Source organism: Brachypodium distachyon, chromosome 3 (assembly GCF_000005505.3).
Source record: "Brachypodium distachyon strain Bd21 chromosome 3, Brachypodium_distachyon_v3.0, whole genome shotgun sequence".
NCBI lineage: Eukaryota > Viridiplantae > Streptophyta > Magnoliopsida > Poales > Poaceae > Brachypodium > Brachypodium distachyon.
Window position 1 is genome coordinate 47,765,184 of NC_016133.3, and position 59,634 is coordinate 47,824,817.

Here is a 59,634-nt window from a genome sequence, read left to right on the forward strand (position 1 = left end):
TGTTCGGCCGCACAGAGCTGATGCGGCCGGCAAATTTGGTGGCCAACGAACGAGAACCACATCGGTCATCCCGGCCAAAATGCCACCAATCCACGAGCTCCGACGCATCCTGTCCGTCCGACGTCACCAGGGACGGCGATCCGACCCTGCTGCTCCCTAGATCTAGCGCAACACAAGTCCTTGGATAAAGCGAATAATAGCGAACGACAAAATAGAAAAAGATAAAAAAAATCCATGGGGATCGGCCTGCGCACTGAAAGGAGCGCACAAGTCACGAGTGTGTGTCCATTGCGGCGCCTGCGTCATTCAGGGAAGAGACCAAGGAGGCGAGGAGGAGCAGCAGCGGCAGGCAGGAGAGTGAGAGACGGAGGGCAAGATGGAGGTGGGGTTCCTTGGGCTGGGCATCATGGGGAAGGCAATGGCGACCAACCTCCTCCGCCACGGCTTTCGCGTCACCGTCTGGAACCGGACTCTCTCCAAGGTACACACGCCCATCCCATGATGCTCTATCGCCCACCCGATTTAGGGATATATCCGGTTGAAATCTCCTGTAGACTTGTTGTGGTTTGTGCAAAGTAGATACAAGACTGCTAGAGGGAGATGGATCGATTCATAGTAGAAGATGCGAACGACCTAGCTAGATTAATTTATTATTACTCTATTTGTTTTGTTTTGCTCCCCCGTGATTTTGAGAACCTGTGGCGATATGGCAGTGCCAAGAGCTCGTTGCGTTGGGGGCTACCGTCGGGGAGACGCCGGCGGCCGTCGTCGCCAAGTGCAAGTTTACCATCGCCATGCTCTCCGATCCCAGAGCCGCGCTATCTGTTAAGAGACTCCCCATCTATTCTTACTGTACCACTGCAGGTTTCCATCGTTGCTGATCTTGGTGCGTCAAATCCATGTAGGTTGTTTTCGACAAGGATGGTGTGCTCGAGCAAATCGGAGAGGGGAAGGGCTATGTGGACATGTCCACTGTTGATGCCGAAACGTCTTGCAAGATAAGTGAGGTATCTCTAACATGAACTTTAGTACTCCCTCCGGCCAGAATTACTTGTCGAAATATTACATGTATCTAGATGTTTTTGACATATAGATACATCCGTATTTGAGCAAATTTGAGACAAGTAATACCGGTCGGAGGGAGTAATACATTTTCCTCCCCCATTACCTGTAACTGTTATTGATGTATTAGCTGTTGTGTAATGCTAGTTACCTGTAATTTATGTATTAGCTGTTGTGCAATTCTAGTTAGACAGCATGTCCTGCATCCCTGCGCTATGTGCTTCAATCCTGAGTGCCTGAATTGAGTGGTAGTCTCAAGTGATTAAGTTGCATTACCTAACTTTTGCATCGTCGATGGCATATTCAAGGGGCTGGGTGGTACTATTTCAGAAAGGTGTGTTACATTTTATTTGCATCAATTTGTCAATAAAGGAGCCCAGATTTTAAATTACTGTAGCCAGGCACATGAATAACTAGATTAGAAGAATATCTCCCATGTTTTTGTTGGAAATATTGTAAAATATTTGCTAATAAAAATATGGCGACATCATAGTTCTTGATGAATAAAGTGGCTCAGATTGCATTTCTGCCAAGTTATGTCTCTAGCAAATAACAAACCTTAATCATTTTTCAGAAGCATCACATAAAATGTTTTTTTTTTTGCATATTTATGAGCTTGTTCTCTTCCTCCCCCATTTAACTAGGAAATCTTACCCTTTTTGTTTCACCAATTGTGTGGCAATGTTTTCCCCGTACGTTACTAGTACTACTCAATGTTTCTTTGTGTGCAATCAACTTTCCTTTGTCAAATATTTGCAGGCGATCAAACAAAAGGGTGGAGCTTTTGTTGAAGCTCCTGTTTCAGGGAGCAAGAAACCAGCTGAAGATGGTCAATTGGTCGTTCTTGCTGCAGGGGACAAGGTAACTCATTGTGCTGCGCTGATCACTTGCAAGCATTTCACAAGCCAGTTGTACTGATAGCACTTCATAATACAAGCCTTTTTCCCCAGAAACTTTTTCTGCCATATTGTACTCACGTACTTGCTGTTTCTGGTAGGTTCAGTGTTCTGCCTCTGGTTTAGTGCTTGAGTTGTCTAGGTGTAATGATCATAATATTTTTCCTGGTTATGTAAAAGAGGGAAACTCTTGTTAGAACTTCAACCCTTCTAGTGCGCAAAGTGTTTTTTCAGTTCTATATGTGCTTATTTTATTAGGCCCTTTTTTCCCTTCCTTTTCTGTCAAGTGTTAACATATATAGCAGCAAACGATAGTATAGGTAGGTAGGTTTTGAAGTACTTGGCAGAAAATTGTAGAGCTATTCAATTTATGTCGGACGGAGATTTAAATCTCTATAAAATTACGGAAGTGCTGGGAGATATGGTATAGCATCTTATAAACTGAGGATTGAGTTTGGATCCAAATTTGTTACTTAAGCTAGGCAACTCCACAAGCCTGTGACGATTTTAACTGGTAAATTACAAGTTGGTGGCCATGTGATAAAGTATAGAACTGTGCAAGTAACCACACACGATACAACTATACTGCTCTTAAGATTTCTTGTTTGCTTAATTGGATCCACTTTTTTATGTTTCAGGCACTGTATGATGATATGGTCCCTGCATTTGATGTACTTGGGAAAAAGTCATTCTTTTTGGGGGAGATTGGAAATGGAGCAAAGATGAAGCTGGTGGTTAACATGATCATGGGAAGGTGACTATCTATCTATACACGTCTGCAGAGCATGCAAGTGTAGTAACTTCATTTGGCATAACATTGTATTAACCGGTCTAGAACTCTAGATAGTCCAATATTATGTCTACTTGTCTAGGATATCTGAAATAGTTTTATGAAGCACAACATTGATACCTTGCAATTTTTTAGAAAATATGATTCTGACTCCTTTAGCAAAGTAGTTGTGGTTACTGTTTTCTGCTGCAAATTTGCATCTCAACATATGCAGAATAGCAAATCTCTTTGAACGATATTTTATATACATAGTCAACACACTTAGCGTGGATTTAGAATCTGCTCCCGTGTTTGCAGATTGGGATTTGTAATACTTGTTCGTTTGAATGAACTTTACATTTTTTAGCTATGTTGGTTCAACATCCGGAAACCCACGAGCTCTTCCAGTTTTTGGGACATCACCTCTACCTTTTCCGCGTCTAATTTCATCTACTGTAATAATGAACCATTGACATTATTTCTCGCTGCAGTGTGATGAATGCTTTTTCTGAGGGACTATGTTTAGCTGACGAAAGTGGGTTGAGCCCACAGACGCTTCTTGATGTCCTGGTACAGCACTTGTTCATTACAACAATGCTGTGGCAACTTCCTTCACCATCAAACAACACTGGTTATGTTTTGACTTGCAGGACCTTGGAGGCATCGCTAATCCGATGTTTAAGATGAAAGGTCCCTCAATGCTCCAGGGCAGCTACAATCCTGCATTTCCCCTAAAACATATGCAGAAGGATATGAGGTTGGCTCTTTCCTTGGGAGACGAGAACGCTGTCGCCATGCCAGTCGCAGCTGCTGCCAATGAGGTGTGCCTTTTTTTTTCTAACCTTTTGACTCCTATCCCCGACACATAGCAACAAAACTAATAAACAGACCACGCCACTGGATTGCAGGCATTCAAGAAAGCAAGAAGCTTGGGACTTGGGGACCAGGATTTCTCAGCGGTGCACGAGGTTCTGAAAGGAGCAGGTGGTTCAGGCCAAGCATGATCGGTCATGGTTTCCTCTGAAACCCTGAATGTTAGAACCATATGCCTGTATCACGCCTGTTGCAGATCTTTCAAAGCGTCTTGTAATTTGTCCAAACCAAGTGGCTTACCATTGTATCACGCCTGTTGCAGATCTTTCAAAGCGTCTTGTAATTTGTCCAAACCAAGTGGCTTACCGTTGTATCGCTGTGTATATTCAACGTTTGGTACCGGATTGCACGATGTACTTGCAAGTTTGGAGTTACCAGCTTATGCATGAACGATCCATTGGCATTTGGTGCTTGGCTGCAGCTAGGGGATAGACTGGGCTTGAATAAAGATGGGTACACAAATGTGTATGGGTCCATGCATCAGTTTGGCCATCATTTTATGCGAAAGCAAGTATAAATCAGTGATCTTAGGCCAACTTAAGCCATTTATACGCTGTGATCCTGGTATGTCCCAGGAAGCTCGACAGCAATACTACTACCTCCAGTTCAAAATAAGCGTCCAGTTTTGAACTAGACTTGAGACATTTATTTTGAATCGGAGGAAGTACATTTTAGTGGATTCAGGTCTTGTGTTCTGTTATTATAACAAGAGGTCTTATGACTCGAACGCTGACGACTGCAGCGGCCAGAGCGTGCAGCCTGTGCGACTCTGCTGTCAGGGAGTGTAGACTCCTGTCAAATTTGGGGCCAATTTGGAGGAGCTGGTCTGACAAAGAAGACATTTTGTCCGTTTGGATTTTAGAAAATGTCATTGGTGGGTGATTGGAAGCCAAAATGTCTCAAAGAGGACATTTGGATATAGCTTTGAGAATCCCATCGGAGATGCTCATATACTTGAGTACAAGAAACGAAATGGAAAAATCCCCGGAGAACTTTAGTCAGTACATCATGTACATGTATGGCACGGCAATAGCCAGCAAAATTTCCAAGACACGGCAATGATAAGATAAACTTTGCGTGTGACGCTATAGTGAGCGCAAAACATAGATTGGACGTGGCAATGATGTTATGCCACCTGCGTTACGGGATGCCTTGGCACCAAATCCTAAACAAAACTTATCCTTCTACTTAAACCCCGAAGCCCTTCACGCATAAATCCATCCATCACACAGACACAGCTTCCGAGAACAGGGATCATGGATACGGGAGTAGAACAAGCAGTCGTCGGTGTGCGGGAGGGGGAGCTCACGCTCATCCCGGGTTTGCCAGAGGACGCGGCCATGGAGTGCCTGGCGCGGGTGCCGAGCCGGTGGCACCGGCCGATGCGCCACGTGTGCCGGGGCTGGCGCCGCGCCGTCGGCTCACCAGAGTTCCGCCGGCGAAGAAGAATCGCGGGTTCAACCGAAGACATCGTGTACCTCGTCCAGGCCGCGCCCGCCGACAAATCAAAGTCCTCGACTACGCCAGAGTGCTGGCTGGCGACGGCGAACCTCACAACGGGCGATTGGCGGCGCGTAACCCACGCCGTGCCGCTCTTCGCGCAGTGCGCGTCGGTCGCCGGCCACCACGTGGCCGTCTTGGGCGGCTGGGACCCGGACACGCTCCGCCCGGCCCGCGACGTCCGTGTGCTCGACGCCCAGGCCGCTACGTGGCGCCGCGGGCAGCCGATGCCGGACGCCCGGAGCTTCTTCGGGTGCGCGGGGTCAGACGACGGCGACGTGGTCCACGTGGCCGGCGGGCACGACGAGTCCAGGCGCCCGCTCCGCTCCGGCTGGGCGTACAGCGTCGCGGCCGACGCCTGGCGCGCGCTCCCGGACATGCGCGAGGCGCGCGACGAGCCGCAGCTCGTCGTCGTCGCGTCGTGGCCGTCGTCAGGCTCAGGCGGAGGAGGAGCGCGGCTCTTCGCCGCCAGCGGGTACCCGACCGTGGTCCAGGGCGCGTGCAAGAAGACAGCGGAATGCTACACCACCGCGGGCGGCGACGAGGCCTGGTCGGACGAGGGAAGCATGGTGCCCCCCGAGGCCGTGCTGGTCTCGGTGGGCCGCGGGAAGCTGTGGGCCGTCGGGGCCGGGAAGGGCGGCGTGCGGGAGTACTACTGGGCCGACGGCACGTGGAGGGAGGTCGCGGACGGGCCGCCCGGGATGAAGGCGTGCGTCATGGCGGTCGGCATCGGCGGCGGCGACGGCGTGCTCGTGTTCGGCAAGGTGCAGCGGCGGGCCAACAACGCGGCGGGAGGGTTAGGCAAGTACGCGGCGTGGGTGATGAGGATGGGCACGGGTGGCGCGCGGGGGTGGAACCGTGTGCCCGTGCCGCCGGGGTTCTGCACGTTCGTTTACGCCGCCGCGGCCGTGCGGGTTTAGCGTCCGTCTTGTTTCAGACGCGAACGCTACCATGTTACAGACGCGAACGCAGTCACGCTTGGGTGCAATGCCAAATTGCCAATGCGTGTCGTGCGTACAAAGCGCCAGTGTGTTTGAGAAAGAAAGAAAAACTGCTTAAATCTCCCGACTTGAAAAACTGACAAAATGACGCATCTTTGTTTATACTTCGCCACTAATTCCCTCTTGAATCTTCGATGTTGAGAAAAAACTGAGAATCACTGCGTTTAAGTCTACGAATATTATCGGTGAACAAAAGGAAAAAAACAGTGCTAGAGGTGAATCCGGCAGCTCCTTGAGTCAATGTGTTTCTGTGATTGTCACTGATTGGTGAACAAAAACGAAAAGAAAGAATCACTGCGTCGCACTTTTGTTTACGCGTTCCACGGTTTCATGTGTTTCTCTCCAAAATTTCTTTTCGTTTCCCTTCTTTTGCTGATCATTAACTGCGTTGATCACTGTTAGACCAAGCAGAGAAACTATGAGCACCATCATAAGCAAAGTGTAAAAGCCACTGCACACTGGAAATTTCATCCGGTCGCTGTTTTCTTGTGTTGCAGAATTTCAGCACGATACCCATTTTTTTGTGGGCTTAAAAGAGAAAACCTAACGCACGAAACAACGTGACATGGAAACCATCCAAAGACTACTGATCATAAACGATTACTGCATTTCATTATTGTGATACAGGCTCTGAAAGCCTACAGAGTACAGACTTAGTATAATACAGCTATCTGGCATTTTCCTCAGGAAGCTCCCTGCTTATTGTTACAGAGCTCGAAGCAACGGGGCAGGACATCGTCCAAAGTAGTAACAGCAACTGATTCACCACCAACCTACGTTGTGCTGCAGTTTCTAGGCAGAGGTAGGGGCATCTGGCTGCCTGTCAGGGAGCGCTGCTTGAAATGCTGGGTGTTTCATATACTCTTCGTGGAGCCTCGCGAGTGTGGGATAGTTCGACTGTGGCAAGATGCATCATGTTTGGTTAGTTCCTCCAAGAGAGTTACAAGAGTATGGTTATAACAAGTGAGCAAAAGAGCAATACCATGTCGATCTGAAAGCGAGTTACTGCGGCAAAAATCTGCGGTGCAAGGAATACGTCTGCCTGCATGTAAGATGAGACAGTTAGCAGAGTGGACTCAGAGCCGGTTTACACTTGCAGTGCTAGTTGCAGTATGTACAATCGTAATTAATAAACATAGGGCAAGTTACTAAATTAACACGGTGGATTCTCGTGGAAGGTAAAGTGAGTAATCGCACCTCCCGTATTGGTAGTAACACATCGAATTCTCAAAAAAATGAATGACTATTTACATAATCTTTGGCAAATTGGGACTCTGGGTAGAGAATACCGATGGCGGAGCTTGAACCAGGGAGGAAGCAAAGCCATAAGAGGAAGCCATAAGAGGATTTCAAAGTAAACACAAAAGAGAAGACGCAAACTGTAGACATTACTTCAATTTTCTTGAGTTTTATTTTGGCCTACACTATGCTCAGACAGTGATGGTTCCGGGTGCAACATATTCATACCGCACTAGGATTGTTGGATTGTGCATTTTATTTTGTTTCAGGCTGAAACAGACTACAGTATGTTTCAACAAAAGGAACACCTTCTGATGATCAATAGAGAACCCACTGCAATAGAAATTCATTGAAATAAAATATACTTTTAGAAATTAAAAATCTTAGGGCAGCATACGAACCAGTTGCACTTCATCTCCTGTAGCGTACTTCCCAGCACAGCCTTTTATCATGTTCTCAACAGCTAAACCATTTGGGAGAAAAGTGAGCACATGATTGCATAACGAATAGACACAAAGAGGTAGGGATCCAAAGCAACAAACTATACTAAGCATAAATAGGCGGAAAAAGTCCTGGAAGAAATATGAGTTTCTCGTGCAAGATCGCCGAATTGCATGGTGAACACTGAGCAGTATTTCCACAGCAAATTTTCTGGATCAAAATAATGCTGCAAATATAGCAGCTACTGTAACTAATAAAGAAGGGTCATGTCTGGGAATACAACCTGTGAAACCTTTATTGATCTGTTGTTGGGTCCATGGGAGGCTCTCCCCTGTACCAACCTTTTGCTCAATGAACCTCTGCAGATAAATAAGCATAACACCAAGTTACATTTCTGTACGTCTACAACTTAAAGCTGTCTAAATATATACTCAACTAGCACAATACATGCGCGTTTCTATGGACTAAACAAATGCAGTTCATGTTTAAAGAACGTTGTAGAATCCATATCTGCTGCTAGTTGGGTCCATAGAAACGAATTGACATTTTTTAGGGGTAAATATCAGTAATGCATCGTCATTGCACAACACAAGCGGGTAGCCATCTGCCCGTCACTATATACAGTGGTGTATCAGGATTTTCGGCAAGGGTGGGCCATCATATGGATTCTATGGTATACGGGCTGTGGAGAAATATCAGGGTGGCCTTGACCCACCCTGTTCACCCTCTAGCTCCGCCACTTCCTATATGGAACTCAAGTGCACTGAGCAAGGAAATTCAAGATCAAGAACACATAATGCTTCATATATGCTAGTGCACAGTAAGTACTTACCAGTAAGGTGAGATTGTGAAGAGGTTGAATACCAGAACCCACAATGCTTGCTATCTGCCATAGAAGTTAGCAGAGGAGCATTCACATTAGGCGTTATATATGAGTTGGGGAAAAAATTTGAACATACAGTAAACAGTACTCCCCGCCGATCCTAAATTCTTGTTGTCGTTTGAACTAAGACGACAAGAATTTAGGATTGGAGGGAGTATTTTCTAGATTATGACCTATTTTGTTCTGTTTGCTCAACAGCCCAGTCATCCCAAAATATGCATTTCTCTTTGTTGATCTTCTATTTATTTATTATTTTGTCCTCTTCGCGGTGCTTCGTACATGATCTGAGCCTCCTAACATAAATTCAAGCATGGCAGGTGGAGTTTTTTGTGGGTGAGCTAAAATAAATCCACGAACGGTTTCTTCTTTTGTGTGCAATAAACACCAGTAAGCACACTACACACAATGGTTGCAAAACATTCCAGATCAAAGAGATTGGGATATTAATATTATTCATTTTTTCTTAAAAAACAATGTTGTGCAGTATATTAATCACATAATTCATTCTAGATATGGCAGATACAGAGTAAAGCTTCTGCTCACCATCATGACCAAAAGTGTGTGGGATCTATTATTACCTGATTATTCAAGGCCTTCTTTTTAAGGTCTTGCGGTAAAAGAGGACGCTCAGGGTACTTATCCTCCAAATACTGTGAAGTTACAATGAAACAAATGGTTGTTAACAAAACCGGACAGATCAATACCCAATTTCAAGACCCTGGGTAAACGTGACGTGATCATCTCAACACTTACCAATGCTATTGCATAAGAGTCACCGATTACTGCATCACCGTCGACCAGCGCAGGGACGAACTTCATAGGATTAAGCTTGATGAACTCTGCCAAGCACAAAGATGAACCTAGTTAAGGTACATACGTACCACAGAACTGAACTGAGACAAGCGCGGCCAGAAAGCAAGCAAATAGTGGTAGACAGAGCCACAGAGGTAGCACAGCACCTACCGGGGTCAGACTGCTCGCCCTTGAGGAGGTTAACCGCCTTGTACTCGTAATCCACACCTGCAGAAGCATCGACATCCAATTTTAATCTACCCAATCCGAGAAATGAAGAGAGGGAGTGAGACCGATAGGGGGGAAGCTGCCTGATCAACGAGCAGCACGCACCTTTGAGGTTGAGTGCGATTCGGACGCGGTGGGAGCATGAACTGCGCCAGTACGAGTACAGCCTCGGCCTCGCCGCCGGCGCCTCCGCCTCCGCCATTTGCAGTCGCTAGCAGCTTCGCTTCTGTGCCGCTGCAACTGCAAACCAAGACGAGCAGAAAGCGCAAGCGAAGTGGAACACGGGAGGAAAGCTATTCATTGGGTTCGTTCACCAAAGCCCATATCCACGCAGCCCGGCCCGTTCCAGCCCAACCACGTCACGTCCACCAATTCCAGCAAAGTGGTTTCTGTCCTCGGGCTCCCGGTAGGTGGGCCCCACGAAGCGTCCCCTCACCCAAAAAGAAACAAACAGGGCCCAATTATTACCTATCAGAAACGAAGAGCTAAAGTTTCAAATAAGCTCCTGCACTCTCGGATATTCTAAATGAGGTCTCCAAAATCCCATTCTTGCTGATTTTTTGCGGTTTGTGCTTCCCCAATCCCCCCTCCCATTCTCCAGTCTCCACTACCGGACCACCACCACACTCGCTCCCTTCCTCCTCCGCCCCAAACCCTAGCCGTAGGCGACTATCGCCTCGGATGGATGACGCAGGAGGCGGCTTGGCGTCGGCGGCCGTGCACCACAACGCGCGCTCCCCCGAGGACGTCTTCCGCGACTACCGTGCGCGCCGCGCAGGAATCGTCAAGGCGCTCACCACGGGTTGGCCTTTCTATTGCAATCTCCTTCTATCTTTAGCTTCCGCGCGTTTTCGAGGTTTGTGTGTGTGTTTTTCCTCTGATGTATCCGTTGCCGCTCCTGTGTTGCGCAGATGTGGAGAAGTTCTACCAACAGTGCGACCCCGGTGAGGCTCCCGATTTGCTTGCGTCTTTTTACCTTTGCGTTTTTCATTCCTTGGCGCTTGGGTGTGTTTGGTTTGAGCCCAAGCTTTCCCTGCCAAACTTTGGTGAGGTTTTTCTTGCCCATGAGTCCATGAGTTTGCTAATGTTGACAAGAGAATAGTGAACTAGACTTCGCAATGAACCATTTGCCATGCTCGAAAATTGGCAACTATCCAAATTAGGGCCATACTTTTTGGTCATGGCCAAAAAATTGTGAGGTAGATCTTGCGCACCATCCAAACGTACAGTTGTCTGTCTTTCGTGATATTTTGATTCCATGTTCAGCTACTTAATGGATGGAGCTAGATATGGTTACCTACTTGATTTCTTTTCTAGGATTTCGTAAGACGGTCAGAGGTCTGGAAGATTGATTAGGCTTTTATAATTTCTGTATTTTGATGATGTACCACGGATAAGTTTTTATTTCGTTCACTTTGCTGTTCCCTGCCATGGTAATTAGGCCAATTAGTGAGACATACTGAGGAAATGCCAAGTTTGGACTATTTAAACAAGCGAAATACACCGCTAGTCCATAAACTCGAGGAAAAATGAAACTTGAGTCCAGGAACTGGGGGAATTCACATTTTGCACTAAAAACTCATATAATTGAACTATTCATGTCTGAAAACGCCAAGTGAGGAGGGAAGCCGCTACCATGGTTTCCACATGGCATGGGGCAAGACCGACACGAAAAGAGAGGATTCGAGGTGTCGGATTCAATGTTGGTGAAGGCTCGGTTTCCTCAGATTCAACCATACCTGGTAATTGGGACACTTGTAGAAATCTCAGCCCTAGTCTTTGAGGTGTGCACCTTCACCACCCTGAATAGGCAGCAATCACATTTCAAGAGGGGGATAGTGCGGCTTCATTCTTTTTGTCGAAGTAGATGCACTCGATTTGCCGTCATCTGTGGTGAGGTCAGCCCAGCTAGAGGGGATGCGCGGCTAGGCTTGGGGATCATGAGCCAGGTGGGTATTTGGGCGGGAAATTTGGGATTTAAACGGGTGGGGCGTGCGGTACTGTATCGCGCCACGTGGATACCATGGTGGTGGCCTACCTCCTTGTTGGGCGTTTTTGACCAAAATGGTTTAATTAAATGAGTTTGTGGTGTAGAATGTGCACTTTCTCAGTTTGTGGAGTAAAGTGTCCTTTTCCTCCGAGATTATTAATGGTGTATTTCAATGTATTTAAAATGTAGTATATGTTACATTTTGCACTAGCTTTTTAGTGTTTAAACCATCTGTGACATGAAGGCTGAAGCATAGGTAAAAACTATTACTACTGCAGTAATTTGCAGTTCTGCTGACATGCAGAACACCAAGGAGAAATATGACCAATCAAAGGCAGTCTGGCCCCACAAGAATTGGAACGTGGTTTAAATTTCAAAATTACTCCGCATATGTAGTAGTTATAATTGATCAAGAAATCGACATTTCTGAATCGAAGTGTATTTCTTGCAATAGCTCATGTGCGATGATATGGAAGTACAAAAGGATCTACCCATACTACACACCAGATTAGGCTATCAAGATGAGCAGTGAAGCTTCAAAACATATTTAGGCTGAAGTGGCAATTGTCCTCTTGATGTTGGAACTGCAGCTTTACCGTTTATGGGTTTAATGAAGAACAGTTTGTTGAGAAAATTTTCTCCTAATCATCATTCACAGTGTGAGTTGATCTGTCTAGTGAACTATACTATCTAGCTAGCATTTTTGTGCAAATAGCTATCGATATAATATTGGATGGTAGTTACACGCTTAAACTGCAAGTAGTTTATAGAATGCAACGGTTTTTATTTCCATTGTTCTTGTCATATCGATGATATGGTGCTCTCCTCCTTTGTTAGAGAAAGAGAACCTCTGCCTTTATGGGTTACCCAATGAAACCTGGGAAGTGACACTGCCAGCTGAGGAAGTACCTCCTGAACTTCCAGAACCAGCTTTGGGAATTAACTTTGCTCGTGATGGGATGATCGAAAAAGATTGGTTGTCGCTGGTTGCAGTTCATAGTGATGCCTGGCTGCTATCTGTTGCATTTTACTTTGGAGCTCGGTTCGGATTTGATAAAGAAGCCAGGTTTGTGTAGTTTCCATTACAAATGAATGCATTTATTTTCATTTACTAGAATCAAATAATAGTGATTCTGTGATCTGAGCACCTATGTCACCCTTACCCCTCGCACACACATGGATTCCAATCTATTCAATGATCAGAGATGCATATATTGGTTTTGCCTGAGTATTTGGCCGTTGAAGAGTATGGATAATTGTCCAGAAGTGGCATTTGAATTTCAGGAGACGGCTCTTCACCATGGTTAATGGTCTTCCCACTGTCTATGAAATTGTGACGGGAGTTGCCAAGAAGCAACCAAAACCCTCCAATGGTGGTAGCAAGAGCAGCAAATCCAACTCTAAAGTAAGCATACATTCTGACGTCCTGCTCATGTCAGCACAATCCTTTACTCATTTGTTATTTCTATTTCTCCTTCCAGCCATCAAGACAGTCCAATTCTAACAGCAAGCCTGCAAAGCTGTCTCATCCAAAAGATGAGGAAGACAATGGGCAAGAGGATGCACAGGACGAGGAGCAGGCATACCTGTGTGGCTCCTGCGGGGAGACCTACGCGAATGGCGAATTCTGGATATGCTGTGACATTTGCGAGAAGTGGTTCCACGGCAAGTGTGTCCGGATCACCCCTGCAAAGGCGGAGCACATCAAGCACTACAAGTGCCCCGCCTGTAGCAGCAAGAGGAGCCGAGAATGAAGCTCCTTTAGAATGGTTAGGAATGGTGAAGCGGCAGAGACCCTGCCGTGAACCGGCTCGCCGGTTTGTTGTACTAGTTTCAACTCATTGTTGTGTGGGACATGGCAACTAGTGGTATCTAGCAGTCTAACTGCTTTCATGGTAGTGTGATGTGTAACTGTTGACAGCACCGTGTTCAGTAATGAGGTGCTGGGTTAGTGTGTAACTGTGTGTGATATGTTAATGCCTACCTGACGTTGTTATTCCTCCAAGCTCTTGGGCTGTTGTTACTAACCTCCTGCGCATGCGTGTTTCCGAACGCAGTATGAAGAGAAGATTTTTGTTACGCGATGCATATACTACTGATGCGGGACGCCTGCACAAAAAGAACATAATACTGTAGCGGCCAGCAATCTCTTTAGAGGGTAGGTTCAGCAATTCTAAGTTGCAGGAACAAGAATTAAAGCACTATCCCCGCGTGCGTCCAGGAAAAACCCACTGTGGATCCATCGACAATCGAAGAACCCAGGCAACATCAGCAATTCAGCATCGAACGTACAGTCGGATCATGGTGTCAGGGCGCAGACTGCAACTCAGGCCGATCGGCGCACGCGTACACCACGGCGAGGCGCCCGAAGATAAGGCCCCACGGCCGTAACGGATTAGCCAGCCTGGTGAACCGGCTGGTCCCACTCTCATGGCCGTAACAGATTATTTACCTCAACGCCGCCGAACGCAAAAGTTCCCGCGGTTGAAATACTGAATCTGCAAAAGGTAACGCTGTCAGCGACGGTAAATTCCCGTGGCACAACACAAGCCACTGCAGATTCCCAATTTCTCCCCCGTTCCTTCGGCACCGCCCTATAAATCCCCTCTTCTTCTACCTCCAGGCCATCCATTCACACCACACCGCCCGTCACGCGCGCACGCGCAACCGAGAGAGAGAGAAAGAGAGAGAGAGAGAGATCGGCGCTCGGGGTGATGATAGGACTACCATACGACGAGTGGAGGCTGGTGGCGCAGACGGTGCCAGAAACCTTCGAGCAGATCAACGCCTCCGCAGGGCGCCTCCTCAAGTCCATCGACGGCGCCTCCCGTTCCATCAACATGCGCCGGTCCGACCTGGGCTACTTCAGAAGCAGAGAGATCGACGTCGCCAACCCGCTCGCCCAGCCGGTCATCCCCAGCGTCTGGATCGGGAGGGCATGCCACGAGCTCACCGCCCTCAACGACCTCCACAGCAGGGCCCTCCTCCTCCTCAGCCTCTACGGCGAGCACCTCGGCCTCCTGGAGATGCAGCAGGGCGCCCCGCGGATCCTCGCGCAGGGCGGCGACACGCGGTGGACGAGCTGGGCGCAGTCCATTGTCGATGCCTCCCGCCCCGCCGACGAGCTGGACCGGAGGCTCCGCTCCGCTCTGGGCTACGACAATGCGGTCTTGGGCGCCGTCTTCCAGGCCAGCGATTACCCCGTCGGTTCCCCGTACTGGGACGCATGGGCGGAGGCGGCTCAGGAGCTAGCGGAACGTTCCCAGGACGAGATCTCCCTGGCGCTGGACGAGGCGCACGCGATGCGCAACGCCATTTCCATGGAGCACTTGGAGGCCATGATGATCCTAGCTCGCTACGTACCTAAGGATCCCTAAGCACCTGATCACACCTTACCAGCGTCCCGGAGCACACAGCAACTCCATGCGCGGAGGCCAACATCCTGCAGCTCGCCGATCGATTGATAAGCCTCTGTTCTGTTCGTCATATATAGTACCTGCAGGTTTTGCGTTTTCCCAGCCTTTTCCGATCATAGGACATAAGTGATGCGTGGTCGACAGTTTACCGCAAGAGACTTGTTCAGGAGAACATTCTGTTTGTGTAGATATGCATTTGTTCGCTCATCTGTGATCCTTAGCGGAACAGTAACCTGAACTAATGTCCAGTAAGAATGTTATAAGTAGATGGATTTTCGCAACTTCTACAGGAGACTTTTGTCTGCAGATAAGCATGTGGATTGTTCATCTGTTTGGATGTTAGATGCACATTATTTTAACATGTCAGATGCCCATTTCTTTATGCTTCTTCTAGAATTAATGTACAGTATAACCATTTAACCATGACTCCTAGACCAATTAATCAACATAGAATCTCCTTCAGATTCAGCCTGCGCTTGCTTCACCACTTCCTGTTTAACTTGGAAGGATATAACTGAAATTAGCTACTGCAAATTTAGCAAAAAAGTACTGTAATAATATTGTAAGATAGATCTTGCACACCATCCAAACGTACCGTTGTGTCTTCTTGATATTTTGGTTACGTGTTCTGCTACTTCATGGATGGAGCTCGAAATGGTTGCTTGCCTACTTGATTCTTGATTTCTAGGATTTCGTTGAGAATCCCTGACGATTGATTCGTTAGTTATTTCTGTATTTAGACTAACTAATCCATCTTCGGCATGTCGGTTTTGATGTACCACAGGCATGGTTTTTTTTCCTTCACTTTGGTGTTGCCCACCATGGTAATTAGGCCAATTAGTTAAAAGTACTGGGCCAGCGCCAAGTTTGGACTATTTAAAATGCAGTGCTGTTACACTTTGCACTAGTTTTTTTTCGAAAAGGGGAAAAGGCCCCGGCCTTTGCACTAGTAGCTTTCGTGGTTTAAAACCATCTGCGACCTGAAGGCTGAAGCACAGGTAAACGCCTTCTGCTGAAGGCAGAACACTAGGGAGAAATTATCACCAGAGGTAGTCTGTTCCCACAAGGAATTGGAACATGGTATAAATTTCAACATTAGTCCACATATTGTAGTTATTATAATTGATCCAGGAATCCTCGTTTCTGAATCAAAGTGTATTTCTTGCAATAACTCGTGTGCGACTCAGTGGCGAAGCCACAGCTACAAGCTGTGTAGTCATATGACTAGACAGCTTTTTGCCAAAAACCATGATATAGATATACACACAATAATCATATAAAAATCAATACAAACTTCACAAACAAAAATGTATCTTGACATCACAACTTAAATTGACATCACTTGATCAAAGTCCTGGCACCGCCACTGGTGCGACTGATATGGAAGTACAAAAGGATCTTCACATAATCCTGTCTTTCTTTCTTTTCCCAACCCAGGGAACACTCCACGCCTATCTGGTTAGTTGCTACTGCACACCGGATTAGGCCATCAAGAATTCGAAGATAAGCAATGAAACTAGGGAAGCTTGGTTTTGCCATGTATCTATTGAGGCCTCTCACAATGATCCTACGTGACACCGTCTGTAAAACGTGAACATTAGCATTTAGTCCGTGGAACACATAATGAATGAAAAAAGAATTAAAAAAAACAAAGCATTGGGATGTTTCAAGAGACGACATCACTAGAGTCTAGACATTGGGAGAGGCGTGCGTGACCCGGGACGCCTGTACTGCATAGTTGTAAGAAGTCAACCCAGCAATTCTAAGTCGGAGGAATAAGAACACAGACCAACGGGCAAATCCAAGAAAAACCCACTGGATCCATCGGTAATCACCGATTCGAGGCAAGATCAGCACCGAAGAAAGTCGAATCATTTTTTCAAACCGGAGTCCGAAAGACACGATCTATTAAATTAAGAAGAATATAGTTGTCCAGTTAATTTATGAAAAACCGGATGAAAACCGTAACAAACGTCCATGGCGCTGTCATGCTCCTGAATAGAGTTGACCAGTTAATTTACGGAAAACTGGACGAAAACCGTAACAAACGTCCATGGCGCTGTCATGGACTGGCTTGGGCGTTCGGTTTAACCGAACCGTTCGGTTCGGTTTTTCAGGTTTCCAGAATTTTTGGTTTTCAGTTCCTAAAGAAACTGAGAACCGAATGGTTTTTGGAATCGACAATTCGGTTCGGTTTCGGTTTTAACCGAACAGAACCGAAGCCAAACGCCGGCGCTTCCTGTAGGCCGGCAAACTTGCTTAGAGGAGACGTGAGGGTGCAGCCGTGCAGGAGCCCGCGAACAGAGGCGCTCCGCCGAGGCACCGTGCTCGGGAGGACGGGTCCGCTCGCATGTCTTGAGGAACATGTGGTGTATTGGTGTGGCGGCTAGGGTATCTAGGGACGGAGGACTCACCAGCACAGAAGAGGAACACCGCCAGAGGGATAAGAACAATGTGGGCAGGGGATCGGGGAGATCGATCGAGGGAGCAAGGCCTTGAGAAGCTTGCTGGGCTATTTCTTATTGGGTCTGGTGGGTCAAAAAGACGTAGGGAATTGGCTTTTGTTTATTTTTTTTGTTTATTCGGTCAGTTTGGGCAACTGACCTTGAAAACTGAACTGCCCCATAAAAATTCGGTTTCCGAGATTCTTGAACCAAATTAGAAATCAAAATTATCGGTTTCGGTTTAATCGGGTTCGGTTCCGGTTATTTTGGTTCGGTATTTTGGTTAATATGCCCACCCCTGGTAATGGAGCATGACCGCACCAAGAACCACACTGGCCGATCTGGCCACCCACACTCACTCAACGCACGCAGCCAAGAAGATAGCCGTCGAGATTGCTCGCAGAAGTCATCGTCATCACACAAACACTCCTCCTGAGCTGGCGACTCCGACTTCCCCTACCAACGCCCAAGAACGGGTCACTGCCTCTGCATGCTCGCAAGCTCGCATCAGCCCATGCCAAACAGTCGGCCACTCATGCCAACGACCAAGTGGCGCCGATTCTGATGCCTAGCTTCGAAGGGACAATATGCAGGCTTGCGCCGAATAGGAACCCCGCAGATCGGACCACCCATCACCAAGTCATCGTCATCACGCATCACTTCTCTAAGCCGGCGACTCCGACTTCCCAGCGACGAAGCAAAACAAACCTTGAAGAGCCATCGAACACGCCGGAAGGACCGACTACCAAGAACCATCGCCGCAGTCCAAACTCCACTCGGCCGTCGTCGTTGCCACAAGAGAGGCCAACGAACTCCACGCAGCCAAGCGCCCACAAACCACAGGTCCCAAGGTCGATGCCTCCTCCACAAGCGATGCCTCCATGGAGGGAAGTGACGCAGCCAGCGCCACCATCGTCCGATCCAAAATGGATCTACGGATTCCCTTGAAGCTCGGCTAGCGAGGAGAAGGTAGGACCAGGCCAAATCAACGATGCCTCTAAGGAGGTGAGCGACGCCCATGGACGCCGCCATTGCAGGCTCTAGCCAAGGCCGGAGCTCGACTTTCGCCGAGGCCTGATCTACGAGCTCCTCGCACAAGCAGCCACACCCTGCAAACCGCCGCCACACACACCCACGAAGGGGTGGAGCTAGAACCACGGCTGCAGAAGACCACCAAACCCGCAGAAGCAAACTTCAACGCGAGCCAAGCCAAGAACGCCACCGACCACCATCCACCCACGCCACCGCCGCTGCGCCCGAGCTCCTAGGCCCAGATCCAGCCCGAGACGAAGCCCCGCCGCGGGGGGCACTGCGCCGCGCCCTGCCATCCTGCCCGCTGCATCTCGGTGCCTGATGGAGCCGCGCCGCCGGCCTATGCTTGGAGACGCCCCCGGCGAGCTCCGCTCGCCCCGCCGCCGGCCTCTGTCGTCGGCCGCCCGCCCCGCGCCGCAAGCACCTGCCGCCGACCCTTGACGCCGGCCCCGCGCCACAAAATCCCGCGAGAAGAGGCCCCGCCGCCACCGTCCGCCGTATGGACTTAGCTCGACGGCCTCATCTGGCAGCGGCGAGGGGGAGAGGGGAGCAGGAGAGGGCTGGGGGCGGCGGCTAGGGTTTCGCCCGAGCCGCCCCCCGGGGCGACACGGGCGTGGGGGAAGAGTTCGTCTCAAATCGTAGAAAGTCCAATCATGCTTTCAGTTTGCGTGGATCAGGCCGTCTGTTTCAGTTCGTCTGAAATGAGAGGATGGTCCGTACCAGCGCAGGGCAGCAGCATCTACTCCGATGGGCGCACGCGCACACCGGGAAGCGCCGGAACAAGGCGCCCGTCCTCCATAGTGCCAGAAGATTGGGCCCCACGGCCGTAACTGATTAGCCAGCCTGGCGAATTGGCTGGTCCCCACGGCCGTAACAGATTATTTACCTCCCTCCACGCCGAAACGCAAGAATGAAAATCCCGCGGTTGAAATATTGAATCGGGAAAAAGGTCAATGCTGTCGGCGACGGTAAATTCCCAAATGACTCACCCCGTTCCGCACCGCCCTATAAAATTCCCTCCCCGTCCGTCTCTTCTTCTACCTCCAGTCCATCCACACCACACCGCCCCGTCAGGCCGTCATGCGCGCACAGGCAACCCGAGGGAGAGAGAGAGACAGAGAGATCGGCGCTCGGCTGCGATGGCAGCAGAGTGGAAAGCGCTGGCGCGGACGGTGCCAGCAGCCTTCGAGGCGGTCAAGGCCTCCGCATCGCGACTCCTCGGCATCATCCGCGACGCCTCCCGCGCCATCCGCCTGCTCAGGTCCCAACCTGGGCAGCTTCAGAAGAAGAGAGAACAACATCGCCGATCCGCTCGAGCAGCCAGTCGACCCCTGCGTCTCGATCGGGGGAGCGTGCCGCGAGCTCATCGACCTCAACGACGCCCGCGGCAGGGCCCTCCTCCTCTTCAGCCTGTACGGCCAGCACCTCGGCCTCCTGCAGCTGCAGGAGGACACCCCGCAGACCGTCGCGCGCGGGCAAGGTGGCAACACTCTGTGGGAGCGCTGGGCTCGGTACGTGGCCGACGCCTCACGCCCAGGCGACGAGGTGCATGCAGCGGAGGCTTCGCTCCGCCCAGGGCTACGACACGGCGGCCAGGGAGGCCGTCCGCCTGGCCGCGAACCGGGCCTGGGCGTTCGGTCTAACCGAACCGTTCGGTTCGGTTTTCTGGTTTCCAGAATTTTCGGTTTTCAGAAAATGCACACAGATCGGTTCCTAAAGAAACTGAGAACCGAATGGTTTTTGGAACCGACAATTTGGTTCGGTTTCGGTTTTAACCGAATAGAACCGAAGCCAAACGCCGGCGCTTCCTGTAGGCTGGCAAACTTGCTTAGGGTGCAGCCGTGCAGGAGCCCGCGAACAGAGGCACTCCGCCGAGGCACGGTGCTCGGGAGGATGGGTCCGCTCGCACGTCTTGAGGAACATGTGGTGTATTGGTGTGGCGGCTAGGGTATCTAGGGACGGAGGACTCACCAGCACAGAAGAGGAACACCGTCAGAGAGATAGGAACGATGTGGGCAGGGGATCGGGGAGATCGATCGAGGGAGCAAGGCCTTAAGAAGCTTGTTGGGCTATTTCTTATTGGGCATGGTGGGTCAAGAAGACGCAGTGAATTGGCTTTTGTTTATTTTTTTGTTTTATTCGGTCAGTTCGGGTAACTGACCTTGAAAACTGAACTGCCCCATAAAAATTCGGTTTCCAAGATTCTTGAACCGAATTAGAAATCAAAATTATCGATTTTGGTTTAATCAGGTTCGGTTGTGATTATTTCGGTTCGGTATTTTCGGTTTCCGCTTAATATGCCCACCCCTGCCGCGAACCATCCCGTCGGTTCCCAGCACTGGGACGCCTGTCACCTGGGTGCGGGCGGCAGAGCAGCTCGCGGAACGTTCCCAGGACGACATCTCCCGGGCGCTGGACGAAGCGCTCGAGATGCAGTCCGCCATTTCGACGGAGCACATCCTCGCCAGGATCATCCTGGATGGATCCCTAGGCACCTGATGATCCTCCTCTGTTCTGTTCGTCATCCCTGCAGGTTTTGCGTTTTCCCAGCTTTTTTTTTCATCACTCTAGGACATAGGTGGTGCGTGGTCGACAGTTTACCGCAAGAGACTTGTTCCGGAGAAGGTTCTGTTTGTGTAGATAAGCTCATAAGCATTTGTTCGAGTTCGATCACTCATCTGTGATCCGTCGTTGAACTCATGCTATTGTCCAGGAAGAATGTCATGTAGATAGATGAGCCCACATTTATCTGCTTTTGCGTTTTCGCAGCTTGTACAAGAGATTTTGTCTGAAGATAAGCATGTGGGTTGTTCATCTGTTGGATGTTAGATGCACATTATTTTGGGCGAAAACGAATCGGATGCACATTTCTTTATGATACTTCTAGAATTACGAGTGTATAACCATTTAACCATGACTCCAAGGCCAATTAATCAACAAAGAATCTCCTTCAGATTCACCCTGCGCTTGCTTCACCACTTCCTGTAATGTTGATTCAGACTAGTGTGGTTGGAACTTGGTTGTGTGGCTGCTTTTCGTTACACACTTTTTTTCATGCTTCCGCTAATTCGTTTGACTGGAAACGTGCTTTATTAAGCCTATGTGCAAATTTAGGGAGAAAAAATAGACCAAATTGTGAATAGAAGTTATATTTTCTCTCCCTCCTCTGTCACATATTAAGTTACTCAAATTTATTTAAATATGAATGTATCTTTACTAAAGAGCGTCTAGTTACATGTAATATTTTAGAATTTAATATGAGACCGTGGGAGTAAGTTATGGGTCTATAGTGAGGTGGGATGATGATTAAAGTCTTAAAAAACGATTGGAGATTCAAAAAAGCAGGCTACCCTTTTTTTTTACTGTTGCTAATTATTAGACATTTTTAGCGAGAGCTCTCCTATTCGTTGTTAAAGGACAACAACGGAATTCAGCGGTGAGAATAAAATGTAGCAACACACACCGATAAAAATTGATATTTGAGGTTCAGTAAACTCCCCTAAAATAATTTACAAATATGATACTCCCTTCGTCCCGTGGCCATATTAGTGATGAAATATTACATGTATATAGACGCTTTTTGGGCATAGAACTAGATACACATATTCGGACAAATTTGAGTCACTTAATATGACACGGAGTGAGTATTTAAATTCATGTAGCCAGCTTATAGCCTATTAGGCTCATGTTTGAGTCACTAGTATACTTGGTCAAAAAACTCTTATCATTAATGCACTATATTACACTTCTATTTTTTTTTCGAAAAGGAGTTTGAAACCTCCGGGCCTCTTCATCAAATGATGCACACAACCAATTTTTATTATAACTTATTCCACAAGCCTAACAAAAATGAATACATCGATCGATCACTCAAAACCACCATGCTATACCTACAAACCTGATGAAGAGGATGGCCGTATGACCTGAACGCACACCACCACCCAACATCAAAACTGGGGGCAACATGAAGGCACAACCGGTCTGGCAAATCTTTAGCGTGTGCCGTATGCGCACGCTCCAGAATCAATCGCCATCTTCCACCAACCCATATTCAGGACACGGGTCGAAGTATTGAACTTGTCAGGCCTGACAACGACGGCGCCGGCACGCACCCGACAACCACCCACCGACCAAGACCCTCTCACCCACAAATCTAGCATTCCCCCAATGACGCCCTCAAGGGGGAGAGCGCCGACGTCGCCTAGTCCGAGGACTTTGGGTTTTCACCTAGGAACTTAGATCGGGGGTGGTGTGGAAGTACCTCGACAATGCCTCATCGAAGGGAAGAGACGTCCAAAGACGTCACCGCCGTCGTGGTCAAATGAGCCGACCAAGGGTTCCCTCGGGTACGAAACCAGCACCATCGACACTCCGCCTTCTCCAAACTGACGAAAGACGCCACATATCAGATTTGCTGAAGAGGAGAGAGCCCACTGTTGAGCGACCACCATAGCATGGCCACGGACCATGGATGACGTCACCAGGGCATGGCCTCCAGGCCACGGACGCCCCACCAGGGCAAACCACCACCACTGCTGTAGCCGGGCACCGCGCCACCACAGCCTCCGCCCAGACCACCCCTAGCGAAGAAGGAACCGGGCCCCGCCATCGCTGATGCCGTGCAGGCTTGCCCGAAGGCAGCGAGGGAGATGGGGGCTGTGGTTTTGCTAGATGGGATCGGGCATGTTTTTCGGATCTTGATTGGCTCTTGGCTCCTTGTTTAAATCTTCTAATTAAAGAGGTAAGTTTTAATCTTTAACACTTACCTGCTTCCGCCCTCGTGGTGGCCCTCCCTTGGTTCCAACAGCGCCGGTGGACGGCGGAGGTTGGGCACACGACCACCTTCTCCCTTCGTCGATGAGCCTTGAGGATCTTGCCCAGCTGGAGGAGGCGGGATACTTCCCCAAGGGGGACGGTATCCTGCCCGATGGCGAGGAGGTGAGGCTCGACCAGCGGCGGCGTCCGGGATGCATCGTGGCATTCTCGGCTTGGTTCCACGCCGGCCTATGTGTGCATGTTCACTCCTTCTTGCTGGAGTTCCTGGAGACGTACAACATCGAGTTGGCCCAGCTTCACCCGTCGACGATCGTGAGGTGAACGTTTTTAGGTGGCTGTGTGAAACGGCGCTTCACGAGGAGCCTTCGATGAAGCTTCTGCTCTTCTACTTTACAGTGGAGGTGAGGGAGCTGCTCACTCCGGACGGCTTTGCTCTGAGCGCCTTTGGTTCGGTGAACCTGAGGCTTCGTTCCGGCTTTGGAGACGACTTCCTGCTCATGCCGGGGAAGAGTGCAAAGAAGTTGTTCGTCAAGTGGGAGTCCCAGTGGTTTCTTCTTCGGGCTTCGAAGACCCGTCTTCGGCACACGGGTGATCTTCCTCGGCACTCTGGGGCCGGAGGTCTTAGGGAGGTGTCTCACCCCGGCGATCCTCGATCAGCCGACCTCTGGGAAGTGGCCAAGATCAAGGAGGTGTCCGCCGAGAGGAGCTTTCGTGACCTCATGGAGAAGATGGTGATGGCAGGATGCTTCATGATGAGGAGCCGTCCGAGGTCCGAGATTGGGACCCCTCGATCTTTCCGTCCTCCACAGCTTGTCACCGCACGTGAGTGGCGCCCCTCTCCCCTTCGTACTTTGCTTGTTTTCCCTTGTGAAGGTACTTAACAATTTTGGCTTGTCTTTTTTCAGCGACGTTTTCCGAGGAGAAGGCGGCGTTGTGGGCCGCGCAGCTGATAGGTCCGTACGGCGGACCGGAGCACCGCGACTACGAGACCAAGATCAGCGAGGGGGGATGCCACAACATCATCGCGAGGTGCTTCGGGAAGATGGTGCCGGTGCGACAGGACCCGAAGCTTGGTCGCCTTCTCTGAGTGGGCGATCGCTACTCCCGCTTGGCTACACCGTCGATGTTGGCGGTTGGGTCCAAGTTGCGGGACTCTTGTGGGAAGGCGAAGGCGGGAACGGCGGTGCTGGGCTTGGCGGTGCCTGTCGTGCCGGTTCCCAAGATACCTCGTCTGTCGAGTGGATGCAAGATGAAGGCTCCCCTGACTCCTTCTCCTTCTCTTGACTACGCCCCGGTAGATTCGGCGGATCCTGTCGTGGGCGAATCGAGGTCCTCCCTGAGGGTGACCTTGGACCAGCACATGAAGGGGAAGATTGGACTGAGCAAGTTCTTCCTCCTTCAAGTCACGAGGTTGAGGCTTTCACTCGCGAGACGGGGCTTCGGCTTCGGAGCGACTCAGTGGTGGAGTTGTCGACCAGAGCCAGCGGTGCGAGCGTCCAGGTGTTCTCCACTGGTCGCGAGCGTCCCGAGGAGGATGCTCCTACCTCGGGTGAGTGCCCTTCTCTTTTGGTCACGTCATTCTTTTTCTGAATGATTTTGACATGTTCTCCTTGGTTTGTTTCTAGGTGCGAGGGCCGCGGAGCCCGGGGTTCTTGAGGGCGAACCCCTGACTCAAGCGAGGGATGGAGTGCTTCCATCGACCGTGGATGGAGCGAGAGACCCTTTCGTGACACTGGAGCTGGTGAGCATCCGTGACGTACCTCCCTTGGTTCTTTGGGTTAGCTTTTGTGCTAACTCCCTCTTCTTTGTAGGTGAGGGGTTTGGTCGAGGCCGTGGGCGCCCTTCCTGCCCTTAAGACTCAGGTGGGGGCGCTTTCCGCTGCTTTGGACATGGAGATGTCCAAGTCTACCCTTGCCTTGAGCGAGTTGGCTTCGAAGAGGGTGCGGCGCGAGGCCGTGGAGGCCGAGCTTTCCCGCGTTTCGGCGGAGCTTGCAGCCGTGGAGACCAGGGCTCGACTTGCTGAGGAGTGCCAGAAGGACGAGATTGCGAGGACCCGTCGAGTTGAGGAGGACTTGGTGGTGGCCAACCTTGATAGGGAGCATGCCCGCGCGGAGGCTACTTCCCTCAAGGTGGAGTTGGCGGCAGCGGGTGATGGCCCGATGCTTGCTCCTCGTGCTCGTCCTCCTCCGGATCGTCGTCCTGAGGTGGTTTCGCTTTTACTTGCTCAGGCCACCGAGATTCAGGAGATGATGATTTGCCTAAGGAGTGTTCCTCAGCCGGATCTTCCTCCGTGTCGTATGGTGGATGAGACGAGCAGGGTGCTTACTTCCCAGTTGGAGCTCATTGAGCCTACCGTGAAGAAGTGCCTCCTGAAAACGGGTGCTCGACTTGTTTCGCCAGCGGTTGCGGCAGTCCTGGACGGTGGTGCCGGGATGAGCGGTCTTGAGGGTGAGATGTCTCACGGGGCGAAGAAGTTTCTGGCGGACTAGGGTGCTCCTCTTCGCGCTCAGGCTCGACGCTTCGTGCGTTGCCTTGAGCCTGCTCTTCAGGAGGGTGGTGGTGAGGTGTGAGCCTCGTCGCCCTCGGAGGTGGTGATGTACCTCAGCTGCTTACTTATGCGATGTTGCATATCTCCACTTGACTTAGCCTCATGGCTAGCATGTTTAGGCTCTTAGTCGTAGAGGTTGTAAGGCAGCTTTTTTGTTGTGTTTCATGCTTCACTATATAGTCAACATTATCGGAAATATTAACTTAGCTCAGCATGTATTTTTCATGTTTCACCATGTAGTCCACATTATCGAAAATGTTAACTTGGCTCAACATGTGTTTTTTGGAGTACTATATTTTCTTCTTGTGAAGTACTATATTTTCTCAGTTTATACAGCTCGCGATCATTCGCTATGATTGCACTTTTGTGTCATCAATTGCTGTCGCCGTTCGGATACGACTCGGCTTCGACGCCTTAGGCCATGGTTACGAGCCACGAGTCCTAGTATCCTTGTGAGGGTCGCTATCAATATGCCGGTAGTGATCCGGACATTTTGACCTGCCGTTCGGGAAATTTCATGCGGAATGTTCCCTCTTCGGACTTCAGGAAGCTATGCTTTCCCGTGATTATTATGGAGCCTTAACCCGGTTACTATCATGCAGGCCCGTGCGCGACGTCTCGCATACGGGTAGCACGGTTCTCCGAGGTAAGTAAGCTCATGCATAACTCGCTTATTTACGGTTCTCCTTAAATGCGTTTTAAGGAGCTTCCGGCCCTCAGGGGACTTGGTTCTACTTGGCGGATGGCCTCGAGGCACGTTAGGATCCGCCAAAGAACAAGTCGCTAGTAGCGACCTATGTCCGTGGACATTCTTTAGAGGTGCTTGGGCCCACGGAGGCCTTTCCGCATTCCTCGGTGAGCGGCACAGGGGCAGCGGCTCTTTTTACGATGATGAGTCATGTGACTGTCTCGTGTCACTCTTAATTTTTCCTCAAGGACTTATTTTATTGATCCTTACTTCCTTGTCTTAAGGTATGGCCCGATGGGCGCTTACAAGCCTTACGTAGACGCGGCCTCATTGGCCCTTATGATCCCTCGAAGTTTCGTAGGGAAACGGCCGGTTGGGTGCTGAAGTCTTTTTTCGGGAGCGACAAGAATTGCCCTTGAAGGTCCTCCTTAGGCGTAGAAACGCCGGAGCTTTTCGCCGTTCCAGGCATGGACAAGATTTTGCCCTTTCATATTCTCGAGGTGGTATGCACCATTTCCCAATACTGCGGTGATGCGGTATGGTCCTTCCCATTTAGGGTCGAGTTTGCGCTGGAGCTTTGGGTCGATGTTCTTTTTCAGCACGAGATCTCCTTGGGAGAAGGCTCGTTTCCGCACTCTTGTGTTGTAGAAGCATGCAGCGCTTTGCTCGTAGATGGCGTGCCTCATGAGGACTTTGTCACGAGCTTCTTTCACAAGATCGATAGCCGTCTTGTGATGCTCTTCATTTTCGATGAAGGCAATTGGAGTGGCTTCTTGGAGCCTTTCGACCCGAGGTGAGCGGAACTCGACCTCGGCGGGAAGAACTGCTTCGGCTCCATACACCAAAGAGAATGGTGTTCGGCCCGTGTAACGGCATACGGAGGTGCGTATGCCCCAAACCATGCTAGCGAGTTCATCTCCCCATGCTCCGCTTGCTTTGCTAACCGTGTGCTCTACCCTTCGGTGGAGTAGGATTAGTCCATTTGTCCTTTCGCATGCGCCGTTACTCTTGGGGTAAGCTACGGATGCGAAGTGCAGTTTGATCTCAAGGCATTCGCAGAATTTGATGAATTCCGCACAGCCGAACTGTTTGCCTTTGTCCACGGTTAGCTCTCGCGGACGCCATATCGGCACATGATGTTTTCCCAGAAAAAAATTTGAACGGCCTGTGACGTGATCTTGCCGAGCGGCGCTGGTTCTATCCATTTGGAGAAGTAATCAATCATCACCACGAGATATTTGCAGCCCCCGTTGCATGCGGGGAAAGGCCCGAGAAGGTCCATTCCCCAGCGTGCAAATGGCCATGTTATCGGGATATTCTTCAGGAAAGTCACGAGCGCATGGATTGACTTAGCCATTTTCTGGCAAGCTTCGCATTTCCGCAATATGGTGATTGCGTCTTGCACCATGGTGGGCCAATAGAATCCCTGACGTAAGGATTTTGCCGTGGTGGCTCTTGGCGCAAGATGGTGGCCGCATAGTCTTGAATGGATTTTCAGGTGGAGCTCGGCTCCCTGGTCAGGAGTTATGCACTTAAGCAATGCGGCCGCTCCTTTCTTGTATAGGATGCCATCGAGGAGGACATACATCTTGGCTTTTGCGAGTAGAGTTTTGGCGCTCGGGCCTTCTGCTTCTTCGTCCACTTCGCCTTTCAAGGCGCGAATAATCGGTGTCATCCAAGAGGGTGGAGCGTCGATGACAATGCTGGTCTTTGAAGCTTCGTCAAGGGCGTCGGCTTCTTCCTTTATGGATGGGGCGCGAATTACTTCGAAGAATGCACTGGGTGGCAGCGGTTCTTTGGAACCGGCCGTTCGGGCTAACCTGTCGGCTAGGTGATTTTCTCCTCGCGGAATGCATCGCCCCTCCATACCCAGGAAATACCGTTCCATCTTGCGAACTTCTTCGATATATTTCTTCATCCTTTCATCAAGGCATTGATATGATTTGTCCATTTGGTTTAACACTAGTTGGGAGTCTCCTTGGATGAGAAGGCGTCGGACTCCCATGGCCTTGCCCAGTCGAAGCCCGAGAAGTAGCGCCTCATATTTCACCATATTGTTGGTAGCGTTGAAGTCAAGATGGGCGGTGTACTCCAAGATCTTACCTTCGGGGCTGATGTGTATGACTCCAATGTGGTTGGAGGGGCTCGATTTTGGATGTGATTTCTTCGGGCGGGGTTAGTGGAGCATGCCACTCGGCCACAAAGTCAGCCAGGACTTGGGATCTTCATGCACAAGAAGTTGTGGTGGACGGCGGCGCAAAGTCGGTTTAGCGTCGTCCTCCCGAGGATGGCGTTAAAGGAGGCCCCCATATCCACCACGTCGAACCGTACGAGCTCGGTTCGATGATTTGTGGTGTTTCCGAAGGTCGTGAGGAGCTCCATTTGTCCGAGCGGCTGAATGAACTTCCCCGGCACGAAACCGGTGAAGGAATAAAGGGATGGTTGTAGCGAGCCATTCTTGTAGCCCCCTTTTGGTTCCATTAGCTTCTTTAATGTGCTCAGATATAGGATGTCGGCGGAGCTTCCACCATCCACAAGAATCTGCTTGAGCTCACAATTGGCAACGATCGTCATCACACAGAGGGCGTCGTCATGCGAGAAGCGTATCCCCTTGGCGTCTTCTTCGGTGAAGGCAATTGGCACACTCGCCCACTTGGGTGGTGGTGTCGGGGTGAAGGTTCCCACGACATTGACTTCGTGAGCATACTCCTTGCGTTCTTGCTTTGATCCCCATCCCATGGTGGAGCCCCCGAGTATCACTCCGACGTGATGTGCGGATTCCTGAAACGGGAGGTTATCTTCCTTTGGTGCTGGGTCAGCGACAAGGACGTTGGTGGGGCATGGAGCCTCGGCTGTCTTCTCATCCTTGTGCCGGGCTTGCATTCGTGCCTGGAACTCTTTGCGAGCCGTGATGAGAGTGTTTCACTCTTCAGTGCTGTGGCTTGCCAAGTTGTGGATGAGGCATCTCCCAGTTCCTCCCTCGGCAGGGCGAGGTGGCTTCTTGGGCTGCCACGTCTTTTGGGATGGTGCTTGTCCTTCGACGGCGAAGATCTTCCGGGCTTGGTCACCGGGAGCCTGTTTCCCCCACCTCCTCTTCTTCTTGGAAGACGAAGTAGGCGCAGGGGGTTTGTCAGACGAGGGAGCTCCTTCGGGAGCGGCGCGTGGCGCGTCTTTTTTGGCGATGTCCCCGTCTTCGCCCCGGGCGTATTCTTGCAAGATTCGATAGAGCTCCTCGGTCGTCTTCGGCGGGTTACGACTTAGGGCCCGATTCACTTCTCCTTGGAGAAGACCTTGCGTACATGCGTCAATCACGGTGGTCGACGACAGGTTGGCGATTTGGCTTTGCACCTTTGCAAAGCGATGGAAGAAGCTTCGGAGGGATTCCCCCGGCTTTTGTTTTACGGCGTATAGCTCGTGAGCCTGCACGGGTTCTTTGAAGTTTTCTTGAAATTTGGCGATGAAGACCTCTTGGAGGCGCTCCCATGAGTGCACGGGGTTCTTCCGCAGGTTATAAAACCAAGTTTGCGCCATTCCGGTGAGCGCGAGCGGAAAGAGGTTGCACATCTCGACGGAACCTCCCCCGGCGGCCCGTAGGGCGGTGGAGTAGACATCCAAGAATTGAAGAGGATTCGACTCCCCGTCGTATGGTCGTATTGTGGGTGGCTTGAACCTTGGCGGAAAAGACGCGTCTTGGATCTCCCGCGTGAGCGGGTTGCAAGTCGGTCGATTCTTTTGGTTCCTTCGGTGGCGAGGTCCTCCCTCGTCGCTTTCGTCGCTAGAGGGGTCGCTTGGAGAATGATCTCGACGTTTTCTTGGAGGGTTGGAGCGTCGACGGGAATTCCTTTCGCCGCCGGCACGGGCTCCGGATTCCGCCACTTGCTTGTTTCCATGCACGTTGGGGTCTCGTTCACCGCGAGGCGCAACTTGAGGTGGTACCTGGTGTCCGCCTTGTTCGACCCCGACAGGGGGAGCAAGGGGCGCTTGCGGAGCACTCGCAAAGCGAGGTTGATGTTGAGTGTGTGCGACTTGGAGAGCGTCTTGCGGCGGAAGCCCCCAATAAGGATGATACCAAGGAGCTCCTTGGATGATCGCAGTGAGTGCTAGTGGAGGTAATCCCGGGTTGGAGGGGTCGTAGGCCGGGGCTCCTTGGTTTTCTGGCGCGGATCCTCCCGATGTCACATTGTTTCCTCTCGTAGGTTCCGAGGGCAGGGTCACCACCGGTTGTAGGGAAGGTGACACGAAGCCCATCGAGCGAGGCATGCCGAGTTCCATATCCCCTGCAGGGGCGGCAACCGTAGGCAGCTCGCCGATCCTTACCACTATGTTGGTGAGTGTCGAGGGACCGCCTACGATGGTTTCGAGCACCTCGGTTCCTTCCGGGACGGTCGGTAGTGGAGGGGCGACCGCGACTTCCGTCGTAGGGCGTGTACGCCGGCCTTATAGCGAAGGTCGCCGTACACTTGGACAAGTTGACATGTCGATATTTTTTGAATAGGTTCGGTTGACCCTGCGGGTGCGACTTAATCCTATGTTAGGAAAGACTTCGAGGGGATTGTTAGCCAAGGGATTGGGCCGAGCGGATCTTCCCAAGACACCTTTTGGCGAGAGGTTTGTCGGGGCCGCCTTGTACTTAGACCGAACGCGTCTTTCCAAGTATCGAGGTTAGGATACCCTCGGAACTCTAACCCAACCACTTCTCCTTCGAGCCCGTGCCAACCAAGGTTAGCTCGGAGCCTCGAAACTAGAGTCCCCTAGAAGGCTTTCTCGAGGCCGATCGACTTTTAGTTGAGAGCGGCGCGCGAGAGCGAACCTTAAAGGGAGCACTCTAGCTCTCTCCCCTTGAGTTTATTCAAGTGAGAGTGAATGGTACATGCCCCCATGAGGGGGTTTTATAGCTTAGGAGTCCATGACAAAAGACCATGACTACCCTTGAGGGAGAGAGAAAAGTGGGGGCAAAATGGTAAAAGTAGCTCCTTTGGTTCATAACTTTTGTGTGCACCATGAGGAGGAAATGAGGGATGGTCCATGATCCACCATGGACCAAAAGCCTCATCCCACACCTTTCTTGCCCCCTATTCTAGCTCATTTGACCCTTTGTCCATGGCATGAGAGGCTTGACTTGTTGACTTGTCTTCCTTTGCCACGTAGGATTGACCGCGCCACGTGGACGTCTTGATTCGTGCTTGAGAAACGTTGACTTGGTCATCGCCATGTAGGATTTACGGCCCGGCCCATATAAGGATTTTATTTTACTACAACACTACCCAATGCCAACTACCGCCAACCGTTCCAAAGAGGCGATTGGGAGGCGACGATTCGTTCTTCTTTGTTTTTGCCTCCCTGTTCCAATTTCCACTGCTCCGATGGTCAAAGGAGGGGTCGGTTCCCAGTTTCTTTTCCATGGTGTTTGCAAAGGTAACTTTTTGTTCGTTTGGAGGCGTTCGTTCGGTGAGAGCCACGCCGGGTTGAATAAAACCGCCTCGACTTTCTCCTCACCATGGCAGCTTTGAGAAATTAGTAGTAGTCTTGTTTGCTCACTGGTTATTCTCGGTGATGAGATTTATTGTTTTTTGTTTCGTTGGCGGTTGTTGTTCTCTGCAATAGTACCAGTGGGCGGGAAAAGATGGTGATCAAGGAGGAGAATTTGCGGTTTGTTGATGGTGGATGATGTTTTATCCTGTTCATTGGCGGGATGCGATGATGGATCTAGGTCTAGGCCAACACAAGGATGTTCTCCAGTCGACGTGACACAACGACAAGTGTCTCGCTGCGCGCAAATGGTTTGTTTCATCAACTCTAAATTAAGGCTTCTATGGCAATGGTACAAATCTGGAGCTTGCCATGTTGGAGGTTGTGCAAGAAAAGATACATCATCAGGAAGAGGAAGAGGTTTGGAAAGGAAGTGCAGGTTTATCCCAAGGAGCGCAACAACCATGGATGCCTTTAATTCCTGTGCATCAGCGACGCGACGAGACGCGGTGGCACACGGCAGCGAGCCAGCGAGCAGCCCCGCAGCCAGCGCCAGCCTGGCGGATTGGACCCCACAGCCGTAACGGCTTTTCCAGCCATGGCAGCAGGAGTGAAAAACTGGATGACCGGCAGTTGAAATTTCGAATGAACAAGGCAATGCAGCCATGCCAGCGACGGTAAATTTCCCCGTGGGCAAATTAAGTCACCGTAAATTCCCATTCTCCCCGCCCCGGACAAGGACAACTATAAAATCCCGCTCCCCGTCTTCGTCTTCGTCCACAAGGTACGTACACCACACCGGCCGTCACGCCCGCCCGCGCACCCGCGACCCGAGAGAGAGGGAGGGAGAGCTCGATCGGTGCTGGGCGGGCGATGGAAGACGACTTGTGGACGGCGGTGAGGCAGCGGGTGCCAGAAATCCTCCAGGCCGCCGACGCCATGGGATCAGACGTCATCGACGAAATCACCCTCGCCCTCGCTTCTCTCGGCTCGCGCAGGCTCAACTTGAGCCTCTTGAATTCCGGCGTCGTCCGCCGGCACCTGAACGCCTTCAACATCGAGGCGCTCGACAGCGCCATGATCCTCGAACGCGCCCGCTACGCCCTGGCGCGCCACAACGAGTTCCACCACATGGCCTTCCGCGTCTTCTCCCTCTACGGCGAGCACGACCCGCCGCCGGCCGCCCACCTTCTGCAGATGGACCACGGCCTCCTGCCCGGAGACCCGCTCTGGGAGGCCTGGTTCGGGCGCTACGGCGAGTCCCAGCACCTGTCGGCCGCGGTGGCGCGGACGCTCCGCTCCGCGATGGCCTACGACCAGGCGACCAGAGACGCCGCGTCCGTGTCCAGGAAATGCCCCGTCGATTCCCCCCGCTGGACCGAGTGGATCCGCGCGGCTCACGATCTCGCCGTGCGTGCCGAAGCGGAGGTCACCACGGCACGGGACCAGGCGGTGCAGATGCACGACTCCGTCGTCGCGGAGTACGGCGACGTCACGGCGATCCTAGACAGCTACTAAGCACCTGATCCTAGACAGCTACTAAGCGGAGGCCAACATCCAGCTCGCCGATCTATTGACAAGCCTCCGTTCTGTTCGGTCATCCTTGCAGGTTTTGCGGTTTCCAAGCTTTTCTCACTCATAGAACATAGTTGCCTTAGTTGGTGCGTGGCCAGGAGATACTGTCTTGTAGATAAAGATGTCGAGCATGTCGCTTGTTCATCATCCCTGATCCGTCGCTGAACGGGATTTCTATCTGCCAGTAGCTAGGGTCGGTGTTTCCGTTTTGTGTTTCTGCATGTCTGTAGATAAGCATGTCGGTTGTTAATACAGTATGTTGTTGGACTCATAACTCCTGAAGAAGGTCAGATCAGCTTTAATGACGGATCATAGATGCACGTTTCTATCTGCTGCTTCTAGAATTACCCTACTTGTAGTTTTCTAGTACTACCAAGGTTCAACATGGCTTGCGGTCCAGCTTCACCACTTCCTGTATCAGTTCAGCATGGTACGGCATTCTGAATAGAGATCTCTTCTGAATATGAAATAGAAACCAGGAACTTCTCCCTTTTCACGTCGTTCTATAAAGTGATGGCCTGATACAGTTAATTATGGTCCAGAACAGAACATCAAACAAGTGCAGTAGGCGTGCAGACAACTGGGAAGTGTTCAGCCAAGAATCAAACTCCCAGGTTATCATCATCAAATTGGCAGAAACATCCCACATTATACATGATGGTAATTTGTCAAAGAATATTAACCATAAATGAGTAGGCACATGCGGATCATAGCATGCAGGAACATGCACAGTTTACGTCCAGACTCATCAAAGTTACATCTCAAATACAAATAGAAGCCACCAAACACGTGTCTCCATAGACCCCTGGGACCAAATCAGGACTGTCTCAACAGTAGACATTTCCGCAGTCTTAACACTTCCCATAGATACAGATAAGGCTAGACACTACCAGGTCTTCTAGGGGGAATGACTATTGAAACGAGAAATCTTCTACCATGGAAGCTGAAATGCGGTATATAATTTAGTTTTTTTCTAGCATGAACATTTCAAAATATCCAACTGAAATGAATAGATCAGAAATTGGTTAGATTTAAGGATGAGAAAGACCATTACATTAATCTGCTTATTGGAAATAAGGATCAAACAGCAACACTAGCAAAAAAATTAAGCAAATTAAGACACCAGCTGAACTTTCAGAACAGGAGACTGAGCTTGTGCAGTTAATATTTGCTTGGTGGTCAGTCAGTGCCCCTGTCACTCGTTACCTCACAAATCTATACCAAAACATCACGATAAAAACATAAGAACTTGGTGAAAATAAGTGCCCAGGATCCAAATTTGCAGAATGAAAAAACAGTGGGGTGTTGAAAGTGGAGCATCAAACTCTTGTGTCTTGTCCCTCCAGGCCTCTTAACTAGTTTGGCCATTTATCATGAATTTTCACTTATCCTGGATCTGTATAATAGATACAATGCTGGCCAAAAAGGGATCGAGTAATGCCAAACTTGGAATCCACCACGCACCTTACCATCAGTAAACTGAAACTGTGTTTCTGGCCAAGAAAATATGCTTTTCTGCCCCTACTAACTGAAGTACACATTGTACGGAAAAAATTGCAAGTTAGAGGCTAATTTCACAAGAAAGTGAAATGATTGGTGAGAACTAATTAAATTAGCACCATAATATAGGTGTTAATTTAATAACCATTGGTAAGCAGTCAGCCTATCCGAATGTACTGTGACAGCCAAAAGTGGGAACAACTTAGCCTAGGATAATGCCAAGCCTAACCTGTGATGTACAGAAACAAAAAGAAATCATACTAACTGCACAAAGACAGAAGTATGCACGGGTCATCATGATTAGTAAGTAATGATCAGGGACGCAAAGCAACCAATTCAGTACTTGCTAATAAATGCATAATCAACCTAAGAAAAATGGTTTTATTCCTCAATCAAGTTCCTATTTAAAACCCTTCTACAGGACAAATTTCCCAGCAGTTCTTTTGCCTCCTCCAGAAAGCCCTCATAGGCAATGCCTTCAACGAGAATGATATAGGTTGATTCATCAGGCATGCAGCCATTGGACACCATATAAGCAAAAAAGTCGATAGCAAGATCTGTTCTCCATTTTTTACAAAGACCAAGCAGTATAGCATTATAAAGCATCTTGTCAGGAGATAAGCCCATGGCCTGAACTCTGCGGAACATTCCGATAGCCCTCTCCATTTCATCTTCTCTTGACAACCCGAAAGCTAACGATTTGTAAGTAGTTGTATCTGGGCAAAGGCCATTAGAGACCATCAGGTTCAACAAATCCAGGGCTTCCTCCGTTTTGCAAGATTTGCAAAGACTAGCAATTACTTTATTGTAAGTAATCACGTCCGGATGACAGCTATTTCCCACACTCTTTAATAGATCAAGTGCTCCCCTTGTCTTGCCAGCCTTGAGAAGCTCTTCAACCATTATATTATAGGTAGTTGAGTTCGGCATGCTGCCCTTCTCAGATATTAACTTCAGAATTTCAATTGCTTGTGAATGCAACCCTTTCTGACATAAACAAGTCATTATTGTATTAAATGTCTCTTCATCTGGGGGACAACTGTTGTGGATCATCTTAACCATGAGCTGCCCAGCATCCTCCCACCGCTCAACACTGCACAAGCCCATCAATACAGTGTTATATGTAATGATATCAGGCTTGCCTCCATTAGATTGCAGACAGTCTAACAATTTCATGGCATCCTCGATGCACATTTTGTTGCACAAACCGTCAACGATACAATTGTATGTGGTAATGTCCGGGATGCATCCATGCTCTGACATTTCATCAACAACTTTAATTGCACGATCAAACAGTCCTTTCTGACACAAGGAAGTGATTATTGTGTTGAATGTCACTTGATCTGGGATACAGTTCTTGCTGACCATCTCAGCCAAGAGCTCCTCTGCATCATCCCATCGTTCAACGCAACACAGGCCCTTCAACAGCGTGGTATAGGTAATGATATCTGGCTTGCACCCATAGGATTGCAGATCACTTAGTAACTTGATAGCCTCGTCAACACGCCTTTCTTTGCACAAACCATCCATAATGCTGCTGTATGTGATAATATCTGGGGTGCATCCGTGCTCTGACATTTGAGCAAGAACTTTAGTTGCACGACCAACAAACCCTTTCTGACACAAAGAAGTAATTACTGCATTGAATGTCACCTCATCCGGGGCACAATCGTTGCTGAACATCTTGGTCAAGAGCTTGTCAGCCTCCTCCCACCTCTCAGAGCTGCACAAACTTTTCAACACAGGGGTATAGGTCACAGCATCAGGCTTGCATCCATAGGACGGTAAGCTATTCAAGACCTTGAGAGCTTCACCAACATCACCCTGACTGCACATAGCATTGATGAGGACGTTGTAGGTTACAATGTCCGGCTCGCAGCCCTTGGAGCGCATCTCATCGAGAAGCACCACAGCCTGCTTGTAGCCACTCTCCTTGCACGTGGCATCTAAGAGGATACTGTAGGTGACCACACTGGGGGAGCAGCCCCGGTGGAGCATATCGTCGAACACCGCGAGGGCGTCCAGAACGCACCCACGGACACACAGCGCGCGGATCAGGGGGTTGTAGGTGAACGTGTCCGGCGCGAACGGCACGGAGTCGATCATACGACGGGCCGCGTCTATATTGCCGGCGCGGCAGTAGCCGTTTACCATGGTGTTGTAGGTTATGATGGTGGCGGACGGACCGAGCGCCTCGACCACGCGCTCAGCGTCGGCGACACGGCCGTCGGCGCAGAGCTTCTTGATGAGGATGTTGCAGGGGATGACCGCAGGGTCCTTCCCGCTGCCGGAGATGGAGTGCACGAGGCGTAGGGCGCCGTCGAGCTCGCCCCGCTGCACGAGGCCGCGCAGGCGCCTGTTGGCCCCGCCGCCACTCCGAGCAGGGGGCTTCGGCGGCGTCCTTGTCCATTTGGCAGTGCCGTGGTCGCGGTTATGGTAGTCGGCGGCAGCTTGCGGGCACTTGGGTTTTAGCTTCTGGACGGGAAGCGAAGGGGAGCGCGGAGGTGGAAGGGTCGGCAGCTTGGGGAGACGCGGTAGTGAGGAAGCCGCCATGGCCATGAGGCGATAGAATGCGACGACACCCCGAGCTCGCTCGCTCGGCTCACTCGATCACATGGGCTTGTAAGCCCAAGTCCGCAACCAGTTGGGCCCCATAAAGCCCAAGTCGCAACGAGTTGGGGCTCTGTATTATATCTTAGTACTTGGGCTTCTATTGTGACTTGTGAGTGTGCTGTCCTATCCTCGCGAACTGTAGAGAGAGAGAGAGAGAGAGAGAGCGCACGGCGGCGGAGACGATGGCGAGCGGAGGGAAGGGGCTGAACGCGACGGGAGAGTTCTTCCGGCGGCGCGACGAATGGAGGAGGCACCCGATGGTGGGGAACCAGCTGCGCCACGCCACCCCAGGCCTTGGCATCGCCATCGTCGCCTTCGGGATCTACCTCGTCGGCGAGGCCGCCTACAACCGCCTTTACCCCTCCAGCGGCAACCACCACTAGATCGGCCCCCGAAGGTAACCGCCCGTATCTCTGATTTTTCTTTTTCTTTTTCAGTCGAATCGAATGGGTAAATTTTGGTCGATTTCGATGCGGCAAGGGTTGTTACGATGCTTTCTCCTAGATCTATATATTCGGGTCTGTTTAGTAGTGTCTGCTGAATAACGGGTTATGAATTTACGTATTGGAAATAAACTGCCGATTGATTGTTTGTTATTCCGATGTGCTTGTTGCACAGTTGATATTTGCAAAAGATTGGAGCAGAAATGTATCACCTCCACCTGTAATGATTCGTAGGCTAACGTGTTGTTTTTCCATCATATGCTATTCTGATCACCAGTCAGTGTCTGGGATGAGCACCGCACATGAATAGTTGCTTCGTGGTTGTGCTTGGAGGGTGTAGTTATCCTGTGAAAGCTGGTTACACATTTCAGAACTGGCACATTGCAAATCTCCAAGCTGCTATCTTCATTTAGCGATAACCAAGTTCTGAGCAGTACAAAGGAAAGAACAAGCATAACAGACCACTCAGGAGAGTACAACTTCTTTTTTTGTCCATGACTCTTCCCGGTGGTCCAGCAAATAACTGCCTAGCCAGCCCCACAAAAAAATCATCTCCTTCTGGCGATAAATATTTGACCCTGAATGTATACTGATAAATGTAGAGAGTCTACTGGCTGAACCTAGAAACTGGCCAATAATTCCCCAAACTACTGATAGTGCACTGCAAAAGAAACTACTCCGTATGCTTATTGAGTCCTGTCATTCACTGAATTAGCATGTAGAATCACCTGGCCAGCTTCTACTGACCATGTTATCTTTAGTATTGGGAAATAATCAGAAGAAAAGAAAAACAATGACATCCGTTGGTGAAGCTGAATCCTTTTTGACTTCTAGTTGAGTGTTGTACATTGAATTTGCAAGAGCAAATTCCTGAGTTTCCCATGATCTTTTTCATCCTGCAGGTGAGATGATCTCATTTCATGTTCTAAGTGATTCCACTGAATTCCCTAACTCTTTTTTCAAGCAGATTAATTTGATGAATCTTTAAAGGTTCAGAAGTTACATTTTCTTTGCTTTTTATTTTGTGTTCTTTTCATGCTTGATCAATTATCCACAGAAATTGAATTAATGACTGCTTGGGCTCATATTGAAGCTGTAGAAAGTTCTTGAAGTATGTAGATAGGTGTCTCTGAAGGCCAAATGCCTAAGCACTATCACTTACATCCTTAGGAGACATAAGAAAATGGTGCAAGTAGCATGTGGTTCCAGTGAAGTTCTCATATGCTCATGTGAAGTTAGCATATGGCTGACACTGAGAAAGATGCTTTCACCTCTAGCTGTATCATACGTCAATATGTTGCGAGTTGGAACCCCCCTTTAAATTGTACTCCCTCCGTTCCATAATTCTTGTTGAAATATTACATGTATCTAGACACTTTTTAGGAATAGATACATCCATTTTTGAGCAAATTTGAGACAAGAATTATGGAACGGAGGGAGTATCATGTAAATTAAGCTTAACTATTATACTGTCATGTAGAACCTGCCATAGATACTTTACAGATTTCATGTTGTGTGCAATTGAGTATTTAATATCCAGGATAATCAGCACGCACATATGTCATGATATGTCTTTTTCAGTAGCGGAGCCAAGAATGAATAAGGAGACCAAATGAATCAAAAAAATGCAGCACTTGATAAGAGGAGCCAAACTATAGTAATACAAACAAATTCCTTAGAATACAAAATCCTAAAGCAATAGTATATAACCATATGTGAAATCATGGTGGGAGCCCTGGCCCCTGCCTCTAAACCCTATACATTTGTGTAGTTTTTTATGATACGTGGAATCTATGTTATAACACACACATAACTTCTTCAATCACAGTTGAATTATCTTGCTAAACATAAGCAGTAAATAGTACTTGTTTCACATCATTGATATGTAAGCTATTTTCTTCCTTCTATTTCTGATTACAACTTGTCAGTCCACTTCAGCTATGCTGCATTCGATTGGCGGATCATTTTCATGTGTTGTGGTGAAATGAAAACTGGCAAAAAAAATTAGCAGATAATGTGGAGATTTGAAGGAAGTTAAATGGTTTCCCAGCCTTTTAGAAGTCTGTATACTGGGTGATGCATATGATAACACTATACAAATTTTTTATTTGATTCCAAAGGCTTAGTGTTTATGCTTGGTTTGGATACTGTCTTGAATGGAAAGTTGGTAAGTAATGAAACTTGTAGAGGCTGTATGTAAAGGCAATATAAATATTTGCAAAGTTAAATGTAGACAGGCACAGTTATATAAAGCTAAGGGATTACGGTCAAGGGCAGAGTATATTGAAGTCCCAACTCCCAAGGTGGGCAGTCACAACCACAGCAAAAATAGTTTGTTAGACCACCTCCAAGTATGCAGTTGTAATGTTTCAGATTTTGCGATAAAAAGAAAGCATTAGATTGCACCTCCTTGAGAACATATATGTGATACCAACGTTTAACTGATACCAACTCAAAGTAGTGTAGATGATCACGAAAAATTCTACTCCCTCCGATCCATAATAAGTATCGCTTATTTAGTATGACACTTTGTACTTTGTACTAAATCAGCGACACTTATTATGAATCAGAGGGAGTAGATTTTTACAGCATTGCCGTAAAATCAGTCTATTATAGGATAAATTTAGCATCAAAATTCAATCTACACTTTGGGAAGAAAAAGGACAGAATCTGTTCAAAGAGACCGATTACACCTATTTTTTGGTTCAAATTTTGCAGTTAGTTCATCATATCATACTCTATCAATGTTTTTTCTTTCCAGAATTTCCATGATCATTTACAGTACTTTTTTAAGTCGTGACATGGTATCATTTAAACGTTGGTATCACTGGTTATGTCCTCTCACATCCTAGATCTCTGTAAGAGCATTTAGTTCAGCTTTAGCCCCCATTGAGATTTTTCTGAAACCCTGCCACTTGTTATGGTTGCCTGAAGATTCGATTCTTAACCTTGTGATTATGATTCCTCTTTACTTCTCAATATTGTGTGCGTAGTTTCTTTCCCTTCAAGTCACATTGTTAAGGGTGCTTTAATTTGCATCATTTATTATCTTATATGCATTTCACTGCTAAATATCCCTGTTATTAATAGGTGATATTTCATGTTGCAGGTAAAGTAGGTGGAGCAAACTTTACCAAACACCAATGTTGATCTCCTCCAGTTTGAGCTCATAAGGTCTGGCATGACCACCTTGTAATTTGCAAACAAGGAGACATGCTACTGGTCCAACTAGTGTTCCTGGAACCGTGTACTTTAAATTTGATAATATGTTCTTATACTTGGCATTTGGAAGTGACATTGTTCTTATAATATGGAGTTCCTCAATATTTTTGTTATCATGTGTGATTTCAAAAGTGGTCTGAACTTACAGATTAAATTGAATGTTATGTTACTTTTCTTAGATAGATAGGGACCCTGCCCCCGTTCCGTTTTATTCAAATGATACCAAACCAACAGCATCTTCAGTTTCAAACTACAGTACAAGTTCAAAAACTAACAATATTACAGTTCCGGGCGAATGCTAGATACGTAAAACTACAACTGAAGTAATTAGAACGGCCATAAGGATGGCACCCCGATCTTGTGCTTCTTGTCAGGTGGCTGATTGCCCCATGGATCAGCGAGGCGCTTCATCTTCCACCAGGTGCTGCCAGCTCTCTGGTTTGTCATCTCTAGCGCACAGGTAAATCGGAACATGAGGCGCTTCGAACAAATACCGCAAAATACTCTGACCTGATAAAAGTATTCAGTAAACCACGCTAGAGGCGGGTAGCCGCGCGGCCTAGGGGTGCGCACGGGCTTTGCGGCAGACTGTCCAGCTCGTCGGAGCTTCTTCGAGCGGGAGAATCGTGCCGCTTGGGAAGCGGTGGCGGAGAGCTCCATCACGGCCGCCTGCCGTGAGTAGCCGGAGGCGGAGAGCTGCATCAACGTGGAGATAACAAGGAGGACGAGGTCTGCGTCGTCGCCCGCCGCCGGAGGTACGATGGCGACGAGTAGGCGCCGATCGTCATCTCCTCTGACAGTGAGGATGACTCAGCCGGCGAGCTCGCACGTATATCATCTCCTCCGCCGCGTCGTAGTTTTTTTTTTGTCTGCGTTCGAATTCCGTCGGTATATCAGTCCAATTTTGTTTGCATGTCAAATTCAGTTTGAATTCTGTCTATCTCAGTTCAAATTTCTCTTGTCTACCTGTTCAAATTCTAGTGCAAACTGTTTTTTTATTTATGGGCTGAATTTAAGGTATCTGTTCCGCCCGAGGCAAATTGATACGGTAAAATCCGTTTTAGGTAAATTGTATACGCGTTTGAGGATTGCCGATATACGGGATCTGCTAGAGATGCTCTTAGCCCGTCCCGTCCCCTAGGCCTGCATATAAATGGGTCGTGTCGTGCTAGCCACTAAGGCGGAAGGAAGGTTCGGGCACAGCCCACCAGCTCGTCCCATGTGAAAAAGAAGGTAGTCAAGTCCGACATAAACAAATAATTTATCTTTTGATTGCAGACTTGTCTATTTTCAACGTCCTTTTAACCATGGCTCAAGATATTTCTTCTCTCCAGTGCACAGATAAGTAACAATAGGTTCCTATTTTGATAGATGCTTGTGTAGTTCTTAGTGATGAGATGACATATCTCTGGAAGTACGAAGAAGAGTCTTTATTAGTCCAAATATCTTCTTAATATTTTTAGGTCAATAATTATGAAGATATTTTGAAGCAAAACTACATATTTACCCTTATGAAGATTTGAGTTGTTGGTTGTCTGTTCACTTCACCTAAGAACCGAATGCAAATCTTAGTAATTGATATATATTCTATGTGGCAGATATTTATATCGTGATTTTATGTATATTCGAGATAATTGATATTTAGCATAAACTTGAGTAATAAAAACAAAAATATTTAAGCAACTCGTGTTATACATAAGGACTAGAATAACATATTATCAATCATGTCACATGTTCTTATCAAATACAAGGAAAACTTTTAATTAAACGGTTTCTTTACATCTCAGAACATATATTTTTTCATCTACCGGACAACAATATTCATTGCATAATCATTATTACTGCTACAATCAATTATTAACCTCGCCAAAAGGGTCAATTGAACCTCAAATAGTGCATTGTGGCCGAAAGAGTAATGAATTTTGCAATCATATATTAATTAATGATGTCTCTCTTTAGAGAAAATGTTAAGTTCCCTTTGTATTGTTATAGTTTGACGCCCTCAGCCTAAATCTTGATATATAGTGACATGTCATGGGTAGGCGACGACTGAAGATATTCATTTCGGAACTCGCGCGATGAAGCTATCTACAAATGGATGCTACAAGCGACTGTTTAATGAAAATACTTTGATCATATTCATAACCGGAGATAATAGTGTAAACAGGTAGTATGCTTAGTAGCGTGTACATATATGAGTAAACAACAAAATGAGAATACAATCATGAGTGTTATAGATACATCCAAATAGCATGTTCTCCATCATGACTATGAGCATTACCTAGGGTAAAACTTGAATGATGTCGATGAAACCATCTGATGTCGATGAAGCAAGAAAGTTCCTTTTGTTTTTGACAATTTTCTGATTTTGTATTGTTTGTTTCTGGTTTGCATTTCCATTTTTGTTTTGAAACGGGATTGAAAATGTTAAGCCACGTACATTTTTCTCGAGGAACTATGAAAAAATCAACAAAAAAACTTTATTCTCGAAAGATTGATGAAAACATGAAGCAAAGAGACACAGATTTTCATTTCTGTTTTACTGTTGAATTGAAATGTTGTGAGATATGTCTCCCCAGTTCCTTTCCTTTGTAAGAGATTTTCACTCTCGTGGCTTTAGTGCTTAGGAATTGGTAGAACTTGGCGGGCAATAATTGAGATTCTATGGTCCTTTGTTCGGTCGTTCTCCAACTTTGAGCGTGTGCTTTTTTTTCAAAAAGGCGATTGAAACCCCGGCCTTCCCATCAAAATGATGTGTACAATCACATTTTATTGATTTATTAATAAGCCGAGTAAATTACGCAAAACCATCACTAATTGAACAAGTTTTTTCAAATAACACCAATCGTTGCATGAGATGCGATTGATAAGTCTACTTGTAAGGTTGACCGTGTGTTAGAGTAGATCTTTCTCTCCACGGGATCCCCCAACCGGCCGCATCAAGCCATCAAGCTGCGTTAATAGATGCATTAAGGTCATGCCGACGACTACCTCGTCATGGTAATGTCGACGTGCGTCTGCGTCATGACTTTGTTGAAGGTGATGACTTAAAGCCTGGCTTTAATTTGGGGATGAAAACCCCGGTTTCGTCATCTACGCACGTGCGACGTTCTTCCATAAGGCTTTGTCCAGGAATTGTGTTTTCTTTTGCTTCCGCCTGTAGCGTACGGTTAGTGATAGTTTGGTGGAGTTCCCAACTTTTTTTGGGTCGTTGTTTGGCTGTTTTTGCCTGACTTTTACAGCTGTGTGACAGTCAAGGGTTATACTCATTTTCGAAAGACAAAAAATGGTGACCTCCTCCATTAACGGACTGCCACGGAGCTCGTCGGCCATCTGGGTGCCAAGAAGCGGCCGGTGGAGGTAGCTGCAATCCGGTGACGACTAGAAGGGCTTCTCGAGGAGCTGAGACATTGGCGCGCTGCCGTCCTCTTGCACGAGGACATCGCCAACGCTGCTGCCACGAAAGCCGCGCGACATGGCCGCCGCCACGGAGCCGACATGGCCGACGCGGACTCCAGAAGAATCCCGAGCAACTCCGCCTCCGCTGCATTGCTCCCGCCATGCATGCTGAGTAGGCTCATTATGCTCGTCGACGACGGTGGTCGGACGGCTGTGGCGAGGCGGGTGGGCGAGCTCTTTTCCCTTCTTGCTTTGGGACCTGAAGGCGGAGGCGTGGCGGGTGCCATCGTGGCGGCGCGCGGGGCCAGGGCCTTGGCGACGTCCCGCTTGAGCGCGCGCGAGGAGTGTCTTCTGGAAGCAGCCGTGCGCGGCGGAGAGGCGGAGAACGCGTCTACGAGCCGGCTGCCATTGCCGGAGGAGGAGAGGAGCGTGGCTTGGGCCTCCTTGACGGGAGGCGAGAGGGTAGGGAAGAAACAGAGCAGAGGTCGTGTGAAGCAGGAGAAGATGTCCGCCGCCACCACCTCATCCCGCGCCGCCTTCAGCTTCCTCAGCATGTCCACCACTAGCAGCACAGCAGCAGTGATCTCTCCCTCTGGTAGCTACATCCGCCGTAATCCCACACTCAGTCAGCAGCTCGTTCAAGCAATTGTTGTGCTGATTTGAGTGGAAAGGAGAGGAACGTGGGTACCAGAATCCGTTGAGGCAGCAGGAGGTGGTGGTGCGCGACGGCAATAGTTGTCGGGAGGCCGGCGAGACCGCGAGAGAAATGAGGCTCGCGGAGACCCAGTCAACGGCGTGGTCGTGGGGAGGAGACGAACGGCATGATTGGACATTGGGATAACTGAAGATGAAACGTTAGTCAACCTTACAAGCAGGCCCCACAGGTCAAAATGTCGCCTAGTGCGTCTTACACAACGATCGTTGTTATTTGAAAAAAATTTTGTCCCAATATTGGTTTTGCAAAAAAATTAGAACAGGTAGTTATGTGCAAATAGCGTTTCGATGTGGTGGTTTGCATAATTTACTCTAATAAACCTACAAAATAGGAAAAAAAACATCAATCCAACAATCCAAATCCACTGGTCTATCCTACAAGCCTGACGAAGGGTGTGGCGATTATCGAGACCGTATGTCCTGATCGCGAATCATCGCCCAACATCGAAATCTGAAGGCCGCACTAGGCACAGCCAGTCAATCAAATTCTCAGCATGTATCGTTAATTCACACTCCAGAATTAATCACCACCGTCCCATCTTCAAGACAGAGAGCAAAGCAATTTTTTCAACTGGTTTATGTTCTCGCAATAGAGAGCATTAAGTTCAGCTTTATCCCCCTTGAGATCTATCCATAATCTCTATAAAGTTCATACCCACTAAATGCATTTATTGTTGCAAGATCAAACCCGGTGCTTCCACGTCAACTCAATTGTTTCTGTCCATCGGATGTTAAATCTACGGTCATTGGTTTACACCATGCAGCAACAGATAACCCACACTAATTTCTCTTCACATGCAAACCCGTTCATCTGAGCAAAATTTAATGTCCACTACATCTAATTAGGCCACCCTCTCACCGGCCCACATCACCATTCCTCTGATGCAACGTTGACTATCATGCAGTAATTGAAGATTCCAGACGTGTGCCTTTTTCAAGTTTCTATCATGCAGTAACTGAAGTTTGAAGACTCATAATTTTTCATGGGCGTTTCCTCTTTTCCTATTCTCATCGAGCCAGCACACTACCGACTGGAGTACTCTAGAAGGGATACAAAGAGTCAATTCCTTCGATTGATTTTTATCCGTGACCACCCCCATGACCTCCAGCTGCCACAAACATCCATTCGCTTCTTCTCCCCATGCATCTAACAATTCAACTCGACTGCACTGCGGCTACAAATTTGGTCCAGATAGCCACCGGCAAGAATCCCTCTCAATCGCTCTCCTCTGCCATGTTCCTACCTCCACGCCGATCACCACACACTCCATCCCTCAACCTCAGGCAGCCTCCTGTATTTGATCTCGACATAGAAGACTCAAGTTCCCCTCGCTCTTGGTTTCTGTATGCGGTTTCGCACTGAAGCATGGTATTTGTGCTGCCCCTATCTAATTTCTGTAATTTTTATCTAATTGATATGTTTATTGGATTGCTTTTTGTAAGAAATGAAGGAGCAGTTCTGACATCCAACTTATATTATTTGAACAATAAGATTGTATGACATGGTATAGCTAATTGTCAGGGATGGATATGCAAGTCTCTGGCCCAGAACTCTCTTCGCTATTGTCTGGGCATTGTACGATTGAAAATGATGTTGCCTTTTCCGCTCATAGCCTCAAATCCAACGTTTCCAATCCATTTGCCAGAACAGGTACATGCAGATCTGATCCCCGGTGCTTAAATCTCTTCTTCTTCCTATATTAGTTTGCCTTCAAATCTTATCCATCCAAGATTGCTCTGATTGATGGTTGATAAGACTGTTGGTTGCCTCAATGGATGCTGGCCATTTATGGATTAACCTCTACTAATCTGGTGTCTTAGGGCATATACAATGGTTGATAAAACTGTCTTATCTTAACCATTCCACATCAATTAGAAAAGACAACAAAACATGTTGTACAATGGTTATCTCTTACTAGTGTTCTATCTTAGAATTGATGTTTAGATGAATAAAATTAACTAAATAAATGCTAAGAAAAAGTGAAATCTATTACAATGTTAAATTTGTCTTATCTTTGCCTTATTATTCTTGTGAAGAGATCATCTCTTAATTAAGAGAAGGCTTGTGACTTTTTTTCGTTTTTCTCTCTTTCACATCAGATTTTATCATATGTGGCGTCCCTAAAAAAAGGTTGTCGTCACCCATTGTACACTCCCTATATTTTCTTCAACTATATATGGATGACATGGTTTCGTTACTCATCTTCAACAATGGAGAGAAAAAGAGATGCAGTTTGTCATTGGACAACACGTGGATTTGTTCTGTATGGTTATGGAACTCGTGTTTGCCAGATTTCAGGCTACTATGGACTACAGAAGGTGGAGTTTTTATATATATCAGGTCTTCACTTGAAAAATATCAAATCGTTATTGGTACGACACCTTTTTCCTACACATCGAACTGCATGCGTGCAAAAAAGAAAAATCCCTGGTATGGTACAACCCCGCTACTTCTCAATTGTTTCCCATCAATCCATATTCATTCACTTTGTTACAGGGCACTTTGAAGCAATAAAAATTAAAAAAACATGTTTTATCACGACATACCCGAGTATTTTATCACATCATACACAAATACTATATAATATTTTTTATGTGCTATGATGCTATGTCACATGATATATGTGCAACTTCTATAAATTCCCGTCGCAACGCACGTGTATCCTTCTAGTTTTTCTAAAACTCCACCACTTGTTATGGACATGGTTGTATGAAGATTGGGTTCTTAACCTATTGATTATTATTCCTCTTTACCTCTCAGTGATGTGTGCGTCGTTTCTTTCCCTTCAAGTCACATAGTAAAGAGTAAAATACTTAGTTCATGAATTCGGCAAAAATAAACACTTTAGTTCACGAACTCGGAAAACGCACACTTAAATCTCTAAGCTGGGCTACTGTGTCACTTTAGTCCAAAAACGGTTCGGTGAGGTTTAATTCCACCATGTGGCCGCCACGTTGGCTTTGATCACCCCTTCACCTGCGTCCTCTCGTCAAAGTTGAGCATTGTGGCTTGATAGCAACCTTAGGCGAGGCGGCGGCTGCAACGGCGTGGTTCTCAAGGGCCCAGGATCCCCGTCTGGATGTGACCGCCTTGCTCCTCGCGAGCGGCTCGGGCATGGTGATTTTGCAAAAAAAAAATCCCTTGAGAAAATCGAGTAGCTACCCGCGGTCTTGGCCGAACCTGACGTGACAGTTTAGGAATTTAAGTGTGCGTTTTCTGAGTTCGTGGATTAAAATGTTCATTTTTTTCGAGTTCATGGATCAGCGGAATATTTTTACTCCACAGTAAAGGGTGCTATAATTTGTAGGCCGGCGGAGGAACGACCGTGGAACGGGCTAGGGGCGCTGGCCGAACGAGATGAGGCGGTGCTGGCCGAACGGGTTGAGGCGCCGATGGGGTATCCTCCAGAGGCGCCAGCGCACGTGTCCTTTTTGGGTGCTGGCCCATCTCCTCGATGCGGCGGCGCCGGCGATTGTAGAGCTTGGGAGGCTGAGGCGCTGACGGCGGGTCGGACTGAGGCGCCAACAGGCTGAGGCGCTGACGGAGGGACGGGCTGAGGCGCCGGCACACGCGATTTGGGGGTGATTCGAGAGTTCCGGAGGCAGCGATTTTGCAACTGATATATGGAATTGATTTTTTTACCGCACTATACGGTCGCTGGCCCATTCATGAAGTTCGACCGGGGCGTTCGAAGACGTCGACTCCAGCACCAAGACGCGCATATGGCTGGACGCTATGGACGGCGATCTTGGGCCACCAGCCCCATCCAACGGTGAGAGAGTGAGAAAACAACACTACCTGTGGCGGAGGCGGAGCCACCACTGCTCCCACTTGGACCTCCCCGACGCCGCCGCCCCTGGCCCTGTTCCTTTTCCTTCCTTGGTGCATCCACACGCCCGTCTCCGATTTGGTCTTCATCCTATTCCTACTCTGATTCCCTCTCGAATCCATAGATATATACCAGCAACCTCGATCCCGGCTCAGGAAATCCATCGATACATCGACGATGAACTGGACGGGGTGTTTCATGGACGCCTCCCTGCATCCTCCTACCCACCCTCGCCGTCCCAAATCCGGCGACGGCGATCCCACCTGGGTCCTCCTCGACAACCGCGCCTACATCACTGACACCCAGAACCACACCACAGCCCACTGCCACACAAGAGACAAGACCAACAAGGTGCAAGTCACATTCTTTTTCGCCGCCCCGCCCCTCGTCTCCTACTTCGGCATGTCTTTCACAGATTCCAAGCCCACCGAGTTGGGCCGTGAGCCATGTATTGCCGCCGCCGACTCCAACCTCGTCCTTATCTTCTCTGTCCACGGCCCTTGGCACAAAATCTACGATAGGAGGATGCACGACTTCTACATCTACCAGGCCGACGGGCCCTCCGAAGGGGGGCCGTCGCTGAAGCTGCTCCCGCATCCGACGCCTGGTGTGTTCCCGTCGGATAGCCGCTGCTACTTCCATCACCGCCAGGCTGGTATCCTGCGCTATCGCAACGAGCGGCCCGCCCGTGGGCTCGCCCTTTGCCGCCACGGCCCCGTCAACCTACGACGGCTACATCATCGCCTCACTCTGTTTGGGGGAATTAGATGAGGAAATAGACGAGCTGCCGTACAAGTTTGATATCTGCACCTACGACTCCAAAACTGAAACTTGGAGCAGGCAGCCCGCTTTGCTGCACAAGCAGCAGCATCTCCCCGAGCGTCCTCCCGAGAGTGAGAGGGTGATCACCATTCGAGAAGAGACCGGCACCATGGGCTGGGTCGACCTCTGGCGGGGCATCACCGTCTGTGACGTGCTGCCTCATCTCGAGAAGAAGAAGAGCACCCCACTGCTGCTTCGCTACATCCCACTGCCGCCTCCGATCCTACCTGATCACAAGTTAAACGGCCATTCATCCATGCAACGAGACATTGCTGTTGTCGGAGGCCGTGTCAGGTACGTGGAGGTGCAGATGCACATCAGGCCTGTCTCCTACATTCCGGGAACATTCGTCTCTGATGGCTGGACTGCTGTCACGTGGAGCATGTCGACCGAATCCTTGGACAAGGGTTGGGACAGGGAGCTTGAGGTCCATGCTCACGAGGTGTCTACCGATGAAGCCGTGGGCTTCGAGTTGCTCCCGGAGCTGCTGGATGACAAAGGCACGCCGCAGCCAACCTTGGAGAGGATGCACATTGGTCATCCCACACTCAGCTTGCACGAGGATGACAACACCGTTTACTTCATGACAAAGATCGATTACAAGGACCATGACCAGGCATGGGTCATTGCAGTTGACATGAAGAACAAGAAGTTGCAAGGGGTGTCGAGATTTGCTGGCGCAAAAAGAAATCGTTTCTTCACTGAGGCCTATGTGCACAATAGCATCTCCGGCCATCTCAATATGGTTCAAGGTATTCATTTGAACTCTATTTTTTACTTACCACCGCATGACTCGCCAGTTTCAGCTGATTTCTGTAATACCCGACCAGTTAATATTTTAATTACCGGTGCATGCCTAGCTAATTATTTGTCTGAATTTTTTGCTGTGTGCAGGCATCCAGGGTCACCTGAAGCGACCAGGGATACCACTGTCGGGATCTTCTAGCAAGAAGGGACCCTATACCCTTCTGAGATAGGGTGGGCTGGTGCAGCGGATTCATCATGCTGACTCTGATTGATGTTCAAGTGGAAGGAGCTAGTGTCAGCGGCATCTCATACCTACTTTGGATTGCAATGAAATGATGATCTCAATGTTGGCTAGATATATTAACCTGCATCTTTTCGTTTATTTATAAAGGTTATGTATGCATGACTCAGGATCTAGAACGCTTGGATGACAATGTTTTATCTGCCTATTATGTATCCAGTCTTATACAACACAAGTGTTTTCTATCTTTTGGTGGTTTGTCATTCCTCGGTTATTTGATCATTTCTGGTGCGGCCGTATGCTACTCGTTATTTTTTGTACACAGCGATCATGGTATAGAAGGTTGATGTTTGTTGTGTGAGATAAATGGAGACCTTTGAATAGATGGTGCGTTATGGAGGCACATATTCTTTAATCTTGTTAAATTATCGGTAAGTATACCACTGATTGGAAATCAGGAAATACAATACAGTCTCATTCATTCACTTATGATCTTTCAATACAAGAATGGATGGTACATCATATGAGGAGTTGGTGGTCTTTGAGCTTCAAGCTTTCGGATGTTCTCTTCTGTCAGAAACTGAGGTGGCCAAGCCTCAAGGGTGACCGACATCGACTCGAGCTTCCCTTGAAGCTCCACGCGTTGGGCCTCCAGTTGTCGATGGAGCTCGGTCTCCGAGACCACCGGCTCCCGGGCGTCCTCCGGGGCTTGCCGGGCCAGCCGTGCCTCCTCTTCCGCGAGGCGCGTCTCCTCGCGCAGCTGGGACAGTTCACGCCGTTCTCTCTCCACGGCCTCCCGCACCTCGCTGAGCTGATTCTTGGCGGCGGTGTGGTGCTCCCTCACCTCGTTGAAAGAGGTGACGAAGGCCAATTGCTGGTCCCTGACGGCGTCCAGGAACCGGTGCCCCCGCTCGAAGATGCTCGGATCCCAGGTAAGGGGGTTCCAAGCGATCCCCGCGAGGGTGCCGAGGTCAGTACCGGGGAGAGCCGCCGAGGACAGTGAAGCCCCTGCTGCCGATGCGGGGCTGTGCGCGGAGTCGCCAGCCTGCTCCCGGGGGTCTTGCTGTCCTTCCCGAGCAACTTTCCCTGCGCTTACGCCCAGGGACCCAGGGTTGGAGAAGCTTCCCTGCTCCCGGCGGGGGCCGTCCCCTGCTGGGTGACGGGAGAGCCCGCATCGGCCGCCCCCGCAGCTACGGGCGCGTCGCCGGACGCAGTCACGGCGGCGGCGATGTCCACCGCTGCCGCTGTGTCCGCCGCAACGGGACTGGACGTAAGAGCCGGTTCCGGCTCCACCTCCGCCCCCACGGCCTCGACGACCGGGTCAAGATCGACCGCAGCTGCGCCCGTTTCGGGCATGGGCGCACTTGTGCCTGCAACAATGAGAAGCATAAGGATCGGCGAGTAATGGAGCCTTCAAAGACGGACAAGGGTAACCAGGGTGGTTACCTTGCGCAGCCGCCAGGCTTGCCGAGGAAACCTCCCCTGCCTCGCTTGTGCCGGCGGGAGCGTCTAAGAGGCTTGCCGCGGGCGTGCTGCCGCTCACTGCAGAAAAAAAAGGGTATGTTCATGAGTTTGGCTAACAAAAATTGCAGTTGCAGAAGAGTGACGAAGCCATACCGGCTGCCGGCCCTGCCTCCGTGGGGGCTGGGTCGCCAAGGGGCACGCCCGTGTCGCTGCCGACCCCTGCGGTCGGCAGCGCCGCTGGCATCGGCGCGCGTCCTTTTGCTGGGCGTACAGGGCGGGGAATCGCTCCTCGCCCTCTTGCTGGCACCCGCCGGCGAGGAGGACTTCAGGGGGTTACGCCGGAGCGCGAAGCCCCGGAAGACCCCCCCAAGCAGGTGGCGCCGTGGGCGCCCGTGGAGTCGTCGTGACCCGAAGAGCTCCGGGTGTCGACGGCGAGGCCGCCACGACGCCGGAAGTAGAACTCGTGGAGGCCCCCGCTACCGGGGCGAAGGCCGTTGCCGGGGCACCGGCGACCCCTGCAGGCGCTGGCGCTGCCGGAGTACGGGCGAGCACCCCGGGACCGGTTGCCGCCGCAACGCTCGCGGCTGTCGCTGAGGCGGAGGCCGCCGACGAGACACCCGCGACCCCTGTTGCCGCGGATGCCATCGGAGTGCCGAAGGGCGCCCCTGAAGCGGCGGCCGCCGCAAGTTTGGTGGCCGCCGCCGGGGCGGATGGAGCCGTCGAGGAGAGGGCTGCGGCCGCTGCAAACGTCCTCGATCTCCTCACGATCAAGGACGCGCTGTCGCTGCTTTCGTCGTCGACGTCTGCGGCGACCCCCTCCGAGGATGCAGCCGCCTGGCCCGCCTCGTCTTCCAGCGACTGGAGGGAGGGCCAGCTGGGCTCGGTTCCGTCCCCGCTCTCCTCGAACACCTGCTTCTCGCGGGGTGCTTGCGGGGGAGCGTGCGGGACCCGGGTGGGGGTGTCGTCCATTAACCCCCACTCGTTGCAGGGCGGGAAGGCGCCGACGATGTCGCTGAGCGCCCTGACACCGGCGTGAAGAGAGGAAACCCCCGGCGGGAACTCCGTTGATTGGAAGATCTCGCCGGAGATCCCCCTCACCCATGTCCTGAGGGTCTCCAAGTCCACGCCGTCCTCCTGGAGGCGTGTCCTGTCCCCGGGGCCCGTGTACATCCACACGGGCCGGGAGCGTAGCTGCAGCGGGGCTATGCGCCGATGGACGAAGGTGCGTGCCACGTCCACATCGGTGAGCCCCGCTAGCCGCAACGCCTTGATCTTGTCCATGATGGGGAGGAGGTCGGCGTCGCGGTGGTACCTATCCTGCCAGCCGTTCTGGGGTTGCGGCAGCTCCGTCGGCGGCTGGATGAACTCCTTGGGGTCCTCCACTCAGACCCAGCACCAGTCGCTCCGCCACTCTTTTTCAATCTTCTTCCCCGATCGGACAATGAACTCGGACTTCATCTGGTCGCGGGCACGGAAGACCACCTACGTACGATGCCATTTGAGGGCAGTCGTAGTCCTTGTTCACCTGGTTGATCACGAGCTGAGAATCGCCGTGAACAACCAGACGCTTAATGTCGAGGGCGACCGCTGCCCGCAACCCGGTTGGCGGGCCCTCGTACTCCGCCGTGTTGTTGGTGGAGTTAGCGAAATCGAGTTGAACAACGAACCTTAACTGGTCCCCTGTTGGTGACTCGATGACGACCCCAGCGCCTGCTCCCTGAAGATTGAACGCACCGTCAAAGTAGAGGACCCAGTGGTCCTCGTCCAGCTTGCCGGGCTGGCTGGTCTCCGGTTCACTTTCTTCTACGCCCGTGGACGTCCATTCTGCGACGAAGTCCGCCAGGGCCGCGCTCTTAATGCTTTTGGAGTTGGCGAAGTGGAGGTCGAACTCCGACAACTCCATCCTCCATTCGGCCACCCTCCCAGTGGCTTCACGGTTGGTGAGGGCCCGCTCAAGGCAGAACCCGGACACCACCGTGACGCGGTGCGCCTGGAAGTAGTGGCGCAGCTTGCGGGACGCAAGGAGAATCCCCAGAAGAAGCTTTTGTACTTGCGGGTACCTTGTCCGCGTGTCGCGCACCACCGTACTAACGAAGTACACAGGGTGCTGCACCAACCGCTTCCGCGGTGCCGAGGGGGGGAGTTAGGGCGGAAATCACGCATCCATTGCTCCGTTTGTAACGGCGCCGTACACGGGGCAGCGAAGGGATGCGGTCTCGCGACTGATCGGGGCCCACACGTCGGTTAAGGGCATAGCCCGGCAACCGACCAGGGGGAGACACTTCCGGGAACAGGTGATGCCGACCCACGCCCGGGGGCTACTGTCGCACCAGTGGCACCCGGGGTACCATAGCTGCGCGACGCGTGAGCCCCAAGCTACCAACCCGGAAGGGGCTAGCGGGGCTTCGGGGAACATTCTCGCTTGGGACCTCCCGGAAAGCTGCTTCCCGGGGGAGGTTCCCGGGTGCGTTGGGCCCGGGTGCTTCCCGGGGTCGACTTGCCGGGACAGGGAGTTCCCGGGCACCTGCCCCCGCCTCAGGCGCGTGGCCCAGTGGCCAGATCAACAGCGCCACGCGAGGCCGCGTGGCGGGCATGGGATGCGCGGTCCCACCAGGGCAAGGAGTAAGGCGCACGGCTCAGTAAACGAGCCGACCGACGGGTCGTTACCCGTCCGATCGAAGGAACAGTGGCTGTCCAATCCTACTCTAGGGTTTTAGACCCCTAGCAGCGGAGGTGGCATCCATGCACGCCACCAGCTCACCGGGGGAGTTGTATGCCTCCCCGCTGGACACTTATAGCTCATGCACCATGGCACCTATGGCATCCCCTTGAGTATAAAAGGAGGACCCACGCCAATGGTGAAAAAGGTTGTTGGTTTTTTCTTGGGTTCAGAGGGTTAGAGTCTGGGTTCCGCGCGAGTTGAGTTAGCTTGGAGCACTAGCAAAGAGTAGTAAGGAAAGCCCGGGAACTTGCCCGGCAACTTGTAAACGCTTGATCCACAATCAATATCAGCCCAGACAAGCAGGACGTAGGGTTTTACACCTCCGGGTGGCCCGAACCTGGGTAAAAAACGTGCGTGTGTTTGTTCTTGGATTAGCGCGCACTTTCTAGTACCTCACTTCGCCGGCCCCGCCGGGCCTCATCGGCCGTCCAGCGATCGCCGAGGCTCTGCCCCGACGCCCCTACCGAACCTAAAAGGGGGCCGTGACCGCACACCCCGGTGTCGGAGCACCGTGCGACGACATGCGCTCCTTGTCGCCGGCTTGGAGGGGCAGCTTCTTCACCTTGGCGGCCTCCTCCCGGAGCCCCTGCCCCTTGCCGGGGTGCGAGCTCGATCCTGCGCCTCCCCCGGCAAGCTCTCGCAGGGTAGTGCGGGCCTTCTTCGCTGTCGGGGCATCGCCCGGCAAGCTGTCGTCCCCGACAGCATCCTCATCGCCGGCGTCAACTGCGGCAGTGGCCCGGACGACCTCGCCAACGCACCAGGCCGCGTCCTTGAGGTCACACCGGATGGAGAGGACTCCATAGACGGACGGCATCTTCATCACGCCATAAGCGCAATGCGTGGCCGCCATGAACTTGATCAGCGCTGGCCGACCAAGGATCCCGTTGTAGGGCAACGGGGTATGCGCCACGTCGAACACTATGTGCTCGGTCCTGAACGCTTCCCGGGACCCGAAGGTGATCGGCAGCGTGATGCGTCCCAGCGGGCGCACGATCCCGGGGTTCACCCCCCGGAACGGATCGGTGGGCTTCAGCTGCTCCACCGGCAGCTGGAGCTTTTCCACCAGCCTGGCGGACAGCAGGTTAAGCCCCGCTCTGTTGTCCACCAGGACCTTGGTCACCGTCATATTGCGAATGATCGGCGAGACGATGAAGGGTATTACCCCTGAACCCAACTGTCGTGCTGGGTGATCGTCGGCGCTGAAAGTGATCGGCACGTACGACCACCTCAGCGGCTGTTGTGCCTCCGCATCCGGCAACAGCGCGCACACGTCGCGGGTGAGGCGCTTCACCGCGGCGTGGGATGGGAGAGCATAAGCTCCCCCATGGATGCAGGCGACGCCGCGAGGCTCCTGAAAGCCTGGCTCGTCGCCGCCAGTACAGTCGGACTCGCGCTGCTCCTCAGCGCGTGCCATGTCGCATCCCCGGGGAGGGCGTTCCCGGCCAGCGCGGGGCTGACCGCGCCCCTCTTGGGGTTCATCCCTGCCGGTACCGCCGCCGGCAGGCCTCGGCCCCGCTCTGGGGTCGTTCGGGCAGTCTCGGGAGAGATGCCCGATGTCGCCATAGTTGAAGCAGGCGCCGGTGGCGCGACGCTCCTCATGGCGCTGCTCCCGCCGCTGCTTGATCCCCTGCTGAACGCGGCAGTCCTGCGCATCATGGGTGGAGTTGCTGTGGATGGGGCAGCGGGGCGTGTCGCCCTGCTTCCCGCCAGACCCTCCACCCAGCGAGGCCTTCTTCGCGGGCCTCGCGGCAGGAGCCCCCGAGTCCGCAGTGAGGACTTGCTTCCCGCTGCACTTGCGGGAACCCTTCTTCGGCGAGCCCTCGCCAGGGCTCGCGGCAGCCTTAGCTGCCAGCTCGGGCGCTAGGCGCCCTTCCTCGGCCATGGCGTACAAGTCCTGCGTCGTCCGGATCCGTTGCGTGCTCAGCTTCTCGCGCATCTTGGGATCGCGGACGTTGATGGCGAAGGTGATGATGATGGCGGCCGCCTCCGCCTCTGGGATGGAATAGGAGAGGTTGGAGAAACGGTTGAAGAAGCCCCGCAACGTCTTCCCTGCTTCTGCACAATAGTGTGCAGCTCCGCCATGGTTCCCGGATGCTTATAGCCGCCTTGGAACGCGCTCACGAACTGCTTGCGTAGGTCCACCCAAGTGGCGATGGACCCGGCGGGCGGGTTGAGCAACCAGGTTCGCGCTGATCCTTTCAGGACCATCAGGAACCAGTTCGCCCTAACCTTGTCGTCGGTGCCGATGGCATGCATGCCCAGCATGTAGGTTAGGAGGAAATCCTTGGGGTTGGCGGTCCCGTCGTACGTACCGAGTGCGGGTGCTCGGAACTTGCAGGGCCACGTCACCCGCCGCAGCTCGCGTGTGAACGCGGCGCGGCCGTCCTCGGGGCCCATGGGGGCATCTTCCTGCTCCTGTGGGCGCTGGCGCTCTACCTCGCGCCGGCGCCGGCGCTCCAAGCGCTGGCGCAAATCCTCCTGCTGGCGGGCATTCAAGATGCCACGCGCATCGCCCCCCAGAACGGTGGGCGATGAGTTTGAGGACCCCTCTGGGCCCCCGTCTCCTTGGCCTCCCTGCGGAGGGGGAGGGTTCTCCCCCTGTCGTGAGGCGGGTGGCGCGTCTGCGGTGCTCCGGGTTCTGCCCGTGGCCGGAGCCTACTGGGGCGCCCTCGCCTTGCGGCTGCTGGGCGGCCAGGGCGAGAAGCGTTCCAATTCCTCGCCCCACGTCTCATGCGCCGGCGTGCCCTGCTGCGGCTCGTACCGCACCATGACGCGCGCGGCAATGATGGCTTCCGTCGGGGTTCGTGCGGGGGGTGGTCGGTTTCCCGAGCGGCTGCTTCCCGCCCTGGCCCCGGACGCCTCTGGGTGCGACGGGTGCGAACTCCCAGGGGTTGCACCCGACGCGGTGTGCCCCTGGTGCCGCTGCCGCGGAGCATCCTCGACCCGCGACTCAACTCGCTGGCCGGCGCGGGCGGCACCATGCCCGCTCGCGCGACTGGCCCCGGCACTGGGGGCAGCCTGTCCATTCGGCCGATTGTCCGCAGACGGCCGAGGAGGCGGGGGAGGCAGCTGGGGTTGCTGCCCTCTCGAGGGCTCGGGGTTCTCCTGAGCCCCCGACTCGGGTCGCACGTCGTGCGACCGCGTGTGTACCGCTGGGGCTTCACGCGAGTCTATCCGTGGATCGCCAGCCCGCTTGGGGGGCATGGCGACTAGTCCCGTCGGCGAAGAAAGCGAGGCCGACGTCGATGCTAACGCCGCTGCCGGCGGTTACCGAGGAGCTCTACTCCCGCACCCCCTACCTGGCGCGCCCAATGTCATCGCACGGTGCTCCGACACCGGGGGCGTGCGGCCACGGCCCCCTTTTAGGTTCGGTGGGGGCGTCAGGGTTCACCCCGGCGATCGCCGGCACGGCCGATGGGGCCCTACTGGGCCGGCGCGATGAAGTGCTAGGGGTGCGCGCTAATTCAAGAACAAACGCACGCACGTTTTTACCCAGGTTCGGGCCACCCGGAGGTGTAAAACCCTACGTCCTGCTTGTCTGCACTGGTATTAGTTTAGAATCGAGTGTTTACAAGTTGCTGGGCAAGTTCCTGGGCCCTCTCTCACTGGCTAGGTACCCCTTTCTACTCTTTGCTAGTGCGGGAAGCTAACTATGAGCTGGTCGAACTCAGCCAAACTGTCTACTGGAGCCAACTAATCTCCTGCGGAAGCCTTTGACCGCTAGCGAGGGTCCTCCATTTATACTCAAGGAGATGCCACAGGTGCCACGGTGCATGAGCTACAAGTGTCGGGCGGGGAGGCATACAACTCCCCCCGGTGAGCTGGTAGCGCGCATGGATGCCACCTCCGCCGCTAGGGGTCTAAAACCCCTAGAGTAGGATTGGGCAGCCACTGTTTCTTTGATCGGACGGGTAACGCCCCGTCGGTCGGCTCATTTAATGAGCCGTGCGCCTTACTCCTTGCCCTGGTGGGACCGCGCATCCCACGCCCGCCACGCGTCCTCGTGGCGCTGTAGATCTGGCTACTGGGCCCCGCGCCTGAGGCGGGGGCATGCGCCCGGGAACCCCCTGTCCCGACAAGTCGACCCCGGGAAGCGCCCGGGCCCAACGCACCCGGGAACCCCCCCCCCCCCCCCCCGTCCCGGCAAGTATGGAGCACCTCATATAATCCATCATACATGGTAGACATTTAGCTCCTGGATTAGTGTTAGCATGTCTTCATAGTAGTTGATATCAAGAGACAACTAGAATCCAGTCCTGTTACATCTTCAGGTGTAGCTGAAGGTATTTGCTCAA

The 59,634-nt window shown here is 50.9% G+C and overlaps 6 protein-coding genes and 1 non-coding gene across 7 annotated transcripts; 5 read left to right on the forward strand and 2 right to left on the reverse strand.

Annotated features, from left to right (window-relative positions):
- Nucleotides 1-248: 248 nt before the first annotated feature.
- LOC100821332 (glyoxylate/succinic semialdehyde reductase 1) lies at nucleotides 249-4,006 on the forward strand. The gene is made up of 8 exons (XM_003575116.4): nucleotides 249-481; nucleotides 714-824; nucleotides 906-1,007; nucleotides 1,822-1,923; nucleotides 2,597-2,712; nucleotides 3,219-3,297; nucleotides 3,378-3,548; nucleotides 3,636-4,006. Exons 1-8 carry the CDS (start codon nucleotides 377-379, stop codon nucleotides 3,729-3,731), a joined length of 882 nt encoding a protein of 293 aa, XP_003575164.1. The 5' UTR covers nucleotides 249-376; the 3' UTR covers nucleotides 3,732-4,006.
- Nucleotides 4,007-4,161: 155 nt separating this feature from the next.
- Nucleotides 4,162-6,177, forward strand: LOC100831448 (F-box/kelch-repeat protein At2g44130). Its single transcript, XM_003572579.4, has one exon. It carries the CDS (start codon nucleotides 4,857-4,859, stop codon nucleotides 6,018-6,020), a length of 1,164 nt encoding a protein of 387 aa, XP_003572627.1. The 5' UTR covers nucleotides 4,162-4,856; the 3' UTR covers nucleotides 6,021-6,177.
- A 508-nt stretch (nucleotides 6,178-6,685) lies between these two features.
- Nucleotides 6,686-9,966, reverse strand: LOC100821634 (glutathione S-transferase zeta class). Its single transcript, XM_003575117.4, has 9 exons — nucleotides 9,790-9,966; nucleotides 9,628-9,684; nucleotides 9,418-9,503; nucleotides 9,243-9,314; nucleotides 8,614-8,667; nucleotides 8,065-8,140; nucleotides 7,742-7,803; nucleotides 7,084-7,143; nucleotides 6,686-6,998 (listed from the first exon to the last, which is right to left on the reverse strand). The coding sequence occupies exons 1-9, from the start codon at nucleotides 9,884-9,886 to the stop codon at nucleotides 6,894-6,896; spliced, it is 669 nt and encodes a 222-aa protein (XP_003575165.1). The 5' UTR covers nucleotides 9,887-9,966; the 3' UTR covers nucleotides 6,686-6,893.
- A 279-nt stretch (nucleotides 9,967-10,245) lies between these two features.
- Nucleotides 10,246-13,701, forward strand: LOC100822143 (PHD finger protein ALFIN-LIKE 7). The gene is made up of 5 exons (XM_003575118.4): nucleotides 10,246-10,486; nucleotides 10,596-10,628; nucleotides 12,512-12,740; nucleotides 12,959-13,079; nucleotides 13,156-13,701. The coding sequence occupies exons 1-5, from the start codon at nucleotides 10,366-10,368 to the stop codon at nucleotides 13,426-13,428; spliced, it is 777 nt and encodes a 258-aa protein (XP_003575166.1). The 5' UTR covers nucleotides 10,246-10,365; the 3' UTR covers nucleotides 13,429-13,701.
- Nucleotides 13,702-35,314: 21,613 nt separating this feature from the next.
- LOC100832054 (pentatricopeptide repeat-containing protein At1g09900) lies at nucleotides 35,315-37,725 on the reverse strand. The gene has a single exon (XM_010237260.3). It carries the CDS (start codon nucleotides 37,679-37,681, stop codon nucleotides 35,504-35,506), a length of 2,178 nt encoding a protein of 725 aa, XP_010235562.2. The 5' UTR covers nucleotides 37,682-37,725; the 3' UTR covers nucleotides 35,315-35,503.
- Nucleotides 37,726-37,823: 98 nt separating this feature from the next.
- Nucleotides 37,824-41,531, forward strand: LOC100823287 (NADH dehydrogenase [ubiquinone] 1 beta subcomplex subunit 3-B). Its single transcript, XM_003575123.4, has 2 exons — nucleotides 37,824-38,132; nucleotides 41,288-41,531. The coding sequence occupies exon 1, from the start codon at nucleotides 37,918-37,920 to the stop codon at nucleotides 38,116-38,118; it is 201 nt and encodes a 66-aa protein (XP_003575171.1). The 5' UTR covers nucleotides 37,824-37,917; the 3' UTR covers nucleotides 38,119-38,132; nucleotides 41,288-41,531.
- Nucleotides 41,532-46,515: 4,984 nt separating this feature from the next.
- Nucleotides 46,516-51,400, forward strand: LOC100832349. The gene is made up of 4 exons (XR_002964423.1): nucleotides 46,516-46,882; nucleotides 47,036-47,164; nucleotides 47,614-50,917; nucleotides 51,060-51,400. It is a non-coding gene; the product is annotated as an uncharacterized LOC100832349 (transcript).
- The last annotated feature ends 8,234 nt before the right edge of the window (nucleotides 51,401-59,634 follow it).

Excerpts from the sequence above, each read along its gene's own strand:
- LOC100821332 (XM_003575116.4), top strand. The coding sequence starts at position 377 with ATGGAGGTGGGGTTCCTTGGGCTGGGCATCATGGGGAAGGCAATGGCG. Across the intron at positions 825-905 it reads ATCCCAGAGCCGCGCTATCT|GTTGTTTTCGACAAGGATGG; the intron begins GTTAAGAGACTC and ends AAATCCATGTAG. Across the intron at positions 1,924-2,596 it reads TTCTTGCTGCAGGGGACAAG|GCACTGTATGATGATATGGT; the intron begins GTAACTCATTGT and ends TTTATGTTTCAG.
- LOC100831448 (XM_003572579.4), top strand. The coding sequence starts at position 4,857 with ATGGATACGGGAGTAGAACAAGCAGTCGTCGGTGTGCGGGAGGGGGAG.
- LOC100821634 (XM_003575117.4), bottom strand. The coding sequence starts at position 9,886 with ATGGCGGAGGCGGAGGCGCCGGCGGCGAGGCCGAGGCTGTACTCGTAC. Across the intron at positions 9,315-9,417 it reads ACTCTTATGCAATAGCATTG|TATTTGGAGGATAAGTACCC; the intron begins GTAAGTGTTGAG and ends GTAACTTCACAG. Across the intron at positions 6,999-7,083 it reads CTCGCTTTCAGATCGACATG|TCGAACTATCCCACACTCGC; the intron begins GTATTGCTCTTT and ends ATCTTGCCACAG.
- LOC100822143 (XM_003575118.4), top strand. The coding sequence starts at position 10,366 with ATGGATGACGCAGGAGGCGGCTTGGCGTCGGCGGCCGTGCACCACAAC. Across the intron at positions 10,487-10,595 it reads CGTCAAGGCGCTCACCACGG|ATGTGGAGAAGTTCTACCAA; the intron begins GTTGGCCTTTCT and ends TGTGTTGCGCAG. Across the intron at positions 13,080-13,155 it reads GCAGCAAATCCAACTCTAAA|CCATCAAGACAGTCCAATTC; the intron begins GTAAGCATACAT and ends TTCTCCTTCCAG.
- LOC100832054 (XM_010237260.3), bottom strand. The coding sequence starts at position 37,681 with ATGGCCATGGCGGCTTCCTCACTACCGCGTCTCCCCAAGCTGCCGACC.
- LOC100823287 (XM_003575123.4), top strand. The coding sequence starts at position 37,918 with ATGGCGAGCGGAGGGAAGGGGCTGAACGCGACGGGAGAGTTCTTCCGG.